This window comes from Salvelinus sp. IW2-2015, linkage group LG27, assembly GCF_002910315.2.
Source record: "Salvelinus sp. IW2-2015 linkage group LG27, ASM291031v2, whole genome shotgun sequence".
NCBI classification, from domain to species: domain Eukaryota; kingdom Metazoa; phylum Chordata; class Actinopteri; order Salmoniformes; family Salmonidae; genus Salvelinus; species Salvelinus sp. IW2-2015.
The window spans coordinates 33,085,565-33,157,653 of record NC_036867.1 but is presented as its reverse complement, the minus strand read 5'-3'; the positions used below and the strand labels follow the sequence as shown (position 1 = coordinate 33,157,653).

The 72,089-nt window shown below is 43.9% G+C and overlaps 2 protein-coding genes and 1 long non-coding RNA gene across 3 annotated transcripts in view; all 3 read left to right on the top strand.

Annotated features, from left to right (window-relative positions):
- LOC111953466 (cAMP-dependent protein kinase catalytic subunit PRKX-like) overlaps positions 1-13,355 on the top strand; it is a 20,474-nt gene extending 7,119 nt beyond the window's left edge. The window contains exons 4-8 of the mRNA XM_023972764.1: positions 148-267; positions 6,344-6,439; positions 9,315-9,372; positions 10,924-11,001; positions 11,198-13,355. Of these exons, the coding sequence (XP_023828532.1) occupies positions 148-267; positions 6,344-6,439; positions 9,315-9,372; positions 10,924-11,001; positions 11,198-11,323 (478 nt within the window). The 3' untranslated portion in view covers positions 11,324-13,355. The remainder of the gene's footprint in view (positions 1-147; positions 268-6,343; positions 6,440-9,314; positions 9,373-10,923; positions 11,002-11,197) is intronic.
- Positions 13,356-33,392: 20,037 nt separating this feature from the next.
- Positions 33,393-35,904, top strand: LOC111953967 (uncharacterized). The gene is made up of 3 exons (XR_002875932.2): positions 33,393-33,581; positions 33,993-35,075; positions 35,201-35,904. It is a non-coding gene; the product is annotated as an uncharacterized lncRNA (long non-coding RNA).
- A 6,513-nt stretch (positions 35,905-42,417) lies between these two features.
- Positions 42,418-65,038, top strand: LOC111953569 (matrix-remodeling-associated protein 5). The gene is made up of 11 exons (XM_023972943.2): positions 42,418-42,950; positions 43,152-43,373; positions 43,972-44,101; positions 46,122-46,360; positions 46,668-46,820; positions 48,398-48,880; positions 54,773-58,674; positions 58,928-59,885; positions 61,612-61,798; positions 62,073-62,215; positions 62,576-65,038. Exons 2-11 carry the CDS (start codon positions 43,180-43,182, stop codon positions 64,167-64,169), a joined length of 7,983 nt encoding a protein of 2,660 aa, XP_023828711.1. The 5' UTR covers positions 42,418-42,950; positions 43,152-43,179; the 3' UTR covers positions 64,170-65,038.
- The last annotated feature ends 7,051 nt before the right edge of the window (positions 65,039-72,089 follow it).

Here is a 72,089-nt window from a genome sequence, read left to right as displayed (position 1 = left end):
GTCAGTCAGACCTGATTGGCCACACAGCCAAAATACYTTGTATGTTGCACGTTCCTGTGTTCTGTTGTAGTAACGTAACATCTAGAATTGAAATAGTTCAAACTGGTATTGTTTCTCTTTTGTGTCTCTCTCCATCGCTCCATCCAGGACGTGGACTCTGTGTGGAACCCCGGAGTACCTGGCCCCAGAGGTCATCCAGAGCAAAGGTCATGGCCGGGCGGTGGACTGGTGGGCCCTGGGGATCCTCATCTTTGAGATGCTGGCTGGGTGAGTAGTAGTGTCCTATCCTCTGACTGAATGGGAAGGACTGGTGTTGAGCTGAACACTAGTGGCATGAGTCCTGACTGGGAAGGGGTTTAACTGAATACTGGAATGTCCCCTGACATGGCAGGGTTCAACACCAGGGGGCCCCAGTCCACCAGAGGACAAGATGACTGGGTGTTAGTAGCAGGGTTTGGGGTCAATTTCATTTATATTCAGAAAGTAAACTAACATTCCATTTCTCCTCATTGATTTTTAATAAAAAATATTGGAATCGGAATTTCAGTTTACTTCCTGAATTGAAATAGAATTGACACCTTCCTAGTGTAGTAGTATGTATGAAGAGTGGCTATCCTCTATGGACAATGGGCTCTGTCTATGAACATTGGGTAGTATCCAGCAGAATGTCTGTGGCGAGTCAATGGTGAGACAAGTGTGCTGTTATTCAGAGAGTAGACCTCGTGAGGTTACGTCACTCTGTAGTGGGCTTAATTCCAAGACCAGTCTGCCTTTTTGTTTCTGTGATGACAGAGGTGGACGGTCTTAAGGATGAAAGGAAGGTTACAGATTGAAGAAAGGTCAAAGGTAACTTATTCTGACACATTTCCACGTGTGTGATCTGTGGAGACCAAGGTTTCATAAAAACAAACTCTGGTGCCTTAAAGCTATGCTCTCTCGTCTGAGAACCCCACTCAGTCACTCATTAATTCAAGGCCTACAGAAGCACTGCTGAAATAGGTTTTCTATAGACAGGCCGTAGTTGTACCATAGCGTAACGATGCCGGGTTTGTGTTCCAAATGGCACCCTATTCCCTATGTAGTGCACTACTTTTGAACAGAATCCTGGTCAAACGCAGTGCACTACATAGGGAATAGGGTGCCATTTTGGAACAGAAACAGTCGCGCTGGGCCATTTAGCTATGGTACATCTGCGGCCTGGTGTCTATAGAAATCCTAATTCAGCAGTGCTTCTGTAGAGTACACTGGCCTTGAATTAATTAATTAATAAATGGCTCGSTGACTGAGTGGATGTCTGCTAGCAACATATAGCATCACTCATGTGGCCGGCTGCTCWTCCGCTCCTCTTTGAAACGAGGGAACCAAGTTAAATGATTTGTTCTATATAGCCCAGCCTARACATGAGTTAAGTGCTTGCTTTTTGCTTATAATCCACATGCATTTCTGCAGGCGTCACATAGGCTACATATACTAGGCTAAATATGTAGGYCCTAGGCTATGTTTGCACTCACTGAACTGTGAGGCGATAAATGCCAAGTGCCATATTATTAAGCAATAAGGCACGAGGGGGTGTGGTATATTGGCCATATCACAAACCCCTGAGGAGCCTTATTGCTGTTATAAACTGGTTACCAACGTAATTAAAGCAGTAAAAATAAATGTATTGTCATACCCATGGTATACGGTCTGATATACCATGGCTGTCAGCCAATCAGCATTCAGGGCTCGAACCACCCAGTTTATAATATTACATAGYCAATGCGTTGGCTCATACAATCCATGGAAGCAAGTGAGAAGGGCTCTGATAGCGTACTGAACATAACACTATCACAGAGGTTCCCAACCAGGGACCCCTGGGGGTACTTTGCCTATCTACAGGGGGTACTTAAGAAGACTCAGGAGACCATAGGCCTACTGGTAAAATGCACACGAGGGGGTAAATCACGTGTACTCCAGCAGAGCAAAATTCAGTTGGTGATATAGTAACAGGCAGTGGTTCCCAACCTTTTTTTTCGATCATGTGAATTAGTCGCCCCTAGAGGGCACTAGTTTTTATAACCTCYGGACAGTACACAGGATGGGTTTGGGTGTATGTTTGTTTTGCTATGGAAATGTAGCATAGCCCTTATCCCCAGAGTGGGTCAAAAAMAAATATCTGACATTTGACTTCATATCTACGCCTTTTGAATAAAATCAAAGTTGATAGGCCTAGAATGTTTAATTTGATTAAYTATTTTTTGTATTTTACATATTGATTAAATCTATATGAATATAGAAACGTGCGACTGGACAAGAGTGGTAGTGAAGTTGTCAGTGAATCAGGGGTCTTTCTGTACGTGCCTCTTCACCTCACCCTAGTCTTTTCATGTGCCAGTGGAGAATTCAGTGGCCTTGGCTTCTAGTGAAGAAAAATGTGACCTTCTCCATAGCATTCGTCACACCGGCCTTTGAAGTGTGCGCACACACTCGGCGCTCCAGGAGACAAAAGCTCCCTTCAGAACAACACGCCCTAAAGGTTGACTGCCGCGTAACCGTTCTGTCAAAGGTCCTGTAGCTTCCGTAGTGGAAGAATGTAGAGTGGGGGCTTCTGAAAGTTACGTGGTGTGGTAGGTTTACACACTCAGTCATCCATCGGCCCCAGGGTCCTGACTTCTGGGAATAATCATGACGAGGTCACCTGTGCACTTAGCTCCACACACACTCAGTCCAGCCCGCCTGTATCTTACACACACACACACACCGACACACATACTAACACACACCGACACACATAGACAGTCCAGTAGGCTTGTATCATCCTGTATCTAATCCTGCCTGSAGGGGGAGCCTGCTCTCCTTAATGACAACCGCCCTGTCTTTGTGTGTGGTCCTCCCTCCCTCCCACTCACATCACAACATCTTATCTGGTCAATGTAGCCTATTCCAGTTCCATGTGAACCGGAAACTGTTTTAATTTCTCAACTTATAGGCCTAACTGTTTTTCTACAATATATGGAAGATGGATATTCTTGAGAGTACTCTTGTCCATTCTTGCTGTAGCTGTGCTAGTTTAAATCTACTCCTAAACACCTAGGCCTACTCCGACATACAGACTATCCGAACTCCTACTAATAAACACCTAGGCCTACTCCTACATACAGACTATCCTAACTCCTACTAATAAACACCTAGGCCTACTCCTACATACAGACTATCCTAACTCCTACTAATAAACACCTAGGCCTACTCCGACATACAGACGATCCRAACTCCTACTGCTAAACATGTTAGTAGTTCCCTGTTTTGATTGATCCTGTTTTCACCATGTCCTCCAACCGTTCCTCTCCCCATCCTCCCCCCTGTGGAATCTTGGCGACACCTCCGGTGTTACGTAAGCCGTAGGTTACTGTTACATAAGAGGAGCCAAGTCTCTAGGCTCTCACTATCCATCACCGGGGACCTAGACTAATCTACCGGCAGGCTGGCGGGGGTACCGGTGGGAGTGGGGTGGTAGCCTGGGGGGGGTAGACTGCACTTGGCCTCCCTCCCTCTCTACCATCCAGTAAGGTGAGGACCCATCAAGACAGCAGCTCTCTGTTGATTCATCCTTTGGCTCCCCTCGTATTCTACCAACGCCCAGGCTCTTCCTCTTTTTCCCCCCCTCCCTTCTGCTCTGACATTCACTGTAGAGACATGTCCCTGCTTAAGACATTACATTCCCCTTGGCAACGAGCTTCTCTGAAGGACTTCTCTGAAGTTCACCTTTGATCGTTGGTAATATGTCTTATCTGGCTTTCGTCTGACCGTCTTACTTCAATGAATCTATGACACAATTCTCTCAGACCTTTATGTAACAATTGCTTAACACTATGGGCTACTGTATGTTTAAGCTTAAACTCTATTGGACCAGGTCCGCTACTGGAGCAGTACGGAGAACTGAAAACCACACAACTGAATAATTTCGGAAAAGAATGCCGGCTTGTATAAATAAAAATACTTACAAAAAAATGAATCACCTTGAGTAAATATTGATATGTGAAATTTGTACGATGAGCTCAATATGAATGAAATGCATCAATAGTACAATAGACTTAGATATCGGCCATACATCCTGGCTATAGTTTACTAGGGCCCACCCAACAGTTCAATAGAAATACAATAAACATGAATCCACAGAAAAACACAACCCAATTCACAAATACCGACTTATAAACCACTATGACATGGAATCAAATGTGAGTGACTGTGCCAATCAGAGTGTAGCATCTGCTTATAACAATCCCACTGCAATGTATGATGCAATGATGTCTTGCAAGAGAAATCCTACCACACCATAGTTGGCGGTGCAAATTCAGTGTTCTCCAAGGAAAAGAAATCTTCGCATGCAAATCGTCTTGTTGATGTCCTGGGTTCGGGCGGCTCGCCATCCTTGGTGGAACTGAATCCATACAACAACAAAAAAAAGCCTGACCAAATCCTGGCGTCAATCTTTCCCTCCATCCCTTCACAGCTTCTTTGTATAGATAGGTGAGTGTTAATATCCAGTTCTCTCTTTTTAGTTCAGTTTCATACAACTTCTCAACAATTTGAAACTTAGTTTTTCTTCCATGGAATGGCGGTAGTTCTTCACGTTCCATTCTAGCTCTTTTTTTATTTTATTATTATTTATTTTTTTCATGTTGGCACCAACTGGTGTATAACGTGAGGTTAGGAGAGGGACTAAGAGAATATTGAGTTTTGATAGGCTCACAATAAACTGCTCGCCATGCAGCTTCTGGCAGCAGATTTGTAATAGCTGTCAACTTAAACATAGCAAGATAGTATAATGTGTTTGATTACTGGAATCTCACTAGTAACGATAGGTTTTCTACATTAGTTGGCCTGCGTTACGTTTGGTCTGTGTTACACATCAAAACAGCCTCCAGGCCCCCATTCCACGGGCAGAGGTTTCTGACTGCTTTTTGACTGGCTCAGCTCGACAGCCCCTGTGACAAACTGGTGTGATTATCCGGCTGTCTGCTGCATGTGTAATGTATTTAGCTAGGCTGGCCTGGCCCATTATGTAACGCAGCCTGCACGGTTAATGGCTTGTCCAGGTTGGAGCAGTGCTGGGGAAGCATTCACCATTAAACCATCAGAGTCACCAGAATGCAGCTGATTTGGTCTGAGGAGCTACAGCTCTGTACTACACAGAGACACGTAGGCGAGTGTGTTCATACATGTGCGCAGACACACTACACACACACACACAGGGTCAAACGGCACACACAGGTCACCAGATGAGGTATTTAAACTGTAGGGTCACGTGTTTCACTGCTTTATGTTGTCGTGTACTTTAGTGCAGCCCTTTCAATTTTCTGTTTATAGCTAGGTTTCCATCCGTCAAAAAAACGGAATAAAAATAATATGTGCATTTTACCACCACAGATCTGTTTCCATCAAATTGATTTGTTGCGGATAAAAAGCTGTGCGTGGTGACGTAGGACATATCAAAATAACTTTTGCGGTTAAATTCCCATGTACCGAAAAATAAATGCAGTTAAATAGGTTTCCATCTCATTTTCAACTCTACTGATGGTTTTGTCACAAAAAAAWATGCGTTTTATATAGCAAATGTGCCCACTCTGGTCTTGACAGCTGGGCTCTAGTCAACGGCTCACAGATGGCGGGTAGGCAACAAAATGATGAGATTGTAATGGACAAAAAAGAGATTATTTGTCAAACATCACCACCCTGTGAAGTTCATCACAACGTACTTCATCTGTAACCTAATAAACTGCATGTTTTTCCATGCCGTAGTGGGAGGACATTTCAACATTTTACATCATTTAGCAGACGCTCTTTAGCAGACCATCCAGAGTGACTTATAGAAGTGGGTACATACATTTTCATACMGGACCTCTGTGGGAATCGAACCCACAGCCCTGCCGTTGCAAGCGCCACCCTCTACCAACTGAGCCACACGGGACCACACAAAATATCAACGTGTGACACTAAGTTTACTTCAGTATAATGGTTGTCAATATTTGCGCATAAATGCATTTCCACTGCCATTTCTCGCCCAATCAATTTAACAGACACATCTTGTATAGCGTATTTTGCTTGGCGYACATTTAGAAAGTTTACCGACAAATTTGCCGTTTCCATCAAGCCTGTCGTGACATTTTAATCTGACGTACTTGACTCGCATAAATAGGTTGGATGGAAACCTGGCTTTTGATGCTATTTTTAACCTGGTGATTTAATAAAAAATAAAAAAATTGTGTTTGCCAATAGGAGCAAACCTTTTGAAGGAGTTTGCAAGTAATCACCGGTTGAGGAGAGATGACTGTTTTCTGACATGTTCTTTTATTTTTCCCTCCAGGTACCCACCGTTTTTTGATGACAATCCTTTTGGTATTTATCAGAAGATCCTCGCCGGGAAGCTGGAATTCCCGCGGCATCTGGATTTCTATGTAAAGTAGGTCGTACACACACACACCCACACCCACACACAGGCACACACCCAAGCACAGGGGATTGTGCGTGAAATAATGGAGGGAAAGTACCCAAAGTCTACCACTACCTCGGCACAAATGTATTCCATCATGATACATAATATACGATAAGCCATCTTATATCATTTCAACTTGAGAGGAGAATTTATGGATGTTGTTTTTCACATCACATTTCAATCAGATTTTTWGATTTAGGTCTTGGCATGCAGGAAACAAAATGTTCCTGAGATAAGTCCTTCTCCAGACTGTAATTGGAAACAACCGCATCCACCACCACACTCTCTCTACCCATAACAAACAGTGTGTTTTGGAAATGCATTATTACCAATAATCATGATTAGGACCTGACAATTGGAATTTGTCAGAGGTGCATTGTGAATACCTTTAGTTGTGAATGTGCATCTGGGAATGTACTAAATCCTATATTTAACATATCTCTCCAGTGTGTGTGTGTGTGTGTGAGACGTGGGTGTGTGAGACGGTGTGTGAGACCGTGTGTGTGTGTGCCCGCCGCGCACGCAGACAACGGATCTACGGTGTGTGCTAACGGCTGCGTCACACAGCGCAACCATCCTCCCAAACGACCGGGTCAATCAGCCTCCCATGCAGAAGATGAAGAGCTAGCTACGCTGAATGTGGGGTGTGGGCCCTCACTAATGACACACCTGCTGAGTTGGAACTCGTCCTTTTCAACCCATCACAACCGTCACACTGCTCCTCAGAACGAGCTGGGGTTGGAGTAATGTGAGGAGATTACCAGCTTTAGGAGGAGAGGTCTGGGACGCACTCAATCAGCCCTGACACACTGTCCCAAACCGGATACCTGGGAGAGGCCACCACACACACACAACACACACACACACACACACACACACACCACACAACACACACCACACACACACACACACCACACACACACACACACAGTGTTACCTAACGCACATACACACACAGTCCCGCTGCTACACACACACACCCACACACACACCACCAGTCCCACTGCTACGTAACTAACTAACAATAGAGCCCCCAAACACTTTAAGCCGTCTATCTTTTGGCCACCAAAATAATATTTTTAAATATTCCTCAGCTATATCACTGTCACTGACCCACTCCCATCCATCCATCAGAACTGATGGGTAGAACCTGAGGCAGAGTTGCGTGCCTCTGGCTCTGGCTGTGTTTGTCTGTCCATTGCAGTAACTCTTTTCTATCGCAGAGAAGATAAGACGTGTTACAGTATTACTGAACAGGTGTAAGACCAACTTATTGTAAAGTGTTATATGCCATTTTAAATATGGTGTATTTAGTAACGACACTGTACAGGGCTTTCTGCATAGAAAAGAATTGGGGGCGGCAAAGTGTTTTTTCAGGCCGCCTTAATCCAAACAGAAAGAAAGATACAAAGTGTTTTCAGTGTAAACTTAAACGACTAAAACCAGATATGAACTATGAAGAAAAGATYATGGACCTATGTATTTTTAAATAAGAGGACTGTCGACTAACAATCACCCAAATAAAAACGAGAGAGTCAGGGGGAAATCAAAAATTCAAAAAACAATGCATTCAGGAGTATTTTTGTCATGGCATGGGGCCCCCATTTGATTTTGTTATAATGTTTGAGTCACTCAGATAGCATAAGTCATGGCAAAATGTGTAGATTTGCAGGAAATGCACTTTAAAACTGCAACAAAACGAAGGATCTCCGCCACAAGGCAAAATGTGTAGAATTCAAAAGAAAATGTTGGTCGGTGACTTCACCATTGGCCTTTCCCACCACCTAAGCCCCATTTTGATCCCCCAAAAAAGCCCTGCTGTGTGGTGTATTTCCATAGAAATGTACAGTGACATTGTTTGTCGCTTGCATATTGCATAAGATAGAATTGTCTCKGATTGGGCAATCAATTGGGGTTAAGGAAAGTTGTATTTCCCCTCAACSTTTTTATTTAACCAGGAAAAAAACATTGATGTTAGAAATGTCTTTTGTGATGGAGACCTAGCTAGAGGTCAGCAGGAAATAGCCAGTGTGTACATACAATTACAATGGTCAGTGACATTTTCTTTTAATCATTGCTTTAAACTCTGATTAAAGTCTTTAAAGTCTTTTGTAGWTCGTTCCAGGACCAAGGAGTATTATAGGAGTAGGATTGTTTCCCCATTTCAGTCCTTGGCCTAGGAACTGTAGAAGAGGGCACTGAATGAGAGCGGAGGCTGTCGGATTGTGAAGTTGTTGTTAGTTGGGAGGGTTTAAGACGCTAAAATGCAGACTGTCGATAATCGGATAGTATATTTACGTCTGTGCTGGCATCTCGTTGGTTGTGAGATATACATCAGCTTTATTGAAAGCTCACTCTGTCAGCGCCGGCCGCATGTCATCGGAAAACTTACACTGTCATTTTAAAGACAAATTCATCCCTAAAGTATCCCTACTCCAGCATCTTCATAGTTGTGAAAAGTTTCACTTTAAAACCTGTCACTTTCCCTCAATTAAAAGAGAGGGAATGAAAGAGCAAGAGCGAGAGCGAGAGAGATGTTTCTGTCAGGATGCACCTCACATATATACACACACACACACACACACACACACACACAGGATGTACTGCTCTGTTACCCCATGGCATCTTTATGAGTCCGTCAGGTTATCTGTTGTTCCAATGGCCAAGCTCCTCCATCTTGTTGTCAGCTTGGATGGAAACGGACTTCTTGGCTTCTGACTGAAACTGCAGACCCGCAGTAAATCTGCTGTCTGAACACACACACACCCTGCTGTCTAGAGATGGATTGTTAGTGTGAACTCATTGTAACTCTCTCTCTGACTGTCTTTCTATTGTTTTCCAGAGATCTCATCAAGAAGTTCCTCGTCATTGACCGAGCCAGGAGGTTAGGCAATATGAAGGTGAGTTTCAAGATCAAATAATTATTGGGATTCGATTTCAGAAATGTTTATTGTCCAAGGCTATACTAAAACATTACATGAGAACAGATACACAGTACTAATTAAACAGAATTTCAAGTATTTTGTTCACTCGGCAGGTTGTGGAGTGAGTCTTTTGCAGTTTGACGTCACGCTCTCAACACTGAGACGGGAAAGGAAAAGGCCTAGGAAGTGACTGAATGTCTGCATTTGGTTCCAATTAGCTGGATACATAGAGGAAGTTGTTGTAGAGGTAGTTTGCACCGTTAAAGGGGTGGGAGGGGGTTTAGGGTGGATCACAGAAAAACGTATTTCCCCTTCCTATGCACTGTCAGTAAGTCAGTTTAGTAGTTAATCACATGGGGTGTCGGTTCATTACTTAGTCCTGCCATTTCAGCATAACTGGGCATTCTATGCAAATATGAATTATATCTTGCTGAAAAGATGCCCCCTTTGGTAGCCAGGATGTCCACTGTAGTAGTAGGAGTGAAGCCAGTATGCACAAGCCATCTGCACAGGAAATGTATAGGAGGCAACAGAGAAGCTGTGTTTGCACAGTGAGAAATGGAGTCTCCCTCCACAATGAACACGGTCTCTTGGTAACGCCATATTCCCTTTCATAGTGCACTACCTTTGAACAGGGCCCGTAGGGCTCTGGCCGAAAGTAGTGCACTATGTAGGGAATAGGGTTCCGTTTGGGACGCTGTYTCACTCAGTGGAGTGATCTGTAATTCCTCTCGCGTGGAATAATTTATTTTTACACCACTGTGATGAATTGGCTCTCCGTCATAACAGGAGGGATTTTATTTTTGAACTGCACAATGCTGCCCATTCTACTAGACACTGAGCGGTCCAAAGTAGGCGCCATGCACATCTTAACTCTCATGGCGAACTGATTGTTCCTTGTTTGCTTGCCACCGTTGTGTGCAGTATGTATGTATGRCTCAGGAACACTGCAGGCCTGGTTTGTACTCATCCACCTAAGATGGAAAGACGGAGTGAAAGAAAAAAAAACGTGTATTTATCTGTTTCAGACTTCTAGTCCCTGTAGTCTACCGACATTTTATGATTCATTCATTGGAATCATGTATGTATCTGGCACTGACGTTCAATCGAAGGATGATGTCTGAGTGTTTTGAATTACACAGTTGTTCAAAGGCATAAGAGTCAATGTGGGAGTATATGAAGGCTCTTTTCAATAAAACAACTGTCGGTAAGCACAATGATTAAATAAACATAATTCAGCACACAGTCTGTTATTGACTTGTGCCTCAAAGAGTTTTCTGAGGAAAATGTGCTAGTTAGCTGACTAGCTAGCTGACTCATGGAGTGGTCTAGCCACACACTCGCAGTATACAGGGTGAATCACCACAGACTCCACAAAGTGTTTAGAAAGAATGAATTTTTTTGCTCTAATTATTATTATTTCAAACCGTTTATTCCAGACGAGAAGAACGTTATTTATCCTGATTCCAGATTGTGTCGAATAGACCGCCCACAGGCGGCTCTGATGCACAATGTCTTCTCTTGCAGAACGGAGCAGACGATGTGAAAAAGCACAGATGGTTCAAGTCTATAGACTGGGATGGTGTACCTCTGAGAAAACTGAAGGTCTGTCACACTGGCTATGTTACACACGCAATCATCCAGACACATCAATGGGAACACTCGTAAAGCATAACCTTTATTTTCAGCATATACTGTTTTCATTAAACTCACCATTTAGAGTTGATATACTTATTTTTTTTTAAACACCTGCTTTTTAGCTCTTTGATGTATTCAGCGTCACATTTTTTTGTTCCCTCAGCCACCCATAGTTCCCAAGGTGTCCCACGAAGGTGACACGTCTAACTTTGATGCCTACCCCGAGGACGAGTGGAAGAAAGATGCACCTGTGCCTGCAAAGGATTTAGAAATCTTCAAGAACTTCTAAAAAAAAAAAACGGAAGTAACGGCAGAAATACTTCGAAAAACATATAGGTCTTGTYGAGAAAGACTCAAGAACTTTTAAGATCTTGGAAAAGGGGAGTCCAKCTTCTAGATGTTGAAAAAATATAGAAAGACTTCTGGATCTTGCTGAATAACAGAAAGGCTGGTAAATCATCTGAGATGTCACCATTGTGTGGTCAGCAAGAGAACTTCTAAGCTTCCAAGTCCCAGAACTTTATCTTGCTTGAAGACATTGAAGTGTTCCACATTGGGTGAAAGAGCAGGACAGCATTGACCTAAAAATAACTAAAAGCATCATCATATCACCACAATATTTATCTATCATTAATTTATTTTTGTTTGAAAAAGTTTTTTTTCACTTAACTAAAACCTCAATCCTCTGTCCTCAGTTTCTCTGAGCCTTCTCCTGTTATGCAAAAAATAAAATGATGGTCCTCTTTGAACCAAAGGACATTGTTACTGAAATGAATATGTTTAAAATGCAATAATCAGGAATTTTATATTTTGTTGGGCCAAAAAGGTTCCAGTTATCTTTGTTGGAACTTGTGGTACTCAACCAACCGAGCAAAGCTTATGATCCAAAAATGATCACGCATACAGTAGACTCAGTATTGAGCTGTACAGTAAATGGAATTTAGATATGTGGTCACTATATCCTTAGTAGATTGTACAGGATATTTGTCAATGAGAAAGTAGCAAACTTGTACAGGAACGTACTACAATATCATGCCAAGCAAGCTTTGAAATATAATTTTGTTGACTGGCCGCGAGTCAAATAGGCTGTTAAACTTGTCATTTTGAGCTGTAAGTACTTGGCTAACTATCGGCCAGACTTCCGTGCATGTGTGCATCAAGGCCAGACCAGAAAACGCTTGTAAAAGGTGCCTTTGGATGTTGACATGCTGTATGTCTTCTTCTTTTCTCCTGACAAGCTAGTGGTACTTTTTCAACTTTATTCATATCACACACACTGTTTATACTTGAGCTGTGCTGTTGAAAACATTGACTGTTAATAATAATATACGTGGAATAATTGTTGTGTGGAAGAAGTGTAGCTAGTTGGTGTATGTGGAATCGGGTTTCTCCCGTCTTTTTCTTCCGTCCACTTTGTCCTATTTTGCTGTTCACGCAATAACAAAAAATGTCCCTGTATATTGACTGGTATGTCTATCTTTCTCTAGGTCTCTTTCACGTACTATAAAGAACTGTAGAATACAGATCTCCAGCTGGTTTCATGTATAGCCAAGCAGGAAGTAGTCTCAGCAAGATGCTTGGCCATCTGCTTCAGGCAGCCAATAAACTCTTGTCTTCTCTCCACCAATCATATCACTGGCCCAGTAGAAAGCACATCATGACTAGACACATCATAGTACAATCACAAACTGTCTCTCACACTTACTTAGTAACACTTAAGTCATTTGTGTCAATTTTAGTCAACTTAAATTATTTGAATTGTTCAATTCAATTGCTTGTATGTAATGTTTTATGTTATTTTCTTAATGACCAATTATGAAACAATACTCAGTGTGAGTTTACACCAAAACGGACCGAATAATTAGGACTTTTAGTCAACGCATGTATTGTTTTTTTGCATCTTTTTTGTGTATCTAGGGAATTTGTGTGTATCTAGGGATATAAGTGTGTATCTAGGGAATGTGTGTGTATCTAGGGATCTAAGTGTGTATCTAGGGAATTTGCTTTACAATCCTCAGCCTTTTGCCTTTTTTTAAGATGTTGTTTTTGTTTATGTATTAGCAAAAAGAAAACGAATATGAAAGAAGAAATATTGTACTTTTAGGTCAATCCAAGCATATGATATTTTATACCCAATACCATTTTACCAATGCCTTTTGTCAAAGTGTATAGATTTTTTTTTTATTATTATTTAACAGCCTACCTTACAAACTTTGTATGGCCTTTTCATATTGTTAATGTTGCAGGACTGTATTTAACTTCTTGAGATACTGTTTAAAAGATCCACACAACCAGGATTAAAAACACCTCCTATCCACTGACTCAACAACTGATTCTCTTTCCTCTCAGAAGTGTGGTTATATTATATTGTAATGTATTAATAGTTTTAAAAATTTGGTTATTACTAAACTTTGCTTTCTGATAGGCTAGGTAGAATTGTTTCCATATTGCTTACATCTATGTAATCGTTTCAGATGTATTAGTACTTGGGGTGGTAGGAGCCAGGGTTAGATTTGTAACTCTGCATAGGATGTGATTTTCTATTTCCACATTGGTTTTGTATGTGCTGTAGGCGACATGTAAGTGATGTGACTGACGGTTGTCTGGTTAGCCAAACGCTATTAGAGTATCAAAACCTTTCAGCTTCTCTATGATTCAATAGCTCTTAGCTGGCCTTAGAAGTATTAGCTACCACTATTTCAAGTCATCAGACATTAACTTCCGGACTGTTTCCGTCGGTTGGTAATTTGTCTACAAGTTCACCGGCCTAGTCTGTATCTACCCAACATTGTAATTGAGTTGTGTGTGTGTGCATGAACACTTTAAACCGCACGGCAGTCATCGATTTTGGAGCTTCATTATCCCCTCTCTTAAAGGCTCTCATTCATCCAAATGAATCTAAAAAGGTATAATTTCAAGGAAGTAATTAGTGTTAACAGTGGAAAGTGACTCGTGTTGTCTGGACCTCCTTGTGTTGCATGACATCCAAGGCTGCTCCAGAGACGCAGAGTGGAGCAGCCTCGGTAATAACTGACTAATGAATCCCTTATGATCAGAGAGACTCCACTGAGACTCTGCGGCTGTTTTTCAAATGGCACCCTATTCCCTATATAGTGCACTACTTTTGATCAGGGCCCATAGGGTTTGGGTCAAGAGTAGTGCACTATAAAGAGAATAGGGTGCCAATTGAGAGACTGGRACTCTTTCCCTGACATCCCAGGAAAGCTGTGTGTGATCCTCAGTGAATATCACATCTTCTACRCGCTGCACAGTGCAGCTCATGTCCTGTTATTTTCTGTAATGGACGTGTGAAGATGTTTGTACATCTGTGTTTACCATTTATGTTTCTGTGTTGTTCAGCAGATGCTAACGGTGACTCATGTTTGACTGGGGAGAGGGGATCCAGTCGACCACAGCGACTCAACCATATCACAGTCTTACCATAGACACCCACAAGGCATTGAAGGAAATTAACTCTCTCTCTGAATCATTCCTCATTACGAATGATTGAGAATAAGTTAATTGAATTAAACCCTTACAAAAACGATTACATTCAGAAAATGTAAATTCAAGCCTTAGGACAATAAGTCCTGTGAGGTACCTCTGCTCTGTCATTGATACAATGCTAGAGCTCTAACAACACACTTTAGTGTTAACCTCTCACCTCSGGGCGGTCGTAAACAGGAGCCCCGCCTGGARYCCTGACCACCAAGTAAAAGACTAGAGTCTCCTCAGAGCATTCCCCACCCACCCCTTAATGACAAGCAGAGGTCCTTTCTGARGACACTTTAAACACTGTTGTTATGTCAGATTGTCAACGGCACCTGTCATCAGTTTAGCATTGCCTTGTGACACTACCTTGTTGAGAGGTTCTAACAAGTACATGTACCCTCCTCAACGCTATACTTGAGTTAACCACTGAATGAACGCATCAAGAAGACTAGGTCTTGTGTCTCTGGTGTTGGCAGCCTACAGGCGGTGCACTCACTATGACTTAGCCGGCAGTTTAGGATGGCTGCTAGGTCTCCTATTGGTGGATGAATGCAGAGTCAGCCAGTTGTGAAAGAATACCTGAGACGGAGGACTGAGCTAGCAAATGYCCTTAATTACAGGGGTCTTTTAGTGGGAGCACGGAGCAGGAACCACTTTAATTTGAGAGGGAGCGTATGTCTGGGCCAATAGCCGAGCGGTTAATGGCCTAAGAAGGGTCTGAATTTGAATTACATGACATATGTTCCCTACAAGCATTCACCACCCAGGTAGTATCACTATTCAGAGGTTGGTGGATWAAAAAAAACTGAACAAAAATATAAACTCAACATGCAACAATTTCTAAGATTTTCATGAGTTACAGTTCATATAAGGAATTCAGTCAATTGAAATAAATTAATTAGGCCCTAATCTATGGATTTCACATGACTGGGCATACAAATATGCATCTGTTGGTGACAGATACCTTAAAAAAAAAGTGGGGGCGTGGATCAGAAAACCAGTCAGTATCTGGTGTGACTACCATTTGCCTCATGCAGCGCAACACATCTCCTTCTCATAGAGTTGATCAGGCTGTGCGAAGTTGCTGGATATGGGCAGGAACTGGAACACGCTGTCGTACGCGTTGATCCAGAGCAACCCAAACATGCTCAGTGAGTGACATGTCTGGTGAGTATGKAGGCCGTTGATGAACTGGGACATTTTCAGCTTCCAGGAATTGTGTACTTATCCTTYCGACATGGGGCCGTGCATTATAATGCTGAAACATGAGGTGATGACGGTGGATGAATGGCACGACAACGGGCRTCAGGATCTCGTCACGGTATCTCTGTGCATTCAAATTGCCATCGATAAAATACAATTGTGTTCATTGTCTTATGCCTGCCCACACCATAACCCCACCGCCAGCATGGGGCACTCTMTTCACAACGTTGACATCTGCAAAGCTCGCCCACACAACACCATACACGTAGTCTGCGGTTGTGAGGCTGGTTGGACATACTGACAAATATTCTAAAARGACGTTGGAAGCGGCTTATGCTAGAGAAAWYAGCATTAAATTCTCTGGCAACAGCTCTGGTGGACATTCCTGTAGTCAGCATGCCAATTGCACGCTCCCTCAAAACTTCAGACATCTGTGGTATTGTGTTGTGTGACAAAACTGCACATTTTAGAGTGGCCTTTTATTGTCCACAGCACAAGGTGCACCTGTGTAATGATCATGCTGTTTAATCTGCTTCTTGATATGCCARACCTGTCAGGTGGGTGGAMTATCTTTGCAAAGGAGAAATGCTCACTAACAAGGATGTAAACAAATTTGTGTACAATATRTTYGAGAAATACGCTTTTTGTGGGAATGGAACATTTCTGGGATTATTTACTTCAGCTCATGAAACATGAGACAAACACTTTACATGTTGCYRTTATATTTTTGTTCAGTAGATACACATTTWGTTTTTTGCTTGCTGCATAGTTTGAAATCTTACCATATTTAGTGGCATTTTATTTACTCTCACCAAGTTTGTTCCTATCCTAATAAAGTGAGAGAGGGGTAGAGGAGATAGAGAGCATATGTGTAAGTTTGAACTATTTTGCCCTAACTCTTTCACTTGTAAATGGATACATATGCTTCACACAAAAAACATCCATCAACATAACAGCTGAACAGCTGYATGTGATTGMMTRTCACAAAGTCTTGTCCCTAAGATACGTCCTCTGATGCTGAAGGCCCATATTGGAGCGCTTCACAAATCATTCACTCCAAATACTTCGAATCTCAATGTGTTTTGAAATATTAGCATYTAATTCCAGCACAGTTATCCTTATTAGTTGAGGTCTACTTTCATAGTTTTGATTGGTTATTTTTTATCAGTTCTTACGTTAGACGGTGCTCAGACAGCGGCTGTAGAAATGTTTGGTTGTTCATACATGCTTGTTGCGAGTTAAAGCTGTGTAGTTTTTTAAACTATTGACACACTAAATAAGAAGTTTTGGCTGCCGCCCTGGCATCGGTGCAATGTTTAAATGTCAAGCATGATTTGGAATCATCTCCAAGATACATCTTTCTGGCACGGAGGAAGGAAACATTAAACAGAGCCTGATGGCTGGAAGACAGCAGTGAAACGTATCATCCCTCAGGCAAGGGACAGGTCCAAACACAGCCTGCCTGGCCGCTCTTCTGCCTACTGTCTTCTCCCTCTCCCCGCTGTCTCTCTCAAGCTAAGCTAACATATGGAATTGTTTTAATAGGATCATACCATGGATAATTTAGTTGTTTTGATTTTGGATCATTTAGCTACTGTTTGATTTTGAATTTTAGGATCCCTTTAGGCATCCCCAAAATATATAAAAACATTATTTGATAAAATATTGAATTTAGCCTTTTTTTAATGTATTTATTTATTTCACCTTTATTTAACCAGGTAGGCTAGTTGAGAACAAGTTCTCARTTWCAACTGTGACCTGGCCAAGATAAAGCAAAMRAGTGCAACACAAARAACAACACAGAGTTACACATGGAATGAACAAACATACAGTCAATAATACAATAGAAAAGGTTTATATACAGTGTGTGCAAYTGAGGTAGSATAAGGGAGGTGAGGCATTAAATAGGCCATAGTGGCTAAATAAATACAATATAGTAATTAAACACTGGAGTGACACAGTTGAAGTCGGAAGTTTACATACACTTAGGTTGGAGTCATTAAAACTCATTTTTCAACCACTCCACAAATTTCTTGTTAAAAAACTACTTTTTGCAAGTTGGTTAGGACATCTACTTTGTGCATGACACAAGTAATTTTTTCAACAATTGTTTCCAGACAGATTATTTCACTAATAATTCACTGTATCACAATTCCAGTGGGTCAGAAGTTTACATAGCACTCAGTTGGACTGTGACTTTTAAACAGCTCGGTAAAATTCCAGAAATAGATGTCATGGCTTTAGAAGCTTCTGATAGACTAACTAACATCATTTGAGTCATTGGAGGTGTACCTGTGGATTTATTTCAAGGCCTACCTTCAAACTCAGTGCCTCTTTTGCTTGACATCATGGGAAAATCTATAGAAATCAGCCAATACCTCAGAAAAAAGAATTGTAGACCTCCACAAGTCTGGTTCTATCTTGGGAAGAAATGTCCAAATTTTGAAGGTACCACGTTCATCTGTACAAACAATAATACGCAAGTATAAAACACCATGGAACATGCAGCGTCATACGGCTCAGGAAGGAGATGCGTTCTGTATCTGGAGATGAACATACTTTGGTGCGAAAAGTGCAAATCAATCCCAGAACAACAGCAAAGGACCTTGTGAAGATGCTGGAGGAAACAGGTACAAAGTATCTATATGAAAGAATTAAAAGCTGAAAATAAATAATTCTTGTACTATTATTCTGACATTTCACATTCTTAAAACAAAGTGTGATCTAACTGACTTAAGACAGGATTTACTAGATTAAATGTCAGGAATTGTGAAAAAACTGAGTTTAAATGTATTTGCTAAGGTGTATGTAAACTTCCGACTTCAACTGTAGATGTGCAGAAGGTGAGTGTGCAAGTAGAGATACTGGGGTGCAAAGGAGCAAAATAAGTAACAGTATGGGGATGAGGTAGTTGGATGGGCTATTTACAAATGGGCTATGTAGCGGTCAGTGATCTGTGAGCTGCTCTGACAGGGCTGTGCTTAAGTTCAGTGAATGACATTGGAGCCTGCTCAGCTTCAGAGATTTTTTGCAGGTTTATTCCAGTCTATGTGCGCGCGGAGAGACTGGTAAGGAAGAGCGCGCTTCAGGGCCGCGAGATTGGATCTTCTGCGGGTAATGACTGGACACTGTGAAAAAATCATTGCCAACGCGGCAAGCTTCTCATGACGCAGTGAATCAATACTGACTTGAGCTTTGACGTGCTAGAGGTGGGTGTGCGTTGTACCATGTTGACATGTGACAAAGCCAGTGGTTTGAATAAATATGAAGTGAGGGCAGCCAACGAGAGTACAGGTCGCAGTGGTGGAGTATATGGGCATGTGACAAAAGGATGGCATGTGATAGACTGCATCATTGCTGAGTAGAGTGTTGAGGATATTTTGTAAATGCATCGCTGAAGTCAAGGATCGTAGGATAGTCAGTTTTACGAGGGTATGTTTTGGCAGCATGAGTGAAGGATGCTTTGTTGCGAAATAGGAAGCCGATTATAGATTTAATTTTGGATTGGAGATGCTTATGTGAAGTCTGGAAGGAGAGTTTACAGTCTAAACCAGACACCTAGGTACCGTCCCAGAGTAGTGATGCCGGACGGGCGGGCAGGTATGGGCAGCGATCGTTGAGTGCGCATGTGTTTAGTTTTACTTGCATTAAGAGCAGTTGGAGGCCATGGAAGGAGAGTTGTAGGGCATTGAAGCTCGTCTGGATGTTAGCTAACACAAGTGTCAAGAAGGGCCAGAAGTATACAGAAGGTGTCGTCTGCGGAGAGGTGGTCAGAGAATCACCAGCAGCAAGAGTGACATCATTGATGTAATACAGAGAAAAGAGTCGGGCCGAGAATTGAAGCCCTGTGGCACCCCATAGAGACTGCCAGAGGTCCGGATACACTGAACTTTGTCTGAGGAAGTAGTTGGTGAACCAGGCGAGGCAGTCCATTTGAGAAACAAGGTGTTTGAGTCTGCCAATAAGAATGTGGTGATTGACATCCGAAGCCTTGGCCAGGTCGATGAATACAGCTGCACAGTATTGTCTCTTATCGATGGAGGTTATGAATATCGTTTAGGACTTGAGCGTGGCTGCGGTGCACCCATGACCAGCTTGGGAAAACCAGATTGCATAGCGGAGAAGGTACGGTGGTATTCGAAATGGTCGGTATCTGTTTGTTAACTTGGCTTTCGAAGACCTTAGAAAGGCAGGGTAGGATAGATATATGGTCTGTAGCAGTTTCGGTCTAGAGTGTCTCCCCCTTTGAAAAGGGGGATGACCACGGCAGCTTTCAATCTTTGGGGATCCCAGACCGATACGTATGAGAGGTTGAACAGGCTAGTAATAAGGGTTGCAACAATTTTGGCGATAATTTTAGAAAAGAGAGGTGTCCAGATTGTCTAGCCCGGCTGATTTTAGGGGGTCCAGATTTTGCGCAGCTCTTTCAGAACATCAGCTATTTGGATTTGGGTGAAGGAGAAATGGGGAGGCTTTGGTAAGTTGCTGTGGGGGGGTGCAGGGCTGTTGACCGGGTATGGGGTAGCAGATGGAAAGCATGGCAGCCATAGAAAAATGCTTATTGAAATTCTCAATTATCGTGCATTTAAAGGTGGTGCAGTGTTTCCTAGCCTCAGTGCAGTGGGCAGCTGGGAGGGGTGTCTTTCTCCATTTTTACAGTGTCCCAGAACTTTTTGGAGTTTTGTGCTACAGGATGCAAATTTCTGTTTGAAAAAAGCTAGCTTTGCTTTCCTAACTGCCTGTGTATATTGGTTTCCTAACTTCTCCTGAAAAGTTGCATATCGTGGGGGCTCATTTGAGTGCTAATGCAGTACGCCACCAGGATGTTTTTGTGCTGGTCAAGGGCAGTCAGGTCTGGAGTGAACCAAGGGCTATATTGTTCTGGTTCTAACATTTTGGGGCATGGAATGGGGCATTCCTTATTTAAGATGGGAGGAAATAACTTTTAAAGAATAACCAGGCATCCTCTACTGATGGAATGAGGTCAATATCCTTCAGAACCGGGCCAGGTCGGATTAGAAAAGGCTGCTTCGCTGAAGTGTTTTAGGGAGCGTTTGACAGTGATGAGGGGTTGGTCGTTTGACCGCAGACCCATTACGGACGCAGGCAATGAGGCAGTGATCGCTGAGATCCTTGTTGAAGACAGCAGAGGGTATTTTGGAGGGCAGGTTGGTTAGTATGTATATCTATGAGGGTGCCCGTGTTTACGGATTTGGGTTGTACCTGTAGGTTTATTTGATAATTTGTGTGAGATTGAGGGGCATCAGCTTAGATTGTAGGATGGCCGGGGTGTTAAGCATGTCAGTTTAGGTCACCTAATCAGCACGAGCTCTGAAGATAGAGTGGGGGGCTAATCAATTCACATATGGTGTCAGGGCACAGCTGCGGGCAGAAGATTCTAAAGTCAAGCGGCAACAGTGAGACTTGTTTCTGGAAAGTTGGATTTTTAAAAAGTAGAAGCTCAAATTGTTTGGGCACAGACCTGGAAGGTAAGACAGGCTATCTCTGGTAGATTGCAACTCCCGCCCTTTTGGCAGTTTTATCTTGTCGGAAAATGTTATAGTTAGGGATGGAAATTTCAGGGTTTTTGGTGGTCTTCCTAAGCAGGATACAGACTCGGCTAGGACATCGGGTTGGCAGAGTGTGCTAAAGCAGTGAATAAAACAAACTTAGGGAGGAGGCTTCTAATGTTACATGCATGAAAACCACGACTTTTACAGCTTACAGAAGTCAAAATGAGAGGCCTGGGGAATGGGAGTGGAATAGGCATCAGGGCCTGGTTTACCTCTACATCCCCAGAGGAACAGAGTAGGAGTAGGATAGGGTACGGCTAAAGGCTATAAGAACTGGTTGTCTAGTACGTTGGAAACAGAGAGTAAAAGGAGGCAGAGTTTCTGGGCAGGTAGAATAGATTCAAGGCATAATGTACAGACAAGGTAATGGTAGGATGTGAATTACAGTGGAGGTAAACCTATGCATTGAGTGGACTATGAGAGAGATATTGTCTCTAGACATAATTTAAACCAGGTGAGGTCACTGCATGTGTGGGAGGTGGAACTAAAGGGTTAGCTTAGGCGTATTGAGCAGGGCTAGAGACTCTACAGTGAAATAAGGCAATAATCACTACCAAAACAGCAATGGACCAGGCATATTGACATTAGGGAGAGGCATGCGTAGCCGAGTGATCATAGGGGTCAGTGAGTAGCTCGTCGGGCTGGAGACACGGCGATTCCAGACAGCTAGGGGGCCGGGGCTAGCAAGCTAGCAGAAGGGCTAGAGGGACATCGCAAGGAAGAAGTCTGTTGTAGCCCTCGTGCTGTTATGTCGGAAGACCAGTCGTGATGGATCAGCAGGGCCCGTGTGGTAAAAGGGCATCCAGGCCAATTGGCAAAATAGGTATAATAGCCAAAGAATTTGTCCGATTGGGCTCTTCAGCTAACAGTTGATATGCTCTGGACAGCTAGTGCGGCGCGGCTAGCCGACTGGGAATTCAGTGGGACGTCGGCGATGGAGGAGCCAGTTTGGAGAAAAAAAACTCGGGAAATACGTCGGTAGTCCAGTGTGATGGATCGGGGGGCTCCATGTGGCAGTAAAAGATGTCATGCCAATTGCAAATAGGTACCCATAGTAGCCAAGGAGTGGGCCTCTTCGGCTAGCCGGGAGATGGGCCTAGCAAAGGCTAGCTCCAGGTTAATTGGTTCTTGCTTCGGGACAGAGACGTTAGCCAGGAGTGGCCACTCCTGGCCACTCCTGGCTAGCTAGCTGACCGCTAGCAGCTAGCTAGCTGCGATGATCCAGGTGAAAAGGTTCAGAGCTTGCGGTAGGAATCCGGAGATATGGAGAAAAATAAGTTCGATTTGCTCTGGTTTGAATCGCGCTGTGCAGACTGGCAAGAGTTGTCCGGGCTAAAGGTTAGCTGATGACCGCTAGCAGTGGCTAGCTGACTACTAGCTAGTAGCTAGTTAGCTGGCTAGCTGCTGTTGGGGGTTCCGGTTCAAAAGTAAAGAAAATAGCAGGTCCATACCACATTGGGTGAGGCGGATTGCAGGAGAGTATGTTGAGGTTAGAAAAAATATATATATATATATATATATATATGCGAAGAAAAAAAATATTAAAAGATATATACACGACGAAAACAAAGACGCCTGACTGCTACGCCTGACTGCTACGCCATCTTGGAAATGTAGTACTATAGCCCATAGAAACACACTGAATAACACATTTATAAATGGGGAAAAAAGACAGTGAAAAAAAATATATCATAAGGAATAAGGTTTTGAAGTGTCTGTCCTATGTCTAGGAGATATAAAAAAGCTCAGGGAATACTTTTTGGACACATATTTAACCCCTTATTTTTGTTGGCACAAAACTACCTCCATACTTCCATTCGTTTGTATGGGTTACCTTCAGACGAGTTCAAAGCGGAGAGATTCGTGAGAGTCCCTCCTTTCCATAATGGGGTCATATTAGTTTGTAGTCCAAACCGTTCGGACGCTACAGATGTTTTCGTGAGAAGACTGATTTTCAGGATGTCTCATGATCTGACAAACACCGCTGTAGCTCGACCACCTTCCACCGCAGATGTGGAAGGCCGACATCGGCGGATGCGGTGTATTGAGACGCAGGCCCTGCAAAAATATCCCTAATTTAAACTTCAGGATTTTCATGGGAATTGTTTTTTTAATGTTACTTAGATTTAGGCAGGGGTGCGTCAATCCACTCTTAATTAATAACCAGAGACGGTAGTAAATGTACAGTTGTGGCCAAAAGTTGAGAATGACACAAATATTAATTTTCAGTCTGCTGCCTCAGTTTGTATGATGGCAATTTGCATATACTCCAGAATGTTATGAAGAGTGATCAGATTAATTGCAATTCATTGCAAAGTCCCTCTTTGCCATGAAAATGACCTGAATCCCCCAAAAAAACATTTCCACTGCATTTCAGCCCTGCCACAAAAGGACCAGCTGACATCATGTCAGTGATTCTCTCGTTAACACAGGTGTGAGTGTTGACGAGGACAAGGCTGGAGATCACTACGTCATGCTGATTGAGTTCGAATAAGAGACTGGAAGCTTCAAAAGGAGGGTGGTGCTTGGAATCATTGTTCTTCCTCTGCCAAACACGGTTACCTGCAAGGAAACACGTGCCGTCACCATTGCTTTGCACAAAAAGGGCATCACAGGCAAGGATATTGCTGCCAGTAAGATGGCACCTAAATCAACCATTTATCGGATCATCAAGAACCTCAAGGAGAGCGGTTCAATTGTTGTGAAGAAGGCTTCAGGGCGCACAAGAAAGTCCAGCAAGCGCCAGGACCGTCTCCTAAAGTTGATTCAGCTGCGGGATCGGGGCACCACCAGTACAGAGCTTGCTCAGGAATGGCAGCAGACAGGTGTGAGTGTATCTGCACGCACAGTGAGGCGAAGACATTTGGAGGATGGCCTGGWGTCAAGAAGGGTAGCAAAGCAGCCACTTCTCTCCAGGAAAAACATCAGGGACAGACTGATATTCTGCAAAAGGTACAGGGATTGGACTGCTGAGGACTGGGGTAAAGTCATTTTCTCTGATCAATCCCCTTTCTGATTGTAAAAAGCTTGTCCGGAGAAGACAAGGTGAGCTCTACCATCAGTCCTGTGTCATGCCAACAGTAAAGCATCCTGAGACCATTCATGTGGGAAGTTGCTTTTTAGCCAAGGGAGTGGGCTCACTCACAATTTTGCCTAAGAACACAGCCATGAATAAAGAATGGTACCAACACATCCTCCAAGAGCAACTTCTCCCAACCATCCAGGAACAATTTGGTGATGAACAATGCCTTTTCCAGCATGATGGAGCACCTTGCCAMAAGGCAAAAGTGATAACTAATTGGCTCGGGGAACAAAACATGTATATTTTGGGTCCATGGCCAGGAAACTCTGCAGACCTTAATCRCATTGAGAACTTGTGGTCAATCCTCAAGAGGCGGGAGGACAAACAAAACCCCACAAATTCTGACAACTCCAAGCATTGATGATGCAAGAATGGGCTGCCATCAGTCAGGATGTGGCCCAGAAGTTAATTGACAGCATCCCAGGGCGGATTGCAGAGGTCTTGCAAAAGAAGGGTCAACACTGCAAATATTGACTCTTTGCATCAACTTCATGTAATTGTCAATAAAAGCTTTTGACACTTATGAAATGCTTGTAATTATACTTCAGTATTCCATAGTAACATCTGACAAAAATATCTAAAGACACTGAAGCAGCAAACTTTTTGAAAATGTATATTTGTGTCATTCTTAACTTTTGGCCACGACTGTACTATCCGGGTTGTACCTAGGTCAGACATCCAATAATTCCGGCGGCGGTTTGAGACCTGGCTGGTTTGAGAATGCTCTTGTATAGTTGTGGCAGGTTTAGAACTTCCRGCTTGTATAGACTAGTAGTTCACAGCAGTATGTGAACGCTCTCCCTGCATAATAGCATCATATTGGGCAGGTTGATCTTGTCTCCCCAAAGCAGTCAYACACTTCTCCCTGTCAACARCCTGTTATTATTGGCTGGGTGATTTACTCTCTCTCTGTCTCTATTATATTCATATTCAATATGCTTTATTGGCATYAAGGACAAGGTCAATGTTGCTAAAGCGAAGTGATACATAAAATTCTGAAAACAACAGTGACAACCATGAGAATAGTAAATATAATACTAATGGAAAAATGCAGACAGTTGAAGTKAGAAGTTAATATACACCTTAGCCAAATACATTTAAACTCAGTTTTTCACAATTCCTGACAATCAATCCTAGTAAGAATTCCCTGTCTTAGGTCAGTTAGGATCACCACTGTATTTTAAGAATGTGAAATGTCAGAATAATAGTGGAGAGAATGATTTATTTCAGCTTTTATTTCTTTCATCACATTTCCAGTGGGTCAGAAGTTTACATACACTCAATTAGTATTTAGCATTGCCTTTAAATAGTTTATCTTGGGTCAAATGTTTCGGGTAGCCTTCCACAAGCATCCCACAATAAGTTGGGTGAATTTTGACCCATTCCTCCTGACAGAGCTGGTGTAACTGAGTCAGGTTTGTAGGCCTCCTTGCTCGCACACGCTTTTTCAGTTCTGCCCACAAATTTTCTATGGAATTGAGGTCAGGGCTTTGTGATGGCCACTCCAATACCTTGACTTGGTTGCCCTTAAGCCATTTTGCCACAACTTTGGAAGTATACTTGGGGTCATTGTCCGTTTAGATACCCATTTGCGACCAAGCTTTAACATCCTGACTGATGTCTTGAGATGTCGCTTCAATATATCCACATAATTTCCCTACCTCATGATGCCATCTATTTTTTTTAAGTGCACCAGTCCCTCCTGCAGCATAGCACCCCCACAAACATGATGCTGCCAGCCCCCGTGCTTCACGGTTGGGATGGTGTTCTTCGGCTTGCAAGCCTCTCCCTTCAAGCATAACGATGGTCATTATGGCCAAACAGTTCTATTTTTGTTTCATCAGCCCAGATGATATTTTTCAAATAGGTATGATCTTTGTCCCCATGTGCAGATGCAAACCGTAGTCTGGCTTTTTTATGGCGGTTTTGGAGAAGTGGCTTCCTTGCTGAGCAGCCTTTCAGGTTATGTCGATATAGGATACTTTTGTACCTGTTTCCTCCAGCATCTTCACAAGGTCCTTTGCTGATGTTCTGGGATTGATTTGCACTATTCGCACCAAAGTACGTTCATCTCTAGGACAGTACGCGTCTCCTTCCTGAGTGGTATGATGGCTGCGTTGTCCCATGGTGTTTATACTTGCGTACTATTGTTTGTACAGATGAACGTGGTWCCTTCAGGCATTTGGAAAATGCTCCCAAAGATGAACCAGACTTGTGGAGGTCTACAATTTTTTTTCTGAGGTCTTGGCTGATTTCTTTTGATTTTCCCATGATGTCAAGCAAAGAGGCACTGAGTTTGAAGGTAGGCCTTGAAATACATCCACAGGTACACCTCCAATTGACTCAAATTATGTTAATTAGCCTATCAGAAGCTTCTAAAGGCATGACATCATTTTCTGGAATTTTCAAAGCTGTTTAATTAAAGGCACAGTCAACTTAGTGTATGTGAACTTCTGAAATTGCACTGGAATTGTAATTAAGTGAAATAATCTGTCTGTAAACAATTGTTGGAAAAATTACTTGTGTCATGCACAAAGTAGATGTCCTAACCGACTTGCAAAACTATAGTTTGTTAACAAGAAATTTGTGGAGTGGTTGATAAACAGGTTTTAAGACTCCAACCTAAGTGTATGTAAACTTCCGACTTAAACTGTATATATAACAAATAAATATACAATACAGAAATGTAATAATGGTCAACGTTCAGACTCTATTTCAACAAACAAAAACAGAACAGCCTCAATTCGTCGGGGCATGGACACTACAAGGTGTCGAAAGTGTTCAACAGGGATACTGGCCCATATTGACTCCAATACTTCCCACAGGTGTGTTAAATTAGCTCGATGTCCTTTGGGTGGTGGACCATTCTTGATACACAAGGGATGCTGTAGAGCGTGAAAAACCCAGCGGCGTTGCAGTTCTTGACACACATTTAAGCTAGTGCGGCCGGCACCTTCTACCATACCCCGTTCAAAGGCACTTCAATATTTTGTCATGCCCTATTCATCCTCTGAATGGCACACATACAAAGGCTGTGTCTCAATTATCGAAATGCTTAATCCTTCTTTAACCTGTCTCCTCCCCTTCATCTACACTGATTGAAGTGGATTTAACAAGTCACATCAATAATGGATCATAGCTCTCACCTGGATTCACCTGGTTAGTCATGGAAAACTCAGTGTATATTGTCTATTACTTATAATACATGGAGAAAATAGTACATTTTATGTTTCCTCTCTTAGCTTGTGGCAAGCTGTGACATACCGTGCTGCCAACTCTGTAACATCAGATCTTTCCCCAAAAATATACAAAGTGTCTCTTTGTTTGATTGTTCTGTGAATGTTGAACTTTTCATTTTGAATTTGGGGAAGAATGAGTCTTTAATTAATAGATATTTGGGGCAGGTGATTAGAAAATGTTCTTCACTTTTTAATCTCTCCTGACAAAGTGATGACAGAGTCTGTCCTCTATGGCTAACCATGCTTTTTGATGGCATCTGGTTTCATTTGCCAGGCTATGATCTCGAATTCTGTATTTGGTTAACGTTTTTCTTTGGAGTCTTTTACACGGGTTACGTATTCAGTTAAAGTGAAGTCTCTTTCCAATGTTCGGTAGCATTCCAACTTTCTCTGACCTTTGACCTCACTCCACCAATAGTTGATGTATGCATTCTTATTATTCACCTCAGCTTTTCTTAAGTGTTGCCCTTGGGGCCAGATCACTTGTGCTAATTTCAATCTTGTGTTTTTGGGCCAGTTTTGATAAGCGGTTACTCTCTGGGCAGAGACTGTTGTTTATAAATGCTCTGTCTGTCTCTTTCTCTCTCTGTCTCTTTCTCTCTCTGTCTCTCACTCTCTCTGTTTTGCTCTCCGACTCTGTCTCCCAGGGCCTTTGAAGTATTACTGTTCACTTCAAGATGTCTTATCAATCCTGATTAAACTTCAAGGAAGGAGCGTTATTAGGTGGTTGAGGTCGAGGTGATGTAACGTTACGAGATTAGTTGCATCAGAGTCATGGTTTACGGGAATTGATGGTGCATCTTTCCGTAATTGGAAGACTTTGTGTGAGTTGCACACTGGGAAACATTCCACTGGGCAAAAACGGGTTGAATCAATGTTGTTTCCACATCATTTCAACAGCAAAAAAATATAATCAACACGGAAAACTGATTGGATTTGCAGAAAGTAATCAGCGTAAAGGAATTGTATCTTTTAACCGAAATCCAATGTCATGGTGAATTATTTTGTTCCTTTCACGTTGACTTCACGTTAGTCGTGAAGAGGGCACGACAAAGCCTATTACCCCTCGGGAGACAGAAAAGATTTGGCATGGGTCCTCAGATCCTCAAAAKGTTCTACAGCTGCAGCATCGAGAGCATCCTGACTGGTTGCATCACTGCCTGGTATGGTAACTGCTCAGCCTCCGACCGAAAGGCACTACAGAGGGTAATGCGTATGGCCCAGTACATCACTGGGGCCAAGCTTCCTGCCATCCAGGACCTTRATACCAGGCAGTGTCAGAGGAAGGCCATAAAAATTGCCAAAGACTCCAGCCACCCTAGTCATAGACTGTTCTCTGTGCTACTGCATGGCAAGCAGCACCGGAGCGCCAAGTCTAGGTCCAAYAGGCTTCTWAACAGCTTCTACCRCCAAGCCATAAGACTCCTGAACAGCTAATCCAATGGCTACCCAGACTATTTGCGTTGCCCCCACCAGTCTTTTACACCGCTGCTACTTTCTGTTGTTATCATCTACAGTATGCATAGTCACTTTAACTCTACCTACATGTACATATTACCTCAATTACCTCGACTAACCGGTACCCCCTGTATATAGCCTCGCTGCTGTTATTTTACTGATGCTCGTTAATTAAAAAATAAAACATAACATTTATTTTTCTAAAAACTGCATTCTTGGTTAAGGGCTTGTAAGTAAGCATTTCACTGTAAGCATTTCACCTGTTGTATTCGGCACATGTGACAAATAAAATGTTATTTTATTTGATTAGTTGACAACTCAACCAAATGTAAGTAGACGTTGTAAATAGACATTGAACTGACATCTGTGCCCAGTGGGATATCAAATTGGAGAAAATGTAGCGATATGTAACATATTATAAGCCTTTACAAGATGTTATAAAGGTTCATACATGCTTATAACAAGTAATAAAGCATTAACCTGTCAGCTGTAAATTAAGTGTTATTCTCCAGCTGAGGGCCATCCTCTCTCTCCCTCTGCCTCACTGTCTCTCACTCCCTCTCACTCTCTCKCTCTTTCTCTCTCTCTCTCTCCCTCTCTCTGGCAGTGGTCCCACAATCCTCTTTCCATATGCTCACCCATCAGTGTTCCTCGAGAGGTATCCTCCCATGTGGCTATGTTTAAAAGGTGCATCCGCTGAGGTCCCCATGCACTGGGCTACTATTCCATCAGTCTTTTTGGAATCACATATTTTGTCATGAAGCGCTGTATCAATGTGTTACTGTTATGGTTATGCAAGCGGTGCTGTGTCCACACAACCGTTCTGGCTTAGTCTTTCTTTTCCAGGAGTGGGGCTTTAAGCCAGACCCTCCCTCTATAGCGTTGCAGAACTAGCTTTTAGTGAAGTTTAGATACTCTGAAGAACCCAGCTTAGAGGAAGAATGACCACACTTTAGATTTACTTTAGAGTAAGTTTCCATTGATGGTCAGTTGCCATCCATAGGCCTATCCCTCCACCACTCTACTCACATGACACTTACTGCCATACAGTCGTATATTCATGTAAACACCACATTAACACTCCACAAATCTTCAATTACTGTCTCATTATAACACACTGCATACAATGGCCTGAACAGTAACTTAATTTATTTAGCAGGCAGATTCAGTAGTTTAGCAGAGTCAGTGGTAACTTGATGATCAGGCTGTGCTCCACATGGTAACAGCCTGGAGAGTTAGTTAGCCCTGCACGGTTGTGTCGCTCTGTCTCTGTCATTTTTCTAATGTACCCATTACCCATTAGGTAGTGTTCCATTGACTAACACATGGACCTTGGCTCTGTTTCTAGTTAGATTAGTATGCATACAGTATGTACTGTACTGTCTTCTATGTGCGAGGGCCTTTGTTGCCTTTTATGATTCCAATTAGCCAGTAGCCTACATTGGTTGGGGAACTACAGTACCTGTTGAAAGTTTGAACACACCTACTCATTCAAGGGTTTTTATTTTTTACTATTTTCTACATTGTACAAAAATAATGAAGACATCAAAACGATTAAATGACACATATGGAATCATGTAGTAACCAACAAAGTGTTAAACAAATCAAAATATATTTTATATTTGAGATTCTTCAAAGTAGCCACCCTTTGCCTTGATGACAGCTTTGCACACTCTTGGCATTCTCTCAACCAGCTTCACCTGGAATGATTTTTCCAACAGTCTTGAGGAAGTTCCCGCATATGCTGAGCASTTGTTGGCTGCTTTTCCTTCACTCTGTGGTTCAACTCATCTCAAACCATCTCAATTGGGTTGAGGTCGGGTGATTGTGGAGACCAGGTCATCTGATGCAGCACTCCATCACTCTCCTTCTTGGGCAAATAGCCATTACACAGCCTGGAGGTGTGTTGGGTCATTGTCCTGTTGATAACAAATGATAGTCCCACTAAGTGCAAACCAGATGGGATGTCGTATCACTGCAGAATGCTGTTTTGGTCACTACATGATTCCATATGTGTTATTTCATACTTGTGATGTCTTCACTATTATTCTACAATGTAGAGAATAGTAAAAAAACAGGTTACTTAACAGGTAAATAGGATGCTTTATGGTTATATACTGTACACAGCTAACAGGTAAATAGGATGCTTTATGGTTATATACCGTATAGTGTAGCACAGCTAACAGGTAAATAGGATACTTTATACTGTATAGTGTATACAGCTTATTGCAACATGTATTATCAACTAGTTTCATTTTTATCTCTCTCCCCCTCTCTCTAGTCCTCTCTCCCTGACCTCAGGTCAGTTACCCCAAAGCCCAAAGGTTTTCACAGCTATTACTATGAACAGTATCAGTTCAGCAGCTTCAGTTCCTCCAAGGTTCCTTCAATATTGAACATTTTCCCTGGCCAACCAACCTGACTCAAACTGTTTGCTTTAAGAAAGCTGATATTTTTGTTTTCTTTCTTCTTAAAAGTGTTCATTAATGAGGCTCTTGCTGCTAACCTCCTTGACTAGGAAGAGATGGAATGAGAGTGATGCATCAAACTGCCATTCCACAGATGGTCCTCATCGTGTTGTGTTTTTTATTATCTCAGGTGTGGCTCCCACCTCCCCAGGCCAGTTCATTAGCAGTAAAAAACAATCGCATGCAGACCCACATGGTCGGTCACACACACTGAGACACACTCATGCACGTACGCACAGACACACACAGACGTAAGCATGCATGCTCGCACACACACACCCACACAAAGGGGGACTTAGTCTGAGTAGGGGCTGGAGGATAAGGCTTGATATCCCCCGCCTCTTTGAACCAACAACGGCCGTTTGACAACCCTCTCCACGTTCTCAAAAACAACAGAACCGATTCCCTCAGGCTATAGCAGGTTAAAGCTTGCGAGGTACAACGTAATCACACGATGGAAAACAAGACCACCGTGCCACATACTGTGTTCTATATTACACGCCATATAGAATGATTACGTCCTTCTGCGAGCCTGAAAACCAACAGTTAAATCATAAGCTTTGACAACAGGCACCCACTCCTGTAGACCTAAAGCGGTACAAGGTGAAGTGAAACTGTCGTCCCTAAGCTATGATAGAACATTGAGGGGTTAGTCTCCAGAAGGGAATCAGTCTGTGATGTGGACAAATCAGCCTTTAGAGGTTTCCCATCCAGTGAGGGGAATGGAGGAGCTGGTACACTGGGGACGGTAGATAAATACAGTTGAAGTCGGAAGTTTACATACACCTTAGCCGAATACATTTAAACTCAGTTTTTCACAATTCCTGACATTAAACAATTCCTGACATCCACAGGTACACCTCCAATTGACTCAAATTATGTTAATTAGCCTATCAGAAGCTTCTAAAGCCATGACATAATTTTCTGGAATTTTCCAAGCTGTTTAAAGGCACAGTCAACTTAGTTGATTTAAACTTCTGACCCACTGGAATTGTGAAGCAGTGAATTATAAGTGAAATAATCTGTCTGTAAACAATTGTTGGAAAAATTACTTGTCATGCACAAAGTAGATGTCCTAATCGACTTGCCAAAACTATAGTTTGTTAACAAGAAATGTGTGGAGTGGTTGAAAAACTAGTTTTAATGACTCCAACCTAAGTGTATGTAAACTTCTGACTACGACTGTATATAGAAAGTCAAACCTATAGACTGTCTGCTCTGAGGGAACTATAGAGTTATTAACAGTGTAAAGTCTAGGGGGAATTCGTGTCACTCTGAACTTATCCATCTGTGATTTTGAGATTCAAAATGACTGTGGGTAGGAAGGGAAATGTGAGATTTGACTGCATACCAGAAATTAAATGAAATTGTAACGCTATACTCCAGTTTGGATGTAGGCCTATTCAACCTGTTTAAATGTAGGACATACTGTACGCACACACACACAGATGGTTCCCTGCTTTTTAAACCTCTTAAGGATCGGACCCATTTTTTATATTTTCGCCTAAAATGAAATACCCAAATCTAACCTGAAGCAAAGATATGCATATGCTTGATACCAGAGATGTAAACTCGAGTCTGAGACTCGGACTCGAGTCGCACTTAAGTCGCAAAGAAAATGACTTGCGACTTGGCTTAGACTTGTGATCAATTGACTTAAGACTTGACTTGGAGTCTAGATGAGAGACTCGTGAACAATGCAAGTCAGTACTGAGAAGTTTTAGTTGTGCATTCTGTCAGATAACATGGAACAGGTGGCGTTGTAACACAGAGAAAGTAGTTTAATACATAGGTCTAAAAAGCGTTCTAGAACGTCTGCGTCATTTGTACGTCACTGTAGTACTACAGCTAAACAATCGTAATCAGCAACAATGTCATCAGGTGGTGAGGCTTTCGTTATTACATTTGGTTACAAGAACCTGCAGTATAATGCCAGTGGGGAAAAAAAMAAATGCTGTTTGCAAAACTTGTGGAATTAACATTAAAGATGCTGGCGCAACTACATCCGACATTTGAAAACTCACTACGAAAGGTCAGTTAGGCTAGCTAGCTAACAACATTACAATGTGGTTAGACTAATAATAGCCTGTTTAGCAGATTCCAGATAGCTAAAAGATGACACACAAGAAAGCTAACTGGAAATGTATTGCTGTCGAATATTTCTTGAAACGTTAATTAAGAGGTGGGTTGTCAGATGGCTAGGCCTGCTTGTTAGCAGAGATTATTACGTTACATCTCGGCTATATGCATATCARTCTGAGATTMAATATACTTTCTGTTGTAACCAGGTCCTAGGAAGTAACTTAGTATAAAACGAGAGTTCAAAGCATGCAACTTCTTGGACATTTCTGCTGAAAATCCCATAGACCATATATATTTGTTTGTGTCCTTGTACTTCCATCTCAAGTCAGCAGCAACTATCCATGATGTTGTTGATCTGCAGGTACACTGAATTCTGCAAAGCGAAGGTTACCAGCACAGGGACAGAAGGACAGAGCAGCATCGACTCATTCTTGACCACCACAGGTGTCCATGTGTACAGCCAGGGCCACCCCAGACAGAAGGCCATTACAGAGGCTATATTGCAAGACCTGATCATTTCCTGCAACCTGTCTATGTCCTTAGTGGACAACCCTCACTTTAGGCATTTCATGTCAGTGGTAGATGATAAATATAGACCAGAGAGAAGACCCTAGAGAAGACAGAATCAGTGTCTGTCACTAGATATATGGACTGACAGGGCCATGAGGCGCATCATGGGAGTAACGGCCCATTACATGGCCACAGAGCAGGGGGAAAAAACTCCCAGTTGGAGTCAGTTCTGTTGAGCTGTGATAGATTCACAGGGTCACACACTGGGGAAAGAATCTGTGATACATTTAGAGACGGACTAAAGGAAACAAAAATCATAAACAGTGTGATGGCTAAGGTAACTAAACGTTGCAGCTTACTACATACTACCTGTGGCTCTGAAAGAAGCATTTGAAGCAGAGTTCCGAGACAGTCATAGTATCCCTGCTGCTGTGTCTACCAGATGGAATTCCATCCTCTGGCTTGTTAAAGCAGTCACCAATCTGAATAAACAGAGCCTCAATACTCTACTTGAGCCCCAAGGAAACAAGGAGCTCTGCTTATCACCAAGGGAATGGAGCCAGCTATTGMAGCTAGTGGACATTTTGGACCRTTTTGTCCAGGCCACCGKCCTTACTCAGGGGGAGAAAGTGGTGACTCTCAGTGCCGCCCTTCCTTGTGTACTGTCACTCGACTATCGTCTGCAAAGTATACTGAGCKCAAGTCGTCACCTAGTCAGTCTAGTAAAAGCACTGCAGCAGTCACTCAAACGCCGATTCCCGGGGATGTTTGTGAATGTCAGAATGGAGTACTCGGATGAACAGGCYACACAACTTCCATTTGGTGACAATGTATACATAATGGCTGCACTGCTGGACCCATCTTTCTGCCTGTTTTGATCATGATGTCCTCATACCTCATGAAGATAAAGCTGATTTGAAGGAGAGTCTGATTGGTAGGTACAATGCATTGCAACATGCAATGTCTTCTATGTCACTTACATTAAAATAATGTTTTTTCATGTATAATGTATTCTGTTATATTCTTGATCATATACATAATTGTATGAATTCTTTTCAGACCTTGTTCTGGCTGAGGCACGGAACGTCACCGTTACGGAGAGCAGTTTACGGAGATAAACAAGAACAACCACCTGCCAAAACCTCCAGACTGTTCTCTGGCTACCGAAACAAGATTAGCAAGAAGGAGACAAAGTTATCTTTCAGAGCAGATATTATTCGCTACATTAAAGTATCTTCTGATGAAAATTAAGTTGATTGCTTGGATTTTTGGAGAATCTATGCAAAAGACTTTCCAATGCTCAAGCAGGTAGCAATGACAGTGTTGGCTGTGCCTGCCACCTGTGCCCCAGTGGAGAGAATGTTTTGTCATGGAGGTCTCATCATGCGCCCTCATCGTGCCAGGCTCAGTGCAAGGACGCTGACAAACTTGATCTTTCTGAAATGCAACCTGTCTGCAACATAAATGTTCTCTGTCTTAAGGCACAGGATGTAATTTGCTAATTGTTACAGGAAATTGTATTTCTGTTAAGTGTCCGGGTCAGTAAATATATTTTAGGAATAAAGGTCATTACGTTTGATATATAGGACACTTTAGTGCAGTTAATGAACAGTTGTCAATCATTTTTGGCTTACATTCATGCTTGTCATTTATCTTCCCTCACCTACAGATGTTCTGTTTGTGTGACAGAATGAAGTGAAATATAGACAATGTCTGCCACAAAATACCATGCACTTTAAAATGTTATACTAGCTTTTTTTCATATCCGGTACAATTACTTTTATTAATGTAAACTGTCTACATTTTAAGAGGAAATTATTTTGATTTAAATAGAGCCTGATGTGCTTTCTTTCATACAAGTATGGACTAATGAACAAGGGAGTCGCTTCAAATAATTTACAAGGTTTATAGACCTAACCCACAGCAGGCAGAAAGCCATTGCCAAAAGGGACTTGAGACTTGACAAAGACTTGGCCCTAATAGACTTGACTTGGACTCTACCTCAAAGACTTGTGAACATCGCTGCTTGATACCATTTGAAAGGAAACACTTTGAAGGTTGTGGAAATGTGAAATGAATGTAGGAAAATATAACACATTAGATCTGGTAAAAGATCATTTGCAAGAGAAAGGCAATAATATAATATTGTAGTTTAAGCTAAATTTAGATTTTGGCCACTAGATGGCAGCAATGTGTGTGCAAAGTTTCAGATTGATCCAGTGAAGCATTGCAATACTGGACAATATTTTGTATCAAGTCTGCCCAAATGTGCCGAATTGGTCAATTGATACATTTTCAAGTACATAACTATAGAGAACATACACAAATGATATGGTAATACAACATGTAAGTTTACACACTCCCAGGAATGTCATACATGATTGATCATTAGCTTATACACTAACTTTCACACATCTAGATGGCCGGGCGGGGTTGGTGTGGAGCTAGCAGGGCTTCAAACTGTAGAAACCAGTTCCTACATTTGAATATAAAAATGGATTTTATCAAATTAATCTATGCTACAATTTATCTCTGGGACCCTCAGAATGACAAAGAGCAAGATTACTGAATGTAAGTACATTATTTACCTTCAGAGGTGAATGTATCAAACCAGTTGCCGTGATAAAAGTTTTTTATTGTTGTGCACTCTCCTCAAACAAAAGCATGGTATTTTTTCACTGTAAAAGCTACTGTAAATTGGACAGTGCAGTTAGATTAACAAGACTTAAAGCTTTCTGCCAATATAACACATGTTTGTGTCCTGGAAAGTATGCTGTTACTTACAATGTATGATATAATTTCCCAACATAACTATAAATAATGATGTATCGCCATGATAATAATGTATAGGCATTATCACTATTGTCCCCTGTGTGTGGCTGTGTATTGGAACAACTGACAGCTGTGGGTGGGATGGCTCCCTGCACAGATGATTCATAGATCCCCTGGTGAAGGGAGACTACTGACATGTAACTGGCACCACACCTGGCAGCTAGTGGGGTGGACGCTGCCTCAACCTCAGCTGGGGCTGAGACTGGCCCCCAGCCTCAGCCCGGGCTTCAGCCTCTGCCTCAACCCCCTCAGGCCCAGCCTCTGCCTCAACCCACAGCTGCAGCTTCAGCCCTACCCTATCCTCCCAGCCTCATCCCCGACCCTATGCCTCATCCCCAGCCTCAGGTGGCGTATCCGCCCATCCCGTCTTCAGCCGAGGAGAGCACAGCTGCAGCCCAACAGGCTGTTGATACCGCTGAGTAGTCCCGGCCGACAGCCATGTGAAGTAAGCAAGGCTCTGGGCCAGTAGAAGACAAAAAGGAAAAAGGCAGTAGTTCAGACTCAGGGTGTGTCCAAAATGGCACTCTATCCCCTCTACAGGCTCTGGTCGAGAGTAGTGCACTATATAGGGAATAGAGTGCCATTTGGGATGCATACTGACTCAGAGCTATGGAATGACTGACCTACAAACCTGTCTGTCTTCTCTCCACAAAGAAATATCCACCACAAATTATTTTKATCTGTTTATTAGTTATTATAGCACTGGTAATAATCAGCATATTAATGACACAACATTAGGTGCATTATGTCATGGGTGCAAGAATAGCATAACGGCTTGAATGAGTAGCTGCAATAATCTTTGGTTGTATAGTATTGGAGAATGAATGGTGTTTATTATTGCTGAGCTGTGTGGTTGGTGGGTCAGATCATGGCAGCAGATGTCTCTCCTGAGGGAGAGCATAGCATGTGTTTAGTGGTTGAGAGTCTGGGTCTGGCTCAGACCTGGGTTCAAGAAGTATTTGGTTTCTGTCAAATGCTTTGAGCGTTTTGATCGAGCCTGTCTGGAGTGCCAGATAGGCGAGGTTCACACGTTTGGAACTACCCCAATTGGTTCAATTGCGTCACCCCAGCTCAATCAAGTGTAGCTTAAACGTTGAAAGAAAACAAATACTATTTGAATCTAGGTCGTCTAGCTCATAGAGCAGTCATAGAACACTGCCTGTTGTGTGGAAACTTTAACATTGTCTGACAAAAGAAGGGAGGGGAACGAGAAACACATTGAAGGATTTTTAGAGACGCTGTGTGTGCAGGAAATCTAATTAGAGTCGTTGAACACCGTGAATGCGTTAGATTAAATAAGGAGTAGTGCTAATTAAAATGTGATAGAAATAGTTTCCCATCCAGTCAGTTTTATTCAACAAATAAACTCAAAATTAGGTGTACATTGTGTTACATAAAAAAAAGCATTTCACTCTTGTAGATTTCTTCTTTAGTTAGTTAATTATATTTACCCACCAACCTGGTTAGAAGTAGTTTTAACTATAGTTATGTGGAATGGCTGTTGTTGAACATACTGAGGTACATGCCAGCTCCGAGACTAAGTAGGTCCCGTGTGGCTCAGTTGGTAGAGCATGGCGCTTGCAACGCCAGGGTTGTGGGTTCATTCCCCACGGGGGGACCAGGATGAATATGTATGAACTTTACAATTTGTAAGTCGCTCTGGATAAGAGCGTCTGCTAAATGACTTAAATGTAAATGTAAGTAGCATGTCAAATGGAAATCCTGTCATTCAATTTAGTGCAGCCAGGTAACACAAAGCAGCTCCCTGTTCTGAATGACACCTGTCAAACCCCATTACACCTGGACGTGGTTGGTAAAGTTTTACGTCTCTACATGAGGTCACAACCTTCAGAAGACCCAAACAGGAAAGAAGTGAGAAATTGAATCAGTCCTGGGATGTTTCTGGACCTTTCTGGATGAGTTAGAGCACGTGTTGAGCAGGTGGACGTCGTGATGAATGTCTTTCTGAAAGGTGAGGAGGTCACCAAGAGTTTTCCACTGATCTATATGGTTCTGTTATCTCCATGATTCAAAGGCTGTTTCTACTGCATGGCAGGTTTATGGAGAGTTTACCTTGGCCTCTGTAGTTACTTACGCTTCTTCACAAAAACCACATCGCTCTTGCGTACTCAGACTTGCAGACGGGCTCTGCAGACGGGCTCTGACTTATATAAAGGTTTGAGTGTCTGAAGAATGGTGCCCTTTGTTAAAGTCAACCTAACTCATGGAAGGACCCCGGTCAGACCTGGGTTCAAATATTATTTGAAATCTTTCAAATACTTTCAGCGTTTGCTTTAACATGGCTGGAGAGGGACTTTTCTATTGTTTTCATTGCAACAGGCAAGCTCAATCAAGCACAGCTACACAGTGTTGAACCAAGGTCTTGTCTGGACCCTGTTTCAACCATACACAAGGTCTTTCCCTGAAAATCTACTTCAAGACTTGAAGGATAGCACAGGTCATAGATCCCTTTCTCCCCTGTCAACATCATGACAGTGGAACAACTAAAAGGTATGACACTGCAGAATGCAGGATTTCATGTCTCTTTCCAAGCATTCGCCTCCTACCCCTCTCCCCTGGTGTTTGTGTAATGTCCGAACTCAATCCAAACATTCAGTAGCCTCTAAAATAATTATTCTGCTCTAACAAGCCAAAATCTCACCCTATTACCTATAGTGCTACATTTGGCCAGCGCCTCTGAGAGACTTCTAGTTCTAACAGGCTTTTTCCATGCATGTCCAAAACATTCCGTGTCCAAAACATCACCRTATTCCTAAGGCCTATGTTCTGGCCAAAAGATCTGCACTGCTCTGGCCAAAAGAAGTGCACAATATTGGGAATAGGGTGCCATTTCAGACACGCAGCCAGTGAGATACAAAGATTTCGTATTTCTGAGAAATTCTGAATACTGTAACTAGGACACATGCGAGAGCCATATGTCCCGGTGAAAAAGACCCCCCCCATGGTTTATTTTCTCGGATCGTTCGTCATGGTGCCTTGTCGGGTACAGTATGCCCGCTCATTCACTGTACCTCTGTGTATCCATCCACACTGCTGCCATGGCGAGGAGCGAGGAACTAGAGTAGTCTGGCATCCATTGCATCCTGACTCTCTCTGTGAGTCTATTCAACACACATTACACACAGTCATGGTGTGTGACTGGTCTAGCTCAGTTGACCTCTACGCCCCCGTGGGTATCTACCAGGGTGAGGCAAATAATTCCCTTACTTTTTTTATGGCCATCGTATGGATGGATTTTTTTTTACCCATTGCTGGCTCCGTGATATGTGGACAAAGATGAAGACTAAATACCAGGGTAGACTGATTTTAATTCAGTCAAATCAGGAAGTGAACAATTCCAAACCAAGACAACAGAACATACATGAGAACCCCGTCACATGCCTGACACTACTGTATTGTCATGTAAAATATGGCATGGACAATAAGTTATTTGTTGCTAATCTGCCTCGATTTGTAAGCTTGATTTATTCATTATAAGGCTAATCATCCCACTGCGCCTAATGATAGTATATAAAGGCCTTTAAGTTTGCTATTGGGTTTTCTTCCTCAACAGAGCTATAGATTTCCCCTCTCCTTAATAACAGCTTTGTTATTCTATAATTGACCGTCATTAAAGCTTTCCTAAAGGTTTTATGGATTCTGTCTCAGGGTAGATGTTGATGTTGTTTACTCAGCTAACTGAATGCCTGTTGTGGTCGATGCTTTAGCGAGAGAGAGAGAGAGAGAGAGAGAGAGAGAGAGAGAGAGCACACGAGAGCGCGAGAGAGAGACACTAAGGAACAAGTCCTTTTGCAAAGATGAAACACTGTAAACACATTTAACCCAAGTACATTGGTTTCTTAAATAAACACATTTATTGTAATTAATCGAGCAAAATACCTTTCTGCAGGAGACTTCTTTGTGTGTCGTAAATACAGTGTATTTTCCCCGCCTTCTGCATAGCACTGRATCATAAAATGAAAATGCCAAATACAAGTTATGAGTTTTAATGATGCTGTGTCTGAACCTGCACTAGAAAGCCAAAAATAATATTAATGGCATGTTAAGAGATAACACATTGTAGTAACTTGCAAAAGGCAAAGTAATGCAAGTGAGTAATGCAAGTGCATAGTCATAATTCACAATGATATCTTTCCACTCTTGGCAAAGGGTATGGTACCAGTAATTAGTCTATGAGGGGAAGGTATCATTTTGGTGGCAGGCACAATCGCCATCAATCAAGTATTTCCAATATTAATTTCATGATACATTTCTCATCTTCTTTTACAGATCTCCAGAGTGGAAATCCCAGAACATTAACCCTCATCAAATGAAATCTACTATATGTGTATGTATGCTCTTTAAAGAGGATATCTTGCACAAGCTATCTGACTTTTGGGCCAACTTGTCAAGATGACGCAATGTGTGTGGTACTTGACTGAGTTGACTCTGTACTTTAGGTCCCCCTCTTGGCACTTTGATATTGGCCGCACCTACATGTGGCTTTGGTGCAGCTGTGTGCTATTGGTTGTTGAAGTGACACGGTGATGGATGTCGGGACAGGATCACAGTCTGACATATCTCAGGCGTTTGGTCGAACACACAGGCTTCTCAAGCTCTCTGACCCCCTGGGAAACATTGAACTCTTCGCTCCTCAAGGTTGACATGATCACACAGAGCAGGTCAATAGGGTCCGCTGCCTCCCTCAGCCACAAGACTTCCTACTGGTGGGTTAAAGGACTATAATGTGAGGTCAGTCCCCAGGGGTCAGATTTTCTGAACTTTTATATAGACCTCACCCTACAAGCATACACACACTTGATCTGATTTACATGTTCTAAAAGTCTGTCCTATAAACTCCAAATCAACTAAGGGGATATGGGGATAGAGGGACCAGTGTGACAGACTGTTTGTGGTTCCTGAAATGCTTGCAAATGACACATGTGCTTGCTGATACAGTACTGTGTGTGTTGTGTGGTAGAGGGGGAGATGTTAAATGAAAGGGCTGTAAAACCAACATAAACTTTACATTGGTCTGTCTGCTGCCTTCACTTAGTAGGTTACCTCACATGGTGGTCTACAGCAGAGAAGTACAACAGAGAAAAGGAGTAGGCTGTTGGTATCTCCCTCCACAGCAGAGAAGTACAACAGAGAAAAGGAGTAGGCTGTTGGTATCTCCCTCCACAGCAGAGAAGTACAACAGAGAAAAGGAGTAGGCTGTTGGTATTCCCTCCACAGCAGAGAAGTCAAACAGAGAAAAGAGTAGGCTGTTGGTATCTCCCTCACACAGCAGAGAAGTACAACAGAGAAAAGGAGTAGGCTGTTGGTATCTCCCTCCACAGCAGAGAAGTACAACAGAGAAAAGGAGTAGGCTGTTGGTATCTCCCTTATTTTTTATAAATGAATTCATACATTTTAATGAAGAAAGTCTCAAAGCAGCGATTCCTGTAAGTGGCCAACTATCAATGTGATGACACAATGATTATGCACGTAGTTGAATGGAAAAACGATATCCTTATTGTAACGACCTACTGTAGCCGACTTCAGCAGTTTCCGTCTCTTACCTCTATCTCACTTTGTCACCCCTCATTGGGTCCTTCTGCTTCTCAAAGCTGACTGTATGTTGGAAACGATTAGGCATTCACTCATCCCTCGCTGTCGGTGGAAGGCGCATCATGCACTGTAAAGTTTTGGGCAAAAGTGTAATTTTCTTTGCGAAGTTTCCCAAGGGCTCCACACGAAACAAAACGGATACTTCAAACAGTCTATCGAAGCCCTTTGCGCATTTTTGTGTACGGATTTTACATCGGAATTTCTTGTAACGATTTTATTCTTTGGGGAGTTTGTCATTATAGGACTGTATAACTATGGAGTTATGCGCTTCGTGAGGAGTGGCATTGAGGAGAAACCAAAGCCATGGTAAAATGGGATACAGTGAGTCTGGATCTAAATAAAGGTTAATACATTATATTATAAGGTGAGATGTTTAACATTTTCCTTTCGGTTCAGGTCATACCATGTTTGATGTGCGTAAAGTTGGGTTCATACAGTGGTCACTAATTTCGCGCGTAGTCTATCGATTTCCTCTACTGTGAGGTATTTTGTCAGAGATCACCTTTTCATTTGTATTTGGGTACTACTGAAATAGGCCTATAATGAATCTGTAACTCRCGACCAGCTCCAGTGATAGGAACACTTTGTGGTGGATGGATGCGCAGCTGAAGATGGCCCGTCCCGCAGCATTCATATTGATACTGTCCATGCTGATGGCGCCAGTTACAAGTCTCCCCTGCCCGCGCCAGTGCACGTGCCCTCAGGCCACAGAGGTGCACTGCACGTTCCGTTCCCTGCTCACGGTGCCCGCCGGCATACCCAGACAAGTGGAGCGCATGAACCTGGGGTAAGCCTGATGGATTGGCTTTATTCAATGACCCGCAATGAGACCGTAGGCCTAAAAAACAAGCATCATGCACAGTAATTTATACCGATAGACGAACAGTATGGGTAAAATGTGAAGTGCATAAAGTATACGATTTTTATTTATGCATGTGCCTTGTAGACCAAGAAAAAAATCTATCAAATAGTCACTTTTCATTAGAGGCCTTTCGAATTGTTTATAGTTAAGTACTTGTTCAAATGTGCTTAGCATGTGACTGAAATTAATCTCTCTGCAACTCACAAGTAAATATACCTTCAGTGAAGTCTGATGTAATCTTATTATATGCTTATTATATACCCCATGCTTTTTACGGAGTCATTTCACATATGAGCTTCAGCCATTTCTTAAAAAGAACAGAGAAGCCCACCCACTGTATATGTTCCCAACTACAGTACCACCTTTATTGACAATGTTTGGATCACGTGGTCTTAAGTTCCGTCAGGTCTTTAACAGTGTCTTCTTATATAGTCAGAAATGAAGGCACGTTGCTCCACAAAGAACAAGTCAAGTAAGTTAATAGTCCGTCATGAATTGCTTGTGTCGTTGTTGTTTCCTGTAGGTTTAACACCATAAACCATGTGACTCAGACCTCTCTGTCTGGGTTGAGGAAGCTGGAGCTTCTGATGATGCATGGGAACGATCTCTACAACATTCCCAACGGAGCCTTCAGGGATCTCATGTCCTTACAGGTACAAATCAAATTGTATTTGTCACATGCGCATACAACAGACCTTATAGTGCAATGCTTACTTATAAGCCCTAAACCAACAATGCAGTTTTAATAAAAATGTGTGTTAAGTAAAAAAAAAATGATAAGTACATTTTTTTAAATTAAAATAGCAAATAATTAAAAAGCAGCAGTAAAAGAAACAGTAGCGAGGCTATATTCAGGGGGTACCGGTACAGAGTCAATGTGCGGGGGCACAGTTTAGTCGAGGTAATTGAGGTAATATGTACATGTAGGTAGAGTTAAAGTGACTATTTATAAATAATAAAATGCAAATAGTCTGGGTAGCCATTTAATTAGCTGTCCAGGAGTCTTATGGCTTGGGGGTAGAAGCTGTTAAGAAGCCTTTTGGACCTAGACTTGGCCCTCCGGTACCGCTTGACGTGTGGTAGCAGAGAGAACAAGCAGAGAGACCATTTTTAGGGCCTTCCTCTGACACCGCCTGGTATAGAGGTCCTGGATGGCAGGAAGCTTGGCCCCAGTGATGTACTGGGCCATTCGCACTACCCTTTGTAGTGCCTTGTGGTCAGAGGCCATACCAGGCAGTGATGCAACCAGTCAGGATGCTCTCGATGGTGCATCTGAAGACCTTTTAGAGGATCTGAGGACCCATGCCAAATCTTTTCAGTCTCCTGAGGGGGAATAGGCTTTGTCGTGCCCTCTTCACGACTGTCTTGGTGTGTTTGGACCATGATAGTTTGTTGGTGATGTGGACACCAAGGAACTTGAAGCTGTCAACCTGCTCCACTACAGCCCCATCAATGAGAATGGTGTGCTTGGTCCTCCTTTTCCTGTAGTCCACAATCATCTCCTTTGTCTTGATCACGTTGAGGGAAAGGTTGTTATCCTGGCACCACACGGCCAGGTCTCTGACCTCCTCTGTATAGGCTGTCTCATTGTTGTCGGTGATCAGGCCTACCACTGTTGTTTCATCGGCAAACGTAATYATGGTGTTAGAGTCATGCCTGGCCATGCAGTCATGAGTGAACAGGGATTACAGGAGGGGACTGAGCAAAGACCCCTGAGGGGACCCCGTGTTGAGGATCAGCGTGGCAGATGTGTTGTTACCTACCCTTACCACCTGGGGGGGCGGCCGGTTAGGAAGTCCAGGATCCAGTTGCAGAGGGAGGTGTTTAGTCCAAGGGTCCTTAGCTTAGTGATGAGCTTTGAGGGCACTATGGTGTTGAATGCAGAGCTGTAGTTAATAAATAGCCTTCTCACGTAGGTATTCCTTTTGTCCAGGTGGGAAAGGGCAGTGTGGAGTGCAATAGAGATTGCATCARCTGTTGATCTGTTGGGGCGGTTGCAAATTATGGTGGGTCTGGGGTTTCTTGGATAATGGTGTTGATGTGAGCCATTATCAGCCTTATTAAGCACTTCATGGCTACAGACGTGAGTCTATGGGTCGGTAATCAAAATGTCAGTGAAGACACTTGGCAGTTGGTCAGCGCATGCTCGGAGTACACGTCCTGGTAATAGGTCTGTGAATGTTGACCTGTTTAAAGGTCTTACTCACATCGGCTACGGAGAGCGTGATCACACAGTCGTCCGGAACAGCTGATGCTCTCATGCATGCTTCGGTGTTGCTTGCCTCGATCGAGCATAGAAGTAAATTAGCTCATCTGGTAGGCTCGTGTCACTGGGCAGCTCGTGGCTGTGCTTCCAGTAATAAACAGGAAATGTTGATTGACATGAAATATCACCTCAGTACTGTACAGTAGGATATAGAGTATAGTACCAGGCAATTGTTCCATTCTATTATTATATTCTACTCCATTCTACTATACTCGTTTCCAGAGTTTCCTAAACTCTGTCCTGCACCCTGGCGCCCCCTGGGTGCACGTTATGGTTATTGCCCTAGCACTACGCAGCTGATTCAAATAATCTAAACTTGACGATGAGTTGGTTATTTGAAGTTTGGGAAACCCTGCTCTATTCTATTAGGATGATAACTCACTCACCTCTGCCTTTCTTCCCCTCAGATGCTGAAGATGAGCTATAACAAACTGAAGGAGATCAACAGACACACTCTCCAGGGTCTGTGGTCTCTGACCAGACTCCACCTGGACCACAACCATCTGGAGTTCATTCACCCAGACACCTTCCAGGGCCTCACCTCCCTACGTCTCCTACAGCTGGAGGGGAACAGACTGCAGCAGCTCCACCCCTCTACCTTTTCCACCTTCTCRATGATGGGACACTTCCACCTCTCCACCCTAAGGTGAAGCCTAGCATTATGAACTACAGTACCCATAATGCTCTGGACAATATTTGGTTTTYTCTTAGTATCGGGCACTTTCTCGATTCATCTTTCATAGATTATTTGCGTCCTCTCTCCTCACCGCCTTCTCAAAACCCATTGTAGAGGAAAGTCAGAGGGGCGGGACCTTGTACCTTCTCTAATGCAGTTGAAAATGAGGCAAGGAAATATGATGTGAGGAATCACGGAAAGAGGAATTGAGATGGAGCCAAGACGTTCCTGAAGCTAATGTTATAATGTCCCTCCTGTCTCTTTATCGATACATCAGGCACCTGTACCTGTCGGAGAACAGGCTGACCTCGCTGCCCCAGGAGCTGCTGGGAGGAATGCCCCAGCTGGAGAACCTATTCCTGCATGGGAACCCCTGGACATGTGACTGCAGAATGAAGTGGTTCGCCGACTGGGACAAAAACTCACCAGGTTATGTAAACTCAGCTAAAAAAGAAACATCCTCTCACTGTCAACTGCGTTTATTTTCAGCAAACTTAACATGTGTAAATATTTGTATGAACATAACAAGATTCAACAACTGAGACATAAATCTCCTCCTCATGGACTGCACCAGATTTGCCAGTTCTTGCTGTGAGATGTTACCCCACTCTTCCACCAAGGCACCTGCAAGTTCCCGGACATTTCTGGGGTGAATGGCCCTAGCCCTCACCCTCCAATCCAACAGGTCCCAGACATGCTCAATGTGATTGAGATCCGGGCTCTTCGCTGGCTATGGCAGAACACTGACATTCCTGTCTTGCAGGAAATCACGCACAAAATGAGCAGTATGGCTCGTGGCATTGTCATGCTGGAGGGTCATGTCAGGATGAGCCTGCAGGAAGGGTACCACATGAGGGAGGAGGATGTCTTCCCTGTAACGCACAGCGTTGAGATTGCCTGCAATGACAACAAGCTCAGTCCGATAATGCTGTGACACATCACCCCAGACCATGACGGACCCTCCACCTCCAAATCGATCCCACTCCAGAGTACAGGCCTTGGTGTAACGCACATTCCTTCGATGATAAACGCAAATACCGACCATCACCCTGGTGAGACAAAACCGCGACTCGTCAGTGAAGAGCACTTTTTGCCAGTCCTGTCTGGTCCAGCGATGGTGGGTTTGTGCCATAGGCGACGTTGTTTGCCGGTGATGTCTGGTGAGGACCTGCCTTACAACAGGCCTACAAGCCTCAGTCCAGCCTCTTTCAGCCTACTACGGACAGTCTGGGCACTGATGGAGAATTGTGTGTTCCTGATGTAACTCGGACAGTTGTTGTTGCCACCCTGTAACGGTCCCGCAGGTGTGATGTTCGGATGTACCGATCCTGTGCAGGTGTTGTTACACGTGGTCTGCCACTGCGAGGACGATCAGCTGTCCGTCCTGTCTCCCTGTAGCGCTATCTTAGGGCTCTCACAGTACGGACATTGCAATTTATTGCCTGGCCACATCTGCAGTCTCATGCCTCCTTGCAGCATGCCTAAGGCATGTTCACACAGATGGTCAGAGACCCTGGCATCTTTCTTTTGGTGTTTTTCCAGAGTCATTAGAAAGGCCTCTTTAGTGTCTTAAGTTTTCATAACTGTGTCCTTAATTGCCTACGGTCTGTAAGCTGTTAGTGTCTTAACGACCGTTCCACAGGTGCGTGTCATTAATTGTTTATGTTCATTGAACAAGCATGGGAAACCGTGTTTAAACCCTTTACAATGAAGATCTGTGAAGTTATTTGGATTTTTACGAATTATCTTTGAAAGACAGGGTCCTGAAAAACGGACGTTTCTTTTTTTGCTGAGTTTATTTCATTTACCAGCTACTCAGTGAATGTACGTATTCGTCAGTGATGGCGGATACAATTGGCTCAATGCTCAAAGCATAAGGCAGCTGTTGTTTTACACATTTGTGCCGTGAAAATGTACGTCCAAAACCTAACCAAACTTCACATTTGGAATTCCAAACATTGAATAAGGATGTTATGTTCCCTCTCATTTTCCTTTCTTAATTAGGGTTGTGCTGAAGTGTAAAAAGGACAGGGCCTACCCAGGAGGTCAGCTCTGCCTTATGTGTTACTCCCCAAAGAACTTACGAATGAAAGAAGTCCTGGGCCTGGACACACTGGMCTGCTCCAGCCCCGTTATCACCTCCCCTGATCYACCTACGYCCCKAGAGGACACAGAGACKGYGGTCATGACCCTGGAGGAGTTCAAGGGGRCYTTRGGCAACATTACCRTAGGCCTGACGGACGAYCATGGGAACAAAGTGGATCTGGAGTGCAGCGTCGGAGAGCCCCGCGGGGAGTCGTCTAAGGTCAGCTGGGAGCAGGTCAACCCTCTGCAGCTGGCCTCTAATGTGAGTATCTCCGTGGATCTGGGGTGTCCCATCAACAGGGACAATTATGAGAGACTCTGGAGGCTGATCGCCTACTATAGCGACACGCCCGCTCACCTGCAGAGAGAGATCATGCTGACTAAGGAGCCGGTGCCCAGCTACAGGTAGGCTGGATTAAGAAACCGCTTTTTAATTTATCATTATGGGCCAAATTCCAACTTCTACTTGAGTAACATTTGCACTTAGTCATACAATGAGATCAATGCACGTGAACATTTGTGGAAGTTACTATTTGCCCATATGTGATTATTATGTGATTTTATGTGTTCATTTTAGAGTGGTCTTCAATACAGGGCACGGTTGTCAAACTAATTTTCCCCATCGGCCGCATTCGGTTTTCACCGAGGTCCGGAGGGCCACACTTATGATGAATTGTATTTCCTCGCCATCAAAATGTGCAAAAGATTGTCCTCACTCTATTTTTCGATGCTCCCTGACTGTCTAGCTTTCGTTTCGATGACTGTTAGCTAGCTGGACAGAGTGAAGAGACTGTAAATGTAGGTCCATTATCATTTCTACACAGTCTTGACTTGGTTTTAGTCATTTAAATGTTGATTAGGATAGTTTTTTCCCACAAAAATAAATTAATATACAGTACCAGTCAAAAGTTTGGACACACCTAATCATTCCAGGGTTTTTCTTTATTTTTACTATTTTCTACATTGTAGAATAATAGTGAAGACATCAACACTATTAAATAACACATATGGAATCATGTAGTAACCAAAAAAGTGTTAAACAAATCTAGATATATTTTAGGTTTTAGATTCTTTTAAGTAGCCAAATCAAATCAAACTTTATTTGCCACATGCGCCGAATACAATAAGTGTAGACTTTACCGGGAAATGCTTACTTAAAAAATGTTTACCAAGTAGGCTAAAATAAAAAGTAATAATAAAAAGTAACACAATAAAAATAACAATAACGAGGCTATATACAGGGGGCACCGGTACCGAGTCAGTGTGTAGGGGTACAGGCCAGTTGAGGTAATCTGTACATGTAGGTGGGGGCGAAGTGACTATGCATAGGTAACAAACAAACATCGAGTAGCAGCAGTGTACAAAAGGTGAAGGGGGGCGGGGTCAATGTAAATTGTCCGGCTGCGATTTTTATTAATTGTTCAGCAGTCTAATCCTAGACTTGGCGCTCCGGTACACCTTGCCGTGCGGTAGCAGAGAAAACAGACTATAACTTGGGTGACTGGAGTCTCTGACAATTTTATGGGCTTTCCTCTGACACRGCCTATTATATAGGTACTTGATGGCAGACAGCTTGGCCCCAGTGATGTACTGGGCCGTTCGCACTACCCTCTGTAGCGTCTTATGGTCAGATGCCGAGCAGTTGCCATACTAGGCGGTGATGCAACCGGTCAGGATACTCTCGATGGTGTAGCTGTAGAACCTTTTGAGGATCTGGGGACCCATGCCAAACCACTGTTGTGTCGTTTTGTCGTGTGCTCTTCACAACTGTCTTGGTATGTTTGGACCATGATAGTTTGTTGGTGATGTGGACACCAAGGAACTTGAAATCTCGACTCACTCCACTACAACCCTGTCGATGTTAATGGGGGCCTGTTCGGCCCGCCTTTTCCTGTAGTCCACAATCAGCTCCTTTGTCTTGCTCACATTGAGGGAGAGGTTGTTGTCCTGGCACCACACTGCCAGTTCTCTGACCTCATCCCTATAGGTCGTCTCATAATTGTCGGTGATCCGGCCTACCACTGTTGTGTCGTCAGCAAACTTAATGATGGTGTTGGAGTCGTGTTTGGCCACGCAGTCGTGGGTTAACAGGAAATACAGGAGGGGACTAAGTATACACCCCTGAGGGGCCCCAGTGTTAACTGGACTCACTCCAATTTGCATACCGCCCCAACAGATCCATAAATGATGCAATCGCAATCGCACGCCACACTGCCCTTTCTCACCTGGACAAAAGGAACACCCATGTGAGAATGCTGTTCATTGACTACAGCTCAGCGTTCAACACCATAGTGCCCACAAAGCTCATCACTAAGGACTCTGGGACTAAACACCTTCCTCTGCAACTGGATCCTGGACTTCCTTACGGGCCGCCCCCAGGTGGTAAGAGTAGGCAACAACACGTCTACCATGCTGATCCTTAACTTCTTCGGGCTAGGGGGCAGTATTCGGAAGTTTGGATTACCTTCGCTTCTTTGGGCATAGGGACTATGGTGGTCTGCTTGAAACATGTAGGTATTACAGACTCGGTCAGGGAGAGGTTGAAAATGTCAATGAAGACACTTGACAGTTGAGCCGCGCATGCTTTGAGTACATGTCCTGGTAATCCGTCTGGCCCAGAGGCTTTGTGAATGTTGACCTGTTTAAAGGTTTTGTTCACATCGGCCACCAAGAGCGTTGTCACACAGTCATCCAGAACAGCTGGTGCTCTCGTGCATGCTCAGTGTTGCTTGCCTCGAAAGCGAGGCATAAAAGGCATTTAGCTCGTCTGGTAGGCTCGCGTCACTGGGCAGCTCGTGTCTGGGTTTCCCTCTGTAGTCCGTAATAGTTTTCAAGCCCTGCCACATTCGACGAGCTTCAGAGCCGGTGTAGTAGGATTCAATCTTAATCCTGTATTGACGCTTTGCTTGTTTGATGGTTCGTCTGAGGGCATAGCGGAATTTATTATAAGCATCCGGATTAGTCTCCAGCTCCTTGAAAGCGGCAGCTCTAGCCTTTAGCTCGATGTGGATGTTGCCTGTAATCCATGGCTTCTGGTTGGGATATGTACGTACAGTCACTGTGGGGACGACYTCATCGATGCACTTATTGATGAAGCCGATGACTGAGGTGGTGTATTCCTCAATGCCATTGGATGAATCTCGGAACATATTCCAGTCTGTGCTAGCAAAACAGTCCTGTAGTGTAGCATCCGCGTCATCTGATCACTTRCGCATTGAGCGAGTCACGGGTACTTCCTGCTTTAGTTTTTGCTTGTTAGCAGGAATCAGGAGGATAGAATACTGGTCAGATTTGCCAAATGGAGGGTGGGGAGAGCTTTGTATGCATCTCTGTGTGTGGAGTAAAGGTGGTCTAGGATTTTTTCCCCCCTGGTTGCACATGTGACATGCTGGTAAAAAATGTGGTAAAACTGATTTAAGTTTGCCTGCATTAAAGTCCCCGGCCACTAGGAGCGCCGCTTCTGGGTGAGCATTTTCTTCTTTGCTTATGGCCTTATAGAGTTGGCTGAGAMCGGTCTTAGTGCCAGCTTCGTTTTGTGGTGGTAAATAGACAGCTACGAATAATACAGATGAGAACTCTCTTGGTCYATAATGTGGTCTGCAGATTATCATAAGGTACTCTACCTCAGGTYAGCAATACCTCGAGACTTCTTTAATATTAGACATRGCGCACCAGCTGTTATTGACAAAAAGACACACACCCCCACCCCTCGTCTTACCAGAGGTAGCGTCTCTGTTCTGCTGGTGCATGGAAAATCCCGCTAGCTCTATATTGTCCGTATCTTCGTTCAGCCACGTCTCGGTGATACATAAGATGTTACAGTTTTTAATGTCCCGTTGGAGGGATAATCTTAATAGTAGGTCATCAATTTTCCAATGATTGCACGTTAGCAAGAAGAATGGAAGGCATTGGGAGTTTACTCGCTGGCCTCCGAATTCTCAGAAGGATCCCCGATCTGCGTCCCCTTTTCCGGCGTCTTTTCTTCARACAAAAGGCGTGGATCTGGACCTGTTCCAGTGAAAGCAGGATATCCTTCTCGTCYGACTCGTTTTAGGAAAAAGTTTCTTCCAGTCCATGGTGAGTAATCCCTTTTCTGATGTCCAGAAGTTATTTTCGGTCATAAGAGACGGTAGCAGTAACATTATGTACACAATAAGTGAAAAAATAAGTTACACAAAACGCAATTTTTTAAAATTAAATAGCACAATTGGTCGGGAGAATTTAAAACGTCAGCCATGTTCTTTGGTGCCCTTTGCCTTGATGACAGCTTTGCACACTCTTGGCATTCTTTCAACCAGCTTCATGAGGTAGTCACCTGGAATGCATTTCAATTAACAAGTGTCCCTTGTTAAAAGTTAATTTGTGTAATTTCTTTCCTTCTTAATGTGTTTGAGCAATGGTTTAATAATCCAACAGGGGCAGGCAATAGACAGGTCAAGGCAGGCAGTTGTGTTGTGACAAGGTATGGGTGGTATACAGAAGATAGCCCTATTTGTATCATGAATCAAGGTAAGACCCAGATGCAAACATGTTGAATTAACAATGGTTTAATAATCCAACAGGGGCAGGCAATAGACAAGTCAAGGCAGGCAGGGGTCAGTAAACCAGAGGTTGGGCAACGGTACCGGACAGACGGCAGGCTCAGGGTCAGGGTAGGCAGAGGTCAATAATCCAGAGGTAGGGCAAAGGTACAGGTCGGCGGTCAGGGGCAGGCAGAGTGGTCAGGCAGGTGGGCTCAGAGTCAAGACAGGCAAGGGTCAAAACCAGGAGGGTGAGAAAAGAGAGACTGGGGAAAGCAGGAGCTGAGAACAAAAACACTGGTTGACTTGACAAACAAGACGAACTGGCAACGGACAAACAGAGAACACAGGTATAAATACACAGGGGATAATGGAGAAGATGGGCGACACCTCGTGGGGGGTGGAGACAATGACAAGGACAGGTGAAACAGGTCAGGGTGTGACAATTTAGTAAAAGACAGAGCCCATATTATAACAAGAACAGCTCAAATAGGCAAGAGAAACGACAGTCCATCATTACTTTAAGACATTAAGGTCAGTCAATTTGGAAAATTTCYAGAACTTTTAAAGTTTCTTCAAGTGCAGTCGCAAAAATCATCAAGCGCTATGATGAAACTGGCTCTCATGAGGACCGCCACAGGAAAGAAAGACCCAGAGTTACCTCTGCTGCAGAGGATAAGTTCATTTGAGTTACCAGCCTCAGAAATTGCAGCCCAAATAAATGCTTCACAGAGTTCAAGTAACAGACACATCTCAACATCAACTGTTCAGAGGAGACTGCGTGAATCAGGCCTTCATGGTTGAATTGCTGCAAATAAACCACTTCTAAAGGACACCAATAAGAAGAAGAGACTTGCTTGGGACAAGAAACACAAGCAATGGACATTAGACCGGTGGAAATCTGTCCTTTGGTCTGATGAGCCCAAATTTTTTGGGTTCCAACCGCCGTGTCTTTGTGAGACGCAGAGTAGGTGAACGGATGATCTCCACATGTGTGGTTCCCACCGTGAAGCATGGAGGAGGAGGTGTGATGGTGCTTTGCTGGTGACACTGTCGGTGATTGATTAGAGTTCAAGACACACTTAACCAGCATGTCTACCACAGCATTCTGCAGTGATACGCCATCCCATCTGGTTTGCACTTAGGGGGATCWTTTTTTTTTCAACAAGACAATGACCCAAAACACACCTCCAGGCTGTGTAAGGGCTATTTGACCAAGAAGGAGAGTGATGGAGTGCTTCATCAGATGACCTGGCCTCCACAATCACCCGACCTCAACCCAACTGAGATGGTTTGGGATGAGTTGTACCGCAGAGTGAAGGAAAAGCAGCCAAGAAGTGCTCAGCATATGTGGGAACTCCTTCAAGACTGTTGGATAAGCATTCCATGTGAAGCTGGTTGAGAGAATGCCAAGAGTGTGCAAAGCTGTCATCAAGGCAAAGGGTGGCTACTTTAAAGAATCTCAAATGTAAAATATATTTTGATTTGTTTAACACTTTTTTGGTTACTACATGATTCCATATGTGTTATTTCATAGTTTTGAGGTCTTCACTATTATTTTCCAGTGTAGAAAATAGTAAAAATAAAGAAAAATTAGTAGGTGTGCCCAAACTTTTGACTGGTATTGTATATATTAATAATAATCAAACCACCCGCAGGCTGGATTGAATGGGCCTTGAGTTCAATACGTGATATAGAGCATCTAATTTCATACTGCTATGTTATGTTTTATGTTATGTGTTTTTTTTCTAATAAACTCAAACTTCTTGATCTCCAGGTACAGGCAGGACCTGGAGAGAGACGCATTGTACTACACAGGGGTTAAGGCTAACATGGTAGCTCAACCATCCTGGCTGATGCAGAGCTCTGTGGACCTGCAGCTGAACAGGCCCCAGTCCACTGGGAAGAGCGTCAAGCTGATCCTCAGCACCCACCTCACACAGACCGTGGAGCCTGAGCTGGAGCGCAGACAKCGRAGGACATGGGTCATGATAGAGAACACAAACYCTACCAGGACGYRGCTGAGTGTTGTAGTGGGCAGCSCTGCTGTAATYGACTGTAACGTGTTGAGCTCAGGAGACACYGTGGTTCGCTGGATGCTGCCAGACGGGACCCAGCTGGAGGCACCGTACAGCAGCCCAGACAACAGGGTGTCAGTGTRGAGCACCGGRAGGTTGGATATTAAAGCTGTAGGACACTCAGACTCYGGGATATATTACTGTATCGCCCAGGTCTCTGACGACCTCAGTGTCCTCCCTTTCCGCCTGACGGTCGAGGAGTCCTCCAGTCCTCCCCCTCTTGGAGGGGATGAGACGGCGCCTACCCTCGTAGAGGGGTTCACCGGTGTCCCTCTCACTCTAAACTGTGTCGTGTCTGGCTCTCCTGACCCTGAGATTAACTGGATCCTTCCTGACAGCAGCATAGTGAGTCACAGAGCCAACTCTTCTAGAGCGCTGGTGTATTCCAACGGAACTCTGAGAGTCCCAGAGAGTCGACTGACAGACAGTGGATATTATAAGTGTGTGGCCATGAACCAGCATGGTGTGTATTCCCTGGCGACTAAGGTGACTCTCACCAGACAGTTAGGGGCAGAGATACGACCACTGAGGAGAATGAGGCCACAGTCTGCTTCAGGGGTCAACACCAGGGTCAAAGCCCCCATGGGGGACACTGAGGAGGCATCAGGGGACAATGACGACACACAGGAGGAAGTCCCCTCCTCGCCTTCCTCCTCATCTTTCTCCTCCTCCTCATTCCCGAGCCGTGTGGGGCTAATGAATCGGAGGAGAGGTCAAAGTTCAAACAGGGGTGGTGGTCATCCATTTAGAAACACATGGAGGCGACCTGCTGTACCTAGAAAACCAACCACGACAGGGACAAATGATGAAGACAAGAAAAACACAGTGGGGACGAGGAGGAGGATTAACGTGGCAAACAAAAATATAGACCCGGAGAAGTGGGCGGACATTTTGGCCAAAATCCGTGACAAGAACGGACAGGGTAACACTAACATAACACCCAGCTCAACTCACCTCACCACAAAGAAGAAGCAGGAGTCAACAACAACAGCTAGCGCTAAGCAGACAGAGTCTCCTTACAACATAGAGGGATCAACAGACGACCTACATGAGGAAGAGGAGGAGGAGCTATACACACCCACTACTATACCGCATATACCCACTCGACACACTACTTACACTACAGACTCAGATGTGGATACAGCCACAAATCATGCACTTTTCACGCAGCCGGTCACAGAGCCTGTCACATCTGTTCCCCAGCAGCTCAGTAACACTGTCACACACACAGAGACGCAAGGCAGGCATACAGTCACACACACACACTCCCAGACCCTGGGTCAGCTGCATGTGAACGTCTTGACCAGTTCTTCGTACAACGATTCTTTACAAGGAGAAAATCAAAGCACCACCACCACCGCTTTGACTACAGATGTTGCGGCTACAGAGTCTGATATCTCACCCACGTCTGAGGATAATCAGGGGGAGAAAGACGCTAACGGACCCAGTGTTGATAGCAGCTTTAATGAAGGAAGTGACGCATATTTAGACAGAGCTGAACTTGACCCATCACTCACCACCACCACAGTTAGAGGGTACTCTGAATCGGAAACAGAGAGAGATGAATTTGACCACTCTCTCACTGAGACTCAGAGCACAACTGCTAAACTAGACACACCTACTCAGCTAAAGCAGCATACAAGGTCTAATATAACCCATCTTCCACTCAGCACACCCTCTCCCACAACCGAGCTCACTTCAGCTGTGTATATGAGGAAGGAAACTCCAGGTGAGGTGGCTACTCGACTCAGAAACCAGAACTCCAGGAGGAGGAACGGGGGTGGGGGCAGGAGAAGACGGCCCAATACGGGCAGAAAGAAGCCAAAGCCTAATAATCCGTTGAGAAGTGATTTTACAACCGCAGCCACGCCTAAGGACGCGCTCCCAACAACTACCAAGGCAACCACTGCCACATGGATTAAAATAGAAGCGTTCGACAATGCCAAAAGCATGACGGACAGGTTTAATACCGCAGTTCCATCGACGGGCAGCCAAACGACGTCATCAGGCAGAGTGAGTCACGAAGGGAACACAGTAGTCTCTTTATACGAAGACAGGATTGACCCCTCACCTACAACTCGCTCCGAGACAAAGGACACCCTTTCACCACACGCCAAACCACTGTTTGGGAGCACAACAGCCCCACCGGCGTCTCCTACAACCTCTTTAACAGAAACACATAAACAAACATCCCAGAGCAGCCATCACAGAACAGCCCCAGAAAGAGCCTCTCAGACTCCGAACACTCAGAGCCCAGTTCCAGAGCACTCGGTTGTGCACACGACAGCCCGTCAGGGGAATTTTACAAGCATCCCCCGTCCTACAGTTAAACCAACCGAGACAACACAAAGGGGAGGCAGCGCTACTGTAGACCTTCACCCTGTTCCAAGTCCTGACAAGTCCCCGGAGAATCGCAACACTCGCCCGGGAGTGCCAGCAGATGGACAGCTCGACACACCAGACTATCGATATACAACAGGTACGACTGAGGTTAAAAAAGCGCCGGTCAAAGAGATTGACAGCGCGTCTCCGTCCATCCGGCATGAAATAACCAGCGCACACGGCACAACACACGCCCCAACACACGCCCCAACACACGCCCCGGGTGCCTCGACAAAAGAGTCCTTCCATGAGGAGGCAGAACATGAGAAGGCTCGGGTTAGCACCGCTGAAAGGCCGGTGACATCTGAAAGCTCTCATCGCGGATCTGGTCCCGATAAAACAGCCACTGTTAAGCCCAGAACAACCTTTGATGGGCACTATAACATCAGAGAAAGCACTTCCACCACAGGCAAAGACCAAACACCAGTGGAAAATGTTGCAGTTTCTGTTGCTGCTACTACAACAAAGGATGTTTCTCCCACTATGTCACCTGTCACCTCCACATCAGTTAGGACATCCATAGTTTTCCCCTCTAGGGTGAGGCCTCAGATCCCTGTACTAAACACTCCATCCACTAGGGTCAGGACCCAACCTTCATCCAGAACAGTGGAGGTTCCCTCCAACTCCAACCACATCCCAGACAGTCACATAGAGAGAGTCCTCATCTCTCAACCCGACCAGAGAAACAACCCGATCCTCAACAGAGGAGACTCCATCCTAATCACCAGATCTGACCCCAACAGACAACCACCACCAGCCGACTCCCACACCACTACTAAACTAGAGTCAACTGACATCAGACCTGATCCAGTCACRGGTGTTAAACCAACCACCACAGAACCCAGAACACCCCACAGGCACAGGACAGTCACAAACACAAACACCCAGATGGTCAAACAGACGACCATCACAACCACGCTCGCTTCCACCGCCACAAAGAGCTTTTCTCAGACTTCATCAGTGTCTTCATCAAGGCCTCAGAGTCCGTCCAGTGGGGGCCAGAGGACAGAGACCCCTACCCAGACACAGGGGTTATCAGGTGGGGTGTCGGGAGGTGGTGAGAGACCCTCCGTAGCGGGACCTGTTGTAACAGGGAAGCCCCGGATCACCAATGTGGATGTGCGGACAGTGACAGTGAATGCAGAGATGGATGCACAGCTGCCCTGTGTGGCTGTAGGGGAGCCCAAGCCTTTCCTCTCCTGGACGAGAGTCTCCACTGGTATGTATAACAGTACTTCTTTTTCTGTTCTCCCCTCTTCATAGAACATCCTCCTTCACCCTCTGTTACAGAACGACACAGCTGTATGTAAGCCTGTTAATGTAACAGAAAAGGAGAACCCTATTTGTCATGATATAAGCTATGCTCCATTCTTATGCGTTTCAACAGACACCATGTTGCAGAAATAATCTGTTATCTGCATTGTTTTAATCTGCTCGATGTCTTGAAACACACATTATTTTCATTCATGCAGGAGCGACAGTAGCCCAGAACACTCGGGTCCAGAGGTTCGAGGTCCATCCCAACGGCACGTTAATCATCCGTAACAGCCAGCCCCAGGACCGAGGCCAGTACCTCTGTATGGTCCAGAACCAGTATGGCATGGACAAGATGGTGGTCTCCCTGATGGTCCTGGCCCAGCATCCCAGAGTGCTCCAGCCGCGCTACCGCGATGCTACCGTATACCACGGGGACGGCATCGATCTGGAGTGCCAGGTACAGGGACATCCCATGCCCCGGGTCACCTGGGTGCTGCCTGACAGGGTCCACCTCGCTGCGCCCCCAGCCCCGGGCCCTGCCAACCCAGCCAGTGGCCCCCAGCCCGGCCCACAGTCTGGCCCTAAGCACGTGGACCTCCTCAGTAACGGTACTCTCCGGATAACCGAGGCCAGCTACACAGACAGAGGGATCTATAAATGTATCGGCAGCAGCGTGGCGGGAGCCGATACAGTCTCTGTCCGTCTCCATGTGGCAGCCTTGCCTCCAGTCATCCAACAACCTCGCTATGAGAACATGTCCCTCCCCGAGGGCAGCACGGCCTACATCCACTGCACCGCCAAAGGAGCCCCTACGCCCGTCATGCGCTGGACCACGCCCGACGGAGTCCAGCTCCTCACCTCGCAGTTCGTCAACGGACGTAATTTCTTTGTCTTCCCCAACGGGACCCTGTACGTCCGTGGGCTAGGCCAAGGCGACGCGGGGAGATATGAGTGTGTGGCCAGTAATGCGGTAGGAGCCTCCAGGAGAACCAGCATTCTGACCGTACTGAGACTCCCATCCTCCACCAAGGCCAGGATTACCTCCTTGTCTCCCCAGAGGTCTGACGTGGTCTACGGGGCGCTTCTGAGGCTCGACTGCATTGCCACAGGAAAACCAGAGCCCAGGATCGTCTGGAGGACCCCCTCTAAGAAACTAGTGGATTCCCAGTACAGGTATGCATCTTCTGGCATCTCTGGTATGTCCGGTGCCTTCAGAAAGTATTTATACCTTTGACCTTTTTACACATTTTGTTCTGTTACAGCCTGAATTTAAAATGGATTCAAATTGAGATGCTATGTCACTGGCCTACACACGATACCCCATTATGTCAACGTGGAATTACGTTTTTAGAAATCTTGACACATTCATTTAAAAAAATGAAAAGCTGAAATGTCTTGAGTCAATAAGTATTCAACCCCTTTGTTATGGCAGGAGTAAAAATGTGCTTAACAAGTCACATAATAAGATGCATGGACTGTGTGCAATATTAGTGTTTAACGTGATTTGTGAATGACTACCTCATCTCTGCACCCCACACATAGAATTATCTGTAAGTTCCCTCAGTCGAGCAGTGAATTTCAAACACAGATTCAATCACAAAGACCAGGGAGGTTTTCCAATGCCTTGCAAAGAAGGGCACCTATTGGTAGATGGGTTAAAAAAAACAATGACATTGAATATCCCTTTGAGCATGGTGAAGTTATTAATTACACTTTGGATGGTATATCAATACACACATTCACTACAAAGATACAGGCGTCCTTCCTGCCGGAGAGGAAGGAAACCACTCAGGAATTTCACCATGAGGCCAATGGTGTCTTTAAAATAGTTAGAGTTTAATGGCTGTGATAGGAGAYAACTGAGGATGGATCAACAACATTGTAGTTACTCCACAATACTAACCTAAATGACAGAGTGAAAAGAAAGAAGCCTGTACAGAATTAAAATGTTACAAAACATGCATCCTGTTTGCAATAAGGCACTAAAGTAAAACTGCAAAAAATATAGCAAAGAAATTAACTTTATGTCCTGAATACAAAGTGTTATGTTTGGGGCAAATCCAATACAACACATCACCACTCATCATATTTTCAAGTTATGATAAAAAAAATATATATATAACTAACCACAGGCAAAATCCTAGAGGAAAGCCTGGTTCAGTCTGCTATCCAACAGACACTGGAAGACAAATTCACCTTTCAGTAGAACAATAACCTAAAACACAAGGCCAAATATACACTGGAGTTGCTTAACAAGACGACATTGAATGTTCCTGAGTGGCCTAGTTACAGTTTTGACTTAAATCGGCTTGAAAATGTATGGCAAGACTTGAAAATGGCTGTCTAGCAATGATCAACAATCAACTTGACCAAGCTTGAAGAATTCTTTCAATAATAATGTGCAAATATTATATAATCCAGGTGTGCAAAGCTCTTAGTGATTTACCCAGAAAGACTCACAGCTGTAATCGCTGCCAAAGGTGATTCTAACATGTATTGACTCAAGAGTGTGAGTACTTATGTAAATGAGATATTTATGTAATGTATTTTCAATATATTAGCAAAAATGTCTAAACATGTTTTCACTTTGTCATTATGGGGTATTGTGTGTAGATGAGTGAAAAAAATATATTTAAGCAATTTTGAATTCAGGCTGTAACACAACAAAATGTGGAATAAGTGAAGGGGTATGAATACTTTCTGAAGACATTGTATATCAACTATCATCATCAGATGTTATGAGAAGATTTACTGTGAAATCATACAGGGGCACATTTTCTATTCCCTAAAGGTTAGCTGAAAAACCATCAAAGGAAGACCTAAAATGGTTGCTATTAACAGCAGGAAATACTGTTATTCATAAACAATAACAACTTGTTTTTGTTGGGTGGGTTTTCAGCTTCGACCCCAGGATAAAGGTGTTCACCAATGGTTCTCTGGCCATCCAGGCCATGACAGAGAAAGATGATGGGGACTACCTGTGTGTGGCCCGAAACAAGATGGGGGACGACTACATGCTTCTGAGGGTTAACGTGCTGACCAAGCCGGCCAAGATTGAGCAGAAGCAGCTGCTGGCGAGTCAGAAGGTCTGTCTTTTGTCTTAGGTTTCTATGTACATAATGGGGTACATCCCAAAATGGCACCCTATTCCCTGTATAGTGCACTACTTTTGACCAGAGCCCTATGGGCCTTAGTGAAAAATAGTGCACTATATAGGGGTTAGGGTGCCACTTGGGGCAGAARCTTGGTGTTTTTAATGTGATATTTTAATGTTTTGCATCTGAGTGTCATGCAAATATTTCGGTCGGTTTTCTGTCTGATGTACGATTGGATAGACAATAAATATTTTTGAATTTGAAGGTGATGTATGGAGGAGACCTGAAGGTGGACTGTATAGCGTCTGGCCTCCCCAACCCTGAGATCCGCTGGGCTCTGCCGGACGGCACCATGATCAACACACTGAAACAGACGGATAGTAGGGTTAGAGGTGGCCGCACCCGCAGGTACTTGGTGTTTGGTGAATCGCATCAACTTTACACATAACGTAATATGTTATTGGATCACATAATACAGTATGTACACCCAATCTGTTATTGAATCACATAATACAGTATGTACACCCAATCTGTTATTGAATCACATAATACAGTATGTACACCCAATCTGTTATTGATTCACATAATACAGTATGTACACCCAATCTGTTATTGAATCACATAATACAGTATGAACACCCAATCTGTTATTGAATCACATAATACAGTATGTACACCCAATCTGTTATTGAATCACATTAACTGCATAGTCGATAAGAATCCCAAATACCATTTTCAAACAATCACCCAACCCCTCCCACCCCCCAGATACGTGGTGTTCGACAACGGGACGTTGTACGCCAACGACGTGGGGATGAGAGAGGAAGGAGACTACACCTGCTACGCTGAGAACCAGATAGGGAAGGATGAGATGAAGGTTCACGTCAAGGTGGTGGCGGACCCTCCGATCATCAGAGACAAAACTCAAAGCCCGGAAGTCATCAGGGTTCTTTATGGGGAGACCGTGTCTCTGAAGTGCAGCGTCAAGGGAGAGCCGACCCCAGTCATCACGTGGCTATCCCCCACTAACCGGGCCATTGCCTCCTCCCCCACTAAATACCAGGTCCATAATGATGGCACATTAGTGGTCAAGAAGGCGCAACGCTTTGATGCTGGTAACTACACCTGCACAGCTAGGAACAGTGCCGGCCAGGACCGCAAAGTCACCAGGGTGGAAGTCTTTGTGACGCCCCCGACCATCAATGGACTGAGAGGTATGGTCAACACTATCAGAGTGACGGCTATAAGGGACCAGCGCACCATGTTGGCCTGCGAGGCCGTGGGGACACCCATCCCCCGGGTCATGTGGGTGTTACCGGAGAACGTCATCCTCCCGGTGCCATACTACGGCAGCAGAATGYCGGTGCATCGTAACGGTACGTTGGATATACGTTCGCCGAAGGGGACAGACTCGGCTCAGCTGGCCTGCATCGCACGCAACGAGGGCGGGGAGGCCAGGCTGATGGTCCACCTGGAGGTTAAAGAGATGGTAGAGAGACCGCAGCTCAGAGGGCCCAAAACAGAGAGCCTCTCTCTAACGGTAGGCAGTACCATGACCCTGAACTGCTCCTTTGAAGGAGGCCCAGCACCCCCAACGGTAACCTGGATCCTCCCTAATGGTTCCCCCCTCATGAGGGGTGCCCAGTTCTCCAAGTTCTTCCACCGACCTGACGGCTCCTTGGTCATCACTAACCCCGCTGTCTCTGAGAGTGGTATGTACCGCTGCCTGGCGAGGAATGTAGCCGGGCTAGTGGAACGTACTATTACTTTAGCCCCGGAGAGGAAACCAGAGATCAATAACCGCTACAACTCCCCCATCAGTATTATGAATGGGGAGAGCCTCCAACTCCACTGTCTSTCTACGGGGGACCCCCTCCGGCTGACGTGGACACTGCCCAGTGGGGTGGTCCTGGGGCGGCCACAGAGAGCCGGRCGCTACGCCGTACTGGCCAATGGGACGCTCGCCATCCAGCAGGCGTCCGTCTACGACCGCGGCTCCTACGTCTGCCGAGCGGCTAACGAGTACGGCAGCGCCCTGCTCTCCGTGCCCGTCATCGTCATCGCGTACCTGCCTCGCATCACCAATGGCCCGCCTCCCGTGATGTACGCTCGCCGCGGCGTGGCGGTCCAGCTGAACTGTGTTGCCACGGGGATCCCCCGAGCTGAGATTGCCTGGGAGACGCCGGATAGGACGCGGCTAGCGGTCAGTGCCCAGCCACGCCTCTTTGGCAACAAGTACCTCCACCCACAAGGCTCTCTCATCATCCAGAACCCCACACAGAGAGACCAGGGCTTCTACAAATGCACCGCCAGGAACGCGATAGGGGTCGATACTAAAGCCACCTATCTACATGTGTTCTGATTAGCCGTAGACAAATCGTTTTTTTTTATCATATGCCCAAGAAACTGCCAAAGGAGCTGAGCACGGCCAATGCTTTTCATCCGTCCACATGATGTTGAAGAGACTTTGAATCGCTGTCAACGCAAAGTAAAGATACACGTTTCCAATCGGTAGCTAAACAAACGAGCTACTGTGTATGCAGTAGCTGTGCTGTATGTGTCCTGTGACGTCATTCAAGGCCATGTTTCAGCTGCATTTCAAAAAAAAACATTTTGTGACAAAGCCATTTTTCACTCGTCAAAAAACACTTTGCCATGAAGGACTTTAATAGAGAGTGAGAACTGTAGTATTACTATTTGTAGCATTATATCAGTATATGAGAGCATATGACTTTCCATGTAGGCTGCTTCTCTTTTCCATCTCCTGCGCTGACAATGACAATTTTATGTCAAACTGTGTAGATAAGCGTAGCTCAATATCTTTTTACGTTCGATTAATGAAAATATTCTAAATGATATACTGTTGATACAGAAAATATCCAATACTGCTGAGATGGGGYCGATTTCAGGGGTCTAAGCAACAATGGCTGGTGCTACAATTATGAATACCTGCTTCACAACCATCCATATTATCTTACTATCTTAACCAAAAGTATTTTTAATGACCGCTAACCCTGCTATTTACAGGAGCGACTCACACATTACCGTTACTGTGATTATTGTACATGCAATATGGTTTAGATCTGCTTGCAACCCACATAGGTGTCAACATCAACTCATAAAATAATACTAATATGTTTTTACATGCCCTCATTATTAAATTATTTGTCTTTAAAAGACTCTGATGTATAGGAATTTTACACGTTTTTTAATAAAGAGAAGCTCAAAATCCATCTTGTCGAATATTACTTATGTAAGTTTGAGAAAAGACTATGGATGCATCCCAAATAATGCACTATGTAGGAAATAGGGTGCGTTTTAAGATGCAGCCATAGTTTATGGGCCCTGATCAAAAGTAGTGCACCACAAAGGGAATAGGGTGCAATTTGGGAAGGGGTTAAGAACTTCAAACTAGGTCAGGACAGATTAAGGATCCGTCTTCCAAGAGTAAACATTTCAAACGTAGCTCTGGGATTTATTATACAGTCATGGTCCCTCTCTTGCTAAAAGGAGAACCATCTGGTTGTGTGGGGGAAATCCCCTATTAGTTCACTGGTTTCCCTCTGAAAGAATTACTGCTTTAACTATACAGACTTAATTGTAATCGGCTTTCATGATTTATGAAATCCACTCACAACTTGAAGTGGTGCAGTACCGCTGCCAGAGGGATGACATAGAAAATGTGTTTATTTGACTATTGATGGACCTGCTCTTCAGGAAATGGCCCGTACAATTGGCTGTTGAGCCCAAAGAATACATTTTCCCTCTTTTTGTTTCAAATAATCCAAGTAATAAAGGCTTTAGCTGTCTCTCACTGACCCAGGCCCAGGTCAAACACAAAGCAGAAACCACCCAGGGCAGCTGCTCACATCTTGGACACACTTGTGGTCCTGTCTCTCCCAGTACTATAGAGATGAAGTCATCCATTTGCCATTACAGTACCATATTGTCATCGGCACTAAGTACTGCAGTCTTGCTGTGTTTATATAAACTATTTCTTTCCATTTCCACCTCCGCTCTGCTCTGTCTTTAACATGGTTAACGTAATACCTTATTATGCAAATAGTGAGACTGGTGACATCATAGGAGAGAGAGAGAGAAAGACAGAGAGAGAGGACGAGAGAAAGAGAGAGAGAGGTAGTGAACTCATGGACAACTGAGTTCTTCTGCAAAAAGATAGAAATAGAGTTGGATAAATGTAGATAAACTTGAAATGTTTTGCAAGGACTTATACAGGATACTAACCTCAACATCAAAACTTTTAATCCAAATCAATATTCCATACCTAAAATTACCTGAATGGACTATTACTACAAAGGACTAACCTGTACGTACCCCAGCACTTTGACTAAGTACCAGTACCCCATGTATATAGCCGCGTTATTGTTATGTAATTTCTTGTGTTACTTTTTGATTATTATTTTATATAGTTTTTTTAAGTACTTTAGTTTATTTAGTTTATTCTTATCTCTATTTCTTGAACTGCATTGTTGGTTAAGGGCTTGTAAGTAAGCATTTCACGGTAAGGTCTACACCTGTTGTATTCGGCGCATGTGGCAAATAAAATTTGATTTGACTATCAAGAAAAAACTTCTAACAAACCAAAACCTGCAGAAGAAACACAGCGGAACCTGGAAACACCATCAAACACAAAACTGAGTGAGTAATGTTCAGTCTGAACCTACTTCTGAAGCCAAAAAATGTAAAGACTATAATAGGGTTGCAAAGGGTCGAAAACCTTCCAGTAAATTCCGGAAAGTTAAGCCCGGGAATTTTGGGAATCTTTCTTAAATTGGTAAGTTTTTATTAGAATACTGGGTGGGGTGAATATATTTTATATGACATACATTTTTTTGTTAACAAGTAAATAGTAGCCTACAGCAAACTGTGTTTAAATAATTTCATACTTGTTAACAATTTCTGCTATGTACATTTGCAAATTCTGTGCCAAATCATATGTGAAGAATGCAACAAAGATGCAGAATCATCTGGCCAAGTGCATAAAGTTCCCTCAGCGCTCACAACAAGCAACCTCTGACAAAAGTCCCTCTACTTCTATTCGAGGTGAAAAATATGAATCAGACACCTTATCGATAGCAACAGCTCATTGTCCTCCTGGAATCAAAAGTTTTTTTGACTCAATGGAGGAACGTAGTCAGAGAAATGCTTATGAATGTCTTGCTCGAGCTGTGTATGCAACTGGTTCAACTCTGATGCTCACAGGTAAAGTGTATTGGAAGAGATTTCTGAATGTTCTTTGCCCAGCATACACCAGTCCAACCAGACATGCTTTATCTACTCATTTGCTGGATGCAGAGTTCAACAGAGTTCAAGTGAAGGTCAAGCAAATCATTGCGAAAGCAGACTGTATTGCAATCATCTCTGATGGGTGGTCGAATGTTCGTGGGCACAAGGGAGATGATGCACATGATGCAGATGAGCTGAAGGCAGTCATCAATGACCTTGGACCACAGAAGGTATTTGCACTGGTGAAAGACAAGGCTGCGAACATGAAGGCTGCTTGGTCTAATGTGGAGGAGTCCTACCCTCAGATCACACCCATTGTCTGTGCTGCTCATGCATTGAATCTGCTCCTCAAGGACATCATGGCACTGAAAACAATGGATACACTCTACAAGAGAGCCAAGGAAATGGTTAGGTATGTGAAGAGTCATCACGTTATAGCAGCAATCTGCCTCACCAAGCAAAGTGAGAAAAATAAGAGCACCACATTGAAGCTGCCCAGCAACACCCATCGGGGTGGCGTTGTCATCATGTTTGACAGTCTCCTGGAGGGGAAGGAGTCTCTCCAAGAAATGGCCATACCACAGTCTGCCAATATGGACAGCCCCATCAAGAGGATCCTCCTGGATGATGTATTTTGGGAGAGAGTGGTAAGCAGCCTGAAACCTATAGCAGTAGCCATTCCACAGATTGAGGGAAACAATGCCATCCTGTCTGATGTTCATCCTGACTCTGTTTGCAGATGTAAGAGAAGAAATCCGTACTGCCTTGCCCACTTCACTGTTGCTCCAAGCAGAGGAAACTGCAGTTCTGAAATACATCAAAAAGCGTCAAGACTTCTGCCTGAAGCCCATACAAATCTGAGGCTTTTTGAGCCTGACAACGAGCCATCCTCAACAAGGTTGGAAAGTGACAGTGAAGATGAGGCCTCAGAGTTTGATGTTCAAGAGGTGAACATTGAGGAGGTCCAGGGAGAAGACATGGAAGCCTGAGAGGAAGACAACCAAAGCTTTAGTCTAGAAACTATCATTTTACAGAAGTATGTTGAAAACATTTTTGGGAGATGCGATGGATCATTCACTATTTCCTTTCTTTTGTTGTTCAGTGAAATCATCCCATGTGGAGAGTCAACTCATTTAATTAAAGTTCAATTCGTCACAAATTTTTTGTATTTTATTTTCTATTGGAAAGATTTTATCATTTGCAATTATGTCTACTTGCGATAAGGTAAAAGGTTTATGTTTCTGTCTCCATATGATATGGTAAAAAAAACATCTACATTTAAATTGTATTAATATTCATGTGCATACAGTGGCAAGAAAAAGAACCCTTTGGAATTACCTGGATTTCTGCATAAATTGGTCATTAAATTTGATCTGATCTTCATCTAAGTCACAACAATAGACATACACAGTGTGCTTAAACTAATAACACAGAAATTATTGTATTTGTCTTGTCTATATTGAATACATCATTTAAACATTCACAGTGTAGGTTGGAAAAAGTATGTGAACCCCTAGGCTAATGACTTCTCCAAAAGCCAATTGGAGTCAGGTGTCAGCTAACCTGGAGTCCAATCAATGAAACGAGATTGGAGATGTTGGTAAGACCTGGCCTGCCCTATTAAAAAACACACCAAAAAAAATGAGTTTGCTATTCACAAGAAGCATTGCCTGATGTGAACCATGCCTCGACCAAAATAGATCTCAGAAGACCTAAGATTAAGAATTGTTGACTTGCATAAAGCTGGAAAAGGTTACAAAAGTATCTCGAAAAGCCTTGATGTCCATCAGTCCACGGTAAGATAAATTGTCTATAAATGGAGATAGTTGCGCTGTTGCTACTCTCCTTAGGATTGTCCGTCCTGCAAAGATGACTGTAAGAGCACAGCGTAGAATACTCAATGAGGTTAAGAAGAATCCTAGAGTGTCAGCTAAAGACTTACAGAAATCTCTGGAACATGCTAACATCTCTGTTGACGAGTCTACCATAGGTAAAACACTAAATAAGAATAGTGTTCATGGGAGGACACCACGGAAGAATCTACTGCTGTCCCAAAAAAAACATTGCTGCACGTCTGAAGTTCGCAAAAGAGCACCTGGATGTTCCAGACAGATGAAACTACAATTGAGTTGTTTGGAAGGAACACACAACACTGTGTGGAGAAAAAAAGGCACAGCACAGCAACCTCAAAACCTCATTCCAACTATAAAGTATGGTGGAGGGAGCATCATGGTTTGGGCTGCTTTGCTGCCTCAGGGCCTGGACAGCTTGCTATCATCGACGGAAAAATATATTCCCAAGTGTAACAAGACAATTTGCAGGAGAATGTAAGGCTATCTGTCCGCCAATTGAAGCTCAACAGACGTTGGGTGATGCAACAGGACAATGACCCAAAACACAGAAGTAACTCAACAACAGAATGGCTTCAACAGAAGAAAGTATGCCTTTTGGAGTGGCCCAGTCAGAGTCCTGACCTCAAGAGCAGTTCACACCAGACATCCCAAGAATATTGCTGAACTGAAAAAGTTTTGTAAAGAGGTATGGTCCAAAATTCGTTGTGCAGGTCTGAGCCGCCGCAACTACATAAAACGTTTGGTTGAGGTTATTGCTGCCAAAGGAGCGTCAACCTGTTATTGAATCATATACTTTCCCCACCCTGCATTGTGTCAATAGCCAGCAGCATACCACCCTGCATACCACTGCTGGCTTGCTTCTGAAGCTAAGCAGGGTTGGTCCTGGTTTCGTCCCCGGATGGGAGACCAGGTGCTGCTGGAAGTGGTGTTGGAGGGCCAGTAGGAGGCACTCTTTCCTCTGGTCTAAACAAAGATCCCAATGCCCCAGGGCAGTGATTGGGGACACTGCTCTGTGTAGGGTGCCGTCTTTCGGATGGGATGTTAAATGGGTGTCCTGACTCTCTGAGGTCATTAAAGATCCCATGGCACTTATCGTAAGAGTAGGGGTGTTAACCCCGGTGCCTGGCTAAATTCCCAATCTGGCCCTCAACCATCACGGTCACCTAATAATCCCCAGTTTACAATTGGCTCATTCATCCCCCTCCTCTCCCCTGTAACTATTCCCCAGGTCGTTGCTGCAAATGAGAACGTGTTCTCAGTCAACTTACCTGGTAAAATAACGGTAAAAAATAAAATAAAATAAAGACATGAAAACGTATAATTGTTTGTGTGTTATTAGTTTAAGCAGACTGTGTTTGTCTATTGTTGTGACTTAAATTAAGATTAGATGAAATTTTATGACCAATTTATGTAGAAATCCAGGTAATTCCAAAGGGTTCACATAATTATTCTTGCCACTGTATATTTCCGTTAATTCCCATATACTCCCGTTAATTCACATAAATTCCCATTAATTCCCACAAAGTTTCCACCTCTGAATATTCCCCAAATTGTGCAACCCTAGACTATAATCTCTAGGTAATTTTGTTATATAAATCTTAATAAATAAGGCTACTAAGCTACCAAGCTGTTAGGACAAAACTGACCTGGCTGCAACTTCAATTAGCACTGAAGTGTGAAGTGAGAGGTGTGAAAACTCTTGAGCACAAAAATGGCTGGAGAGTTTCACAGCAAACCCCCCCCCCCACCCCTCCCCCAAATACAGAGGCCTTTGAAGCCCCCATGGCTTATCCCTGTGCAGAGGTCATTACAATACAGTACCCCATGGATATTAAAAAAACACTGCAAAAAAAGCTTTCTCATGGACAATCCAGAGACACTATTTGCTGACTGCTACAAAGAGAGGAACGTAAGCAACGTAATTTTCCACACAGACCATCCCCTGGCATGGCACAGTGCTATAAGAGCACACTACCCCTATGTCAAGAGAGAGGGTATTGGCCCAGGGTGGAAACTCTGAATACCAGACATTGAGGAAATTGAAAAAACCTCTGTCAACGTGTACAAGTCTGGGACAGTAATTATGCAGGGCATCCTCATGCAATTCCAGCAGGATTTTTACGCGATCAAAGAGAGAGCACAGCAGGAAAATCCCTCTCTCTGTGACGACTCCCTCATCCTGAGTTAGTCTGATCACACCTCTTCAAACTGTTCTGCAGACGAGGATAGTCACCTCCCAGCACTGAACACACCCATGTCCCACAACTGCACTGCTCCTCCATCATTGAGAGGGATAAATTCACAGAGCTGGAGAGAGACATGGTGGAGCTCAGTCCACACAACTCAGACAGAACAAACCCACAACCCACAAAAAAGCCCTAGTCCCGTGTGGCTCAGTTGGTAGAGCATGGCGCTTGCAACGCCAGGGTTGTGGGTTCATTCCCCACGGGGGGACCAGYATGAATATGTATGAACTTTCCAATTTGTAAGTCGCTCTGGATAAGAGCGTCTGCTAAATGACTTAAATGTAAAATGTAAATGTAAAACAGACCCCACAACAACACCCCCTCYACAAGACCTGGAGGGCAGAAGGTGGAGATGGACGGCTGTCTGAGAGAGCTGGCAGTTCTACGGACTGAGGTGAGAGAACTTAAAGAGGCYCACATGGCACTGAAGGAGGTGAGAAAGTTGAGGTGTGACAGAGAGTAGGACACTCCCCCACAAAAGCCAGCAGAATACCCCACCTCAGATCTGCACCTCAACACCACAATGGAACAGACAATATAGGACCCACCACCCCAACAGACCCAACACCCTCCTAACAGCCCCCCTGTCAGCTCCCCAATCAATCAATCAATCAATCAAATGTATGTATAAAGCCCTTCTTACATCAGCTGATGTCACAAAGTGCTGTACAGAAACCCAGCCTAAAACCCCAAACAGAAAGCAATGCAGGTGTAGAAGCACGGTGGCTAGGAAAAACTCCCTAGAAAGGCCAAAACCTAGGAAGAAACCTAGAGAGGAACCAGGCTCTGAGGGGTGGCCAGTCCTCTTCAGTCTGTGCCGGGTGGAGATTATAACAGAACATGGCCAAGATGTTCAAATGTTCATAGATGACCAGCAGGGTCAGATAATAATAATCACAGTGGTTGAAGAGGGTGCAACAGGTCAGCACCTCAGGA